We start from the raw sequence: 72089 nt of genomic DNA, 5'->3' as shown, positions 1-72089 counted from the left end.
GGTTGGACTCGTCTCGGAATGAGTGTTCAGATTTGGTAAGTTTTTTTGAAATTTCAGACGTGGGTCTCACTGCCAAATATTTTAATAAATTTCGGATTTTGATCCGTAAATTTTGTAAATTCATTGGAATTAATTCTTATGATTTGTATTGAGTATATCGAATTGTTTGTGAATAGATTTGAAGCTTTTGAAGACAAATTTAAAAGAAAAATTTGTGGTCGAGTAATTGATTGAAATTTGCAAAGTGAGGTAAGTGTCGTAGTTAATCTTGACTTGAGGGAATAAAATCCTTAAATTAATTGTTATGTGAATTGCATGTGAATGATATATAGGCGAGGTGACGAGTGTCTATACGTCGTCAAATTGATTGTTTGCCTGCTTACTTGAAAAATCATAAATTGTCTTAAATCATAAATTAATTATTATTATAATTATTTCTCTCCTATTCTTTGTCAAATATTAATTCTTGAATTTCTGCATTAACTGTTACATGCTATTTGAATTATGTGCCTTAATTGTTATTCGACATTTAGCATATTAAATATTAAACCGCATATTTTCTCTCTGATTTCCATAATAATTTGATATTTGCTTTTGTTTGTTTCATAATTAAATCATAATTATTGTATGCTTGTTGTCTTATAATTTTATATTAATTGTTGTATTTATTGGAGAAATTTCTTCTATAAGAATTGGTAAATGAATATGTTGGAGGAGCGGGTTGCACGCCGCAACAGAATTGATTATTATGAATATATTGGAGGATCGGGTTGCACGCCGCAACAGACTTATTAAAAGTCTATATTTGAGGATCGGGTTGCACGCTACAACAGACTTATTTAAAAGTCGACTTATCATTTTCATCAATTCTGTTGTAGCGTGCAACCCGCTCTCACAATATATTCACATTCAATTCTGTTGCAGCGTGCAACCCACTCTCATAATATCTTCACATTCAATTCTGTTACTGCGTGCAACCCGCTCTCACAATATATTCATATTCAATTGTGTTGCGGCATGCAACCCGCACCTCCAATATATTCATTTTAATCAAGTCTGTTGCAGCGTGCAACCCGATCCCCCAATATATATGTATGTCGACTTTTTAATAAGTCTGTTGTGTGTGCAACCCGATCCTCCAATATAGACTTTTAATAAGTCTGTTGCGGCGTGAAACGTGATCCTCCAATATATACTTTTAATAAGTTTGTTGCGGCGTGCAACCCGACCATCCAATATATTTATTATAATCAATCATGTTGCGGCGTGCAACCCGCTCCTCCAATATTTTCATTTACCAATTCTTATAGAAGAAATTTTCCCAATAAATGTAACAATTAATATAAAATTACGAGACAACAAGTATACAATAATTATGGTTTAATTATGAAGCAAACAATGACAAATAGCAAATTATTATGAAAATCATGGAGCAAATAGGCAGTTTAATATTTATTATGCTAAATGTCAAATAACAATTAAGGCACATAATTCAAATAGCATGTAACAATTAATGCAGGAATTCAAGAATTTATATTTGCAAAGAATAAGAGAGAAACAATTATTATAATAATTAATTTATAATTTTTCAAGTAAGAAGGAAAATAATTAATTTGACGATGTATAGACACTCGTCACCTCGCCTATACATCGTTTACATGCAATTCACATAACAAACAATTTAAGGGTTATATTCCTTCAAGTCATGGTTAATCTCAACACTTAACTCGCTTTGCAAATTCCAATCAATTATTCAACCACAACTTTTCCTTTTAAATTTGCCTCTGAAAGCTTCAAATCTATTCACAAACAATTCAATATATTCAATACTAATCATAGGAATTAATTCCATATGAATTTATAAATTTTTCGGATAAAAATCCAAAATTTATTAAAATATTCGGTAGTGAGACCCACGTCTCAAATCCTGAAAAAACTCATGAAATCCGAACACCCGTTCCGATACGAGTTCAACCATATAAAATTTGTCCAATTCCGATATCAAATGGACCATCAAATCTTAATTTTTTATTTTTGGAAAGTTTTACAAAAATTTCAATTTCTTCCATCTAAATCCGAGATAAATGATGAATATAGACATGAATTTGTGAAATATAATCACTTTTGGTTAAAGAACACTTACCCAATTCAAAGTCGTGAAAATCCCCCCTGAAATCGCCCAAATCCGAGACTTAAAACTCAAAAATGAGTAAAAATGGCGACTTCCGAATTTATGGGTTCTGCCCAGTCAATTTCACATGTGCGGACAAAAGTTCCGCATTTGCGAGACAAAGCTCGCATTTACGATGCCAGGCTGCCAGGTGAAGTTTCGAATCTGCGAACACCCCTGTCGCACTTGCGCATCCGCATCTGCGCAAAAAGGCCGCACCTGCGAAGACCGCATCTGCGATGGAAGTCTCGCTTCTGCGAGCTCGCACTTGCGGTCAAAATGCCGCATGTGCGATTACTCCAGAACCCAAAATTTCAGATTTTGCTTAAGTCGAATTCTTATTCTGATTTCGATTCGAATCACACTCATGGTACTCGGGACCCATTCCGAATATACCAACAAGTCCCGTAACATAATATGAACTGACGGGGTCTAAAATCACGTCAAACAATACTGAATTTACAATTCACACCCCGATTCGAACTTTGAGTTTTAAACTTTTCAATTTGCAAATCTCATGCCAAAACATATTAAATGAATCCGTAATGACTTCAAATTTGGCACACAAGTCATAAATAACATAACAGAGATGTTCAAATTTCCAGAATTAGATTTTGGCTCCGATTTCAAAATGTCAACCCCGTGGTCAAACTTGGAATCTTTAGCCTTTAAATTGCTAGTTTCGTTAAATGGTCATAACTTGAGCTAGGGACTTCCAAATTAAATTTTACGCATACGCCCAAGTCTCAAATCACGATACGGATCTACCGAAACTGTCAAAACACTGATCCGAGTCCATTTGCTAAAAATGTTGACCAAAGTCAAGTCAGTTAAGTTTTAAAGCTCTATTTCACATTCTTATTCATTTTTCACGTGAAAACTTTCAAAAAAATCATACGGACTGCGCACGCAAGTCGAGAAATAATAAATGATGCTTTTCGAGGTCTTAGAATACAAAATTACTTATTAAATTTAAATATGACACTTTGGATCATCACATTCATCCTCCCAGACCGTTTTATTCAGCACTTCATGTATCTCCCGGTGCTTCAGGGAGTAACAGTCATATTATGCCTTACTCTAGGCAGCCATCATTCAGTGCACATTCAGCTCCTATGAGTGCATCACCACTCTAGAGTTACTATAGCGGTTATCCGGCCCATTTGGATTAGCTTCAGCTTCAGCAGCCACGGCATCAGGATGGGTGTTATGAGTGTGGGAACATTGGTCTCATCAGAAGGTATTCCCCTAGATTGGTGAGTAACAGATCTCGGCAAGATTCTCGTGCCATCATACCGGCACCGGTTGCTTCACCGCCTACTCAGCCAGCTAGAGGTAGGGGTTAGAGAGCTAGAGGTGGAGGTTAGGCTATTAGAGGTGGAGTTCATGCCATTATAAATAGAGGTCAGACCGTTAGAGGGGGAGGCCAGCCAGTCAGAGGCCGTCCCAGGGACGCAGTTCAGAGTGGTGTGGCCCATCCCCGATTTTATACTTTTCCAGCTAGGCCTGAGACCGAGTCATCTGATGCTGTGATCATAGGTATTATTCTAGTTTTCCATAGAGATGCTTCAATTCTATTTGATCCAGGATCTACTTATTCCTATGTGTCCTCCTATTTTGCTTCATATTTGGTTGTGCCTTGTGATTCTCTGAGTGCTTCTGTGTGTGTATCTACACCTCTAGGAGACTCTGTTGTAGTAGATCATGTTTATCGTTCGTGTGTTGTCACTAATGGTAATCTTGAGACTAGTGTGGACCTTCTACTTCTTGATATGGTAGATTTTGATGTCATCTTGGGTATGGATTGGTTGTCCCCTTATCATGCTATATTGGATTGGCATGCAAGATAGTGACCCTAGCTATGGCGGGGTTACCTCGATTAGAGTGAAAAGGAACTCCTGGCCATTCTGCCAGCAGGGTTATTTCTTATATGAAAGCTCGTGATAGCATCCTAGGAAGCTCAAATCTATTCAAGGATAATAATGAAGCTTTGGAATCTCAAAGAGGGCCTTTAACAAGATGTCAAGCTAAAGAGTTGCAAAACAAGGTCATTAGACTTCAAGTGCAAATAAAGAAGTTGTTAATTGGGATGGAGAGCTCAAGGATAAAGAATATGAGTTGTCTAGGTATTATAATTATTTTATGGTCCAAATTCATGTCCAAGAAAAGGTGGATTAGATCCCAAGAGACATCCTCTGAAGAAGGTCCAAATCAGGCCACTATTGGACCTATTTGGCACCTAAATATGTGTCCAAACTTGCAGCCCAATAAGTCCTACATGAAGCCACGTTTTTATAACATAAAAAGGAATTACTTGCTGCCCAAGAAAGGTTCAATAGGCGTGATAGAAGTTGGGTACAAGTTGGTGCCAAGTTGTTTGCAAGTTGCCTTCAAGATTTCCAAGATCCTATCCATGATTGGTTTGCGACTTTCAAGATTCTATCCAAGATTGGTTTTAACTTATTTTCATATATTTTGGTACTAGATTTATTGCTTTCCTAGTTAGTTAAGGTTATGTTTTCCTTTTCCTAAGATTGTTGGAGTTACTTTCCAAGATTGACTTGGTTTTTGTTTCCTAGTATTTTTCTTTTTCCTAAGGTATTTGGACTTGTTGTCCAAAGTAGTTTAGAATTTTATTTCCTTGGTTTTATGTAGGAATTTCGTGACCCCCTATCTATATAAAGGGGTGTCTTCTTTGTTTTTAGATTTTAGATTATGATAGACTATTATCAATAAATATTGTGAGATTTTTCTTGCACTCTTGTGTGTGGCTACTCTTGGATTTATTCTTCAACCTTCAAGACTCAACTAAAGGTGGTAAGATTAAACTCTTTCGAAATCTTAGATCACTTCTAGGTATTCAAGAAAGGTGATAAGCTTGGTCTTATTGTTGTTCTTGTTATTCTAAAGGGTCGGGTTTCACAATCTATCTCTTGTTTTTAATTCTCTACCAAAGGCGATTAGTTCTTTGTTAGCTAATTGTTGTTGTTAGGATTCAACTTCAAGAATAGACTTCTTGACTTCAAGAAACTCTTTCTTGAATTCAATCTATCTTTAATTTTCCGTTGTTTTTTTGTTTCTTTATTTTCTTTTAGCTTCCGTATATTTCTTGATTTTCTTTAGTAATTCTTGGACCCCTATCGTGTTGTTATCAGCTCGGCGTATGGTAGAGAAAGGATGTCTAGCCTATTTGTCTTATATTCGCGATCCTAGTGCGGATGTCCCTTTTATGGACTCAGTACCAGTTGTTCGTGAATTTCTATAAGTATTTCCTGCAGATATGTCAGGGATACCACCCCACAGAGATATTGACTTTTTTATTGATTTGGCTCCGGGCACTCAGCCCATTTCTATTCCATGATACCGTATGGCCCCGCCGGAGTTAAAAGAATTGAAAGAGCAGTTACAAGACTTGCTTGATCAGGTAATCATTAGACCCGGTGTCTCGCCTTGGGTGCACCAGTATAATTTGTAAAGAAGAAATATGGCTCTATGCGGATGTGTATAGACTATCGGCAGTTGAATAAGGCCACTATCAAAAACAAATATCTGCTGCCAAGAATTGATGACTTATTTGATTAGCTTCAGGGTGCCAAGGTATTTTTGAATATCGATTTGAGGTCTGGTTACCATCAATTGAAGATTAGGGCATCTGATGTCCCTAAAACAACTTTTCGAACTCGGTATGGGCGTTACGAATTTCTAGTGATGTCATTTGGGTTGACAAATGCCCCGACAGCATTTATGGATTTGATGAATTGGGTGTTCAAGCCTTATTTGGATTCTTTTGTGGTTGTATTCATTGATGATATCTTGATTTACTCCAGCAGTCGAGAGGAATATGAGCAGCATCTTCGAAGTGTGCTTCATACCTAAAAGAATAATTAATTATATGCCAAGTTTTCAAAATGTGAGTTTTTGTTAGACTCAGTTGCCTTTTGGGGCATGTTGTATCGGTAGAAGGCATAAAGGTGGATCCTAAGAAGATTGGGGTTGTTCAGAATTGTCCTAGACCTACTTCATTTACAGAGATTCGGAGTTTCCTAGGTTTAGCAGGTTATTATCGTCGGTTCGTGGAAGTGTTTTCATCTATAGCAAGCCCATTGACCAGATTGACCCAGAAAGGTGTCCCATTCAGATGGCCAGACGAGTGTGAGATGATCTTTCAGAAGCTCAAGACCGCTTTGACTATGGCGCCAGTGTTGGTATTACCCACAAGTTCAGGATCGTATACGGTATATTATGACGCATCTCACATTGGGCTTGGTGCAGTATTAATACAAGATGGCAAGGTAATTGCATATGCGTCGCTGCAGTTGAAAGTTCACGAGAATAATTATCCTATTCATGACTTAGAATTGGCATCCATTGTTCATGCGCTAAAGATTTGGAGGCATTACCTCGACAGTGTCTCGTGAGAGGTATTTACTGATCATCGTAGCCTTCAGTATCTGATCAAACAAAAGGATCTTAATTTGAGGCAGAGAAGATTGTTGGAGTTGTTGAAAGACTATGATATCACCATTTTGTATCACCCCGGAAAGGCCAATGTGGTGGCCGATTCTTTAAGTAGAAAGGCTCTGAGTATGGGCAGTCTTGCATAGATTCCGGTTGGTGAGAGGCCATTAGCTGCAGATGTTCAGACTTTGGTTAATCAGTTCGTGAGGTTAGATGCTTCAGAACCCAATCGAGTTCTAGCTTGCACAGTCGCTCGGTCTTCTTTATATGAGCGCATCAGAGAGAGGCAGTATAATGATCCTCATTTACTTATCCTTAAGGACATGGTGTGGAACGGTGATGCCAAATGGTTTGTTGTGGGGGAATATGGAGTTCTACGAATGCATGGTCGTATTTGTGTGCCTAATGTGGATGGGCTTCGTGAATTAATTTTTGAAGAGGCACACAGTTCCAGGTATTCTATTCATCCAGGTGCCGCTAAAATGTATCAGGATTTACGACAACATTATTGGCGGAGGAGAATGAAGAAGGATATAGTTGCATATATAGCCCGGTGTCTGAATTGTCAGCAAGTTAAGTACGAGCATCAGAGACCTGGTGGTTTGCTTCATAAGTTAGTAATTCCTGAGTGGAAGTGGGAGAGTATCACTATGGAGTTTGTTCTTGGGCTCCCACAGACTCAGAGAAAATTTGACACAGTTTGGGTCATTGTGGATAGGTTGACCAAGTCAGCACATTTCATTCCAGTGGTAGCTACCTATTCTTCAGAGAAGTTAGCTGAAATTTACATTCGTGAGATTGTCCGCCTACACTGTGTGCCCGTGTCTATTATTTCAGATCGAGGTACGCAATTTACCTCACACTTCTGGAGGGTTGTACAGCGTGAGTTAGGCACGCGGATTGAGTTAAGTATAGCATTTCATCCACAGATAGACGGACAATCAGAGCGCACCATTTAGATATTGGAAGATATGCTTCGCGCTTATGTTATAGACATTGGAGGTTCTTGGGATCAGTTCTTGCCACTTGCGGAGTTTGCTTATACTAATAGCTACCAGTCGAGTATTCGAATGGCTCCATATGAGGCATTATACGGAAGGCGATGTCGTTCTCCAGTTGGCTGGTTTGAACCGGGAGAGGCTCGGTTGTTGGGTACCGATTTGATACACGATGCCTTAGATAAGGTCAAGATTATTTAGGATCGACTTCGCACAGCTCAGTCTAGGCAAAAGAGTTATGCTGACCGTAAAGTTCGTGATATTGCATTCATGGTTGGAGAAATAATATTGCTCCGGGTTTCACTTATGAAAGGTGTAATGAGGTTCAGAAAGAAGGGCAAGTTGAGCCTTAGGTATATCGCACCCTTTGAAATTCTTGAAAGGGTGGGTGAAGTAGCCTACAGGCTTGCATTACCGCCTAGTTTATCAGCGGTTCATCCGGTTTTCCATGTGTCTATGCTCCGAAAGTATCATCGTGATCTGTCCCATATGTTAGATTTCAGCTCAGTCCAATTGGACAAAGATTTGACTTACGAGGAGGAGTCGGTGGCTATTCTAGCCCGGCAGGTACGACAGTTGAGGTCTAAGAGTTATCCTTCAGTTCGAGTGCAATGGAGACATCAGCCGGTAGAGGCATATACCTGGGAGTCCGAGTCGGACATGCGGATTAAATATCTACACTTATTCACCAGCTCAGGTACTTTTTTTCTAACTCCGTTCGAGGACGAACATTTATTTTAGAGGTAGAGAATGTGATGACCCAAAATGTTATTTTTAAATTTTATAAGTAATTCTGTGTTCTAAGACCTCAAAAATTACCATTTATCATTCCTAGACTTGCGTGCGCAGTCTGTACAGTTTTTCAAAAAGTTTTTATGTGAAAAATGGATTAAAATGTGAATTAGAGCTTTAAGAACTCAACTGAGTTGACTTTAGTCAACATTTTGAGTAAACGGACCCGGATGAGTGTTTTGACAATTCTGGTAGGTCCGTATCGTGATTTGGGACTTGAGAGTATACCCGGAATCAAATTTCGAGGTCCCTAGCTCGAAATATGGAATTTTGATGAAAACTTAAAAAGCTTGAAAGCTTAATAATTTTTAAGAAACTACTGATATTGGATTTATTGACCTCGGGTATGTATTTTGATTCTGGAGCCCGGTATAGGTCCACTATAATATTTATGAATTATCTGCCGAATTTGATGAGAAACAGAGTTGATTTGACGTAATTCGGACGTCCAGTTGCAAAAATAAAGGTTTTAAAGTCTTCTTGAAATTTTTCTTTGATTTGGTGTCTGATTCGTAGTTCTAAGTGTTAGTTTGGCGATTTGATCGTGTGAACAAGTTCGTATGATGTTTTAGGACTTGTGTGCAAGTTTGGTTTGGAGCCCCGAGGGCTCGGGTGAGTTTCGGATGGGCTACGGGATGATATCGGACTTAGGAAATCTGGTTTTCTGTAGACTTCAGGCTTCTGGTGTGTTCTTCTTCGCGTTCGCGAAGGTACTCTCGCGAACGCGAAGAGCAAATTGGGGCGGTCACATTTTGTGCTTCGCGTTCGCGATAGAGTGACCGCGTTCGCGAAGACTTGAGCTTCAAAGCTTCGCATTCGCGATCGAAGCCTCACGTTCGCGAAGGGAAAGGGCTGGCCAGGGCAATTGCCTTCGCGTTCGCGAAGTAACCCTCGCGTTCGCGAATTGTAAAACTGAACAGCACAAATTTGTGCTTCCCGAATGCGAGGCACTGACCGCGTTCGCGAAGGGTAAAAATCCTAGAAACAGAACTTAAGTTCTAGAAAATGGGATTCGTCCCATTTTCAACCCTTTTCCCATTTTTGAGCTCGGGTAGGGGTGATTTTCGGGCGATTTTCACGGGAAAACATTGGGGTAAGTGTTCCTTATCCTATATTGATTATATTTCATGATTTCATACTCATTTATATCATGAATCCATGAATTTATGGAAGAAAAATCAGATTTTTATAAAATCTTCCAAAAACGAAAATTTAAGATTTGAAGGTCCATTTGACATCGGAATTGGATAATTTTTATATGGTCGGACTCGTCTCGGAATGGGTGTTCGAATTTCATAAGTTTTTTCGGGATTTGAGACGTGGGTTCCACTGCCGAACATTTTAATAAATTTCGGGTTTTTATCCGAAAACTTTGTAAATTCATATGGAATTAATTCCTATGATTTGTATTGAGTATATCGAATTGTTTGTGAATAGATTTGAAGCTTTTGGAGACAAATTTAAAAGAAAAAGTTGTGGTTGAGTAATTGATTGGAATTTGCAAAGCGAGGTAAGTGTCGTGGTTAACCTTGACTTCAGGGAATAGAATCCTTAAATTATTTGTTATGTGAATTGCATGTGAACGACGTATAGGCGAGGTGACGAGTGTCTATACGTCGTCAAATTGATTGTTTGCCTGCTTACTTGAAAAATTATAAATTGTTTTAAATCATGAATTAATTATTATAATAATTATTTCTCTCCTATTCTTTGTCAAATATTAATTCTTGAATTTCTGCATTAATTGTTATATGCTATTTGAATTATGTGCCTTAATTGTTATTCGACATTTAACATATTAAATATTAAACTGCATATTTTCTCTCTGATTTCCATAATAATTTGCTATTTGCCTTTGTTTGTTTCATAATTAAACCATAATTATTGTATGCTTGTTGTCTTATAATTTTATGTTAATTGTTGCATTTATTGGGGAAATTTCTTCTATAAGAATTGATAAATGCATATGTTGGAGGAGCGGGTTGCACGCCGCAACAGAATTGATTATAATGAATATATTGGAGGATCGAGTTGCACGCCGCAACAGACTTATTAAAAGTCCATATTGGAGGATCGGATTGCACGCCGCAACAGACTTGATTAAAATGAATATATTGGAGGAGCGGGTTACACGCCGCAACAGAATTGAATATGAATATATTGTGAGAGCGGGTTGCACGCTGAATGTGAAGATATTGTGAGAGCGGGTTGCACGCTGCAACAGAATTGAATGTGAATATATTGTGAGAGTGGGTTGCACGCTGCAACAGAATTGATGGAAATGATAATTGGTTTTAACTGTTGAGTTGGCTTCAATTATTATAAATGAATTACCTGATTTATTTCTATTATTGTTGTTGTTACTAATATTGCGTACAGGTAATGTAAGTGACCCGCCTTAGCCTCGTCACTATTTAGTCGAGGTTAGGCTCAACATTTACCAGTACATGGGGTCGGTTGTACGGATACTACACTTTGCACTTCTTGTGCAGATTTTGGAGTTGGTCCCAATGGCGTACCATAGACTTGTTCGGATTTCAGCTACCATAGGAGACTTGAGGTATAACTGCATGGCGTCCGCAGTTCTGAAGTCCCCGACTATTTTACTTTAGTTGTGTGTTTATTTCCAGACAGCTTTATTTTATTCAGACATTTATTTGTATTTATTCTAGAAGTTCGTGCACTTGTGACACCAATTCTGGGATAGTATTTAGACATCGTTATTTTTATGGATTATTCACTATATTTTAGACGTTACTTCCGCAATTGTTCTCTGTTATTAATAAATTTTAAAATTATTTTAAAAATGGATAATATTATTCTAACGTTGACTTGCCTAGCAAGTGAAATATTAGACGTCATTACGGTCTGAAGGTGGGAATTTCGGATAATGAAGTTGATAGAAATTTTCCATAAGAAAATTACTACTTCTATATAATGCAAGAGATAAGAAAAATAAGGAGAGAAGTGATTAATTAGTACTGCTTTTAAGAGGTTAATTATTAGATAGTACCAGGGGGAAAATTATTAGATATTACTAATATTTATCAAATATTTATATGCACCTGATATATTTTTACACTTGCATAGAATTTAAAAGTTTATTAACTTCATCCACTCTGCTTTTCATTCTGTGCATTTAGATATGTGTTACAAAGTGACGTATACAAGATAAACTCGATCTTATGATATGTTTTTTCAACTTTTTCTTCTTTCCTTTTAGTGCATTTGATAGCTGGCTACGCTGCAGCCTTCTCACTTTGCAACAGTGTCAATGGTGACACGTTAAATGCCACGTCCTATCTGGTTTCCCAGTTCTGAGTTCACAACTCAATGGACAAGTAGCTAATGCAAGAGACAAGAAAAATAAGGAGAAAAGTGAGGTTTAGATGGATAATGCAGGTCATTGATGCGCCATGCAGTCAAGCTGCAACAAATGTGTCATTAAAGTATAGTACAGTAAATAATTGTGTTATATATAAAATAGTCAATTATTTTTTTTATTTATTTTCGCCATTTGAGTCAAAAATGACCGCACTGTTCCCGCACCTAAACAAAGTTGTTCTCATGAATCATGACTATGACCAGTTAGTTTCACTCTATACGCCAAAAACTATAAAGTAGTGTACTCATAAAATAAAGATAATCAGGATAGTACAATTCCCTTCACATGAATACGCCGCTATGTAGAGTAAGTTATATTTCACTGATAAAGTAAAACGCTTAATTAATAGAGTTTGTTGTACGTTTTGATTAGAGGAGTACCCTTTGCATTTTGATATCTTCTTTTCGTGTAGATTGCAGATTGCATTTTTCCAAACGCAAAACCTTCATACGTGCACAATTTGGTTTACATCAATTTCAGAAATTCTAAACGGAAAAAAAAAATTAGTGACTTCTTTCTTCAGTTTCCTTTTGCAGATAAAGAAAATCTTATCCTTAAGCATCTTATATGTAGGAAAACTTTCATATTAACTGCAACAACTAATCTATAGCTTACAAGTTTATTGAGTTGACCTCAACTTGATCTCTTTCTCTTTTTACGTGTACATTTGTCTTGAAGGAAATTTATCCAGAGGGGTAGAAAATCACTTTACCCAATGGCTGCGTTATCGTTAAGGGGTCGTTTGGTTTGAATACGTCTTATGTCGAGATAAGTTATGATGAGATTAGTTATAATGTGATTAGTTATTTTTATATTATTTTTTATCTACTGTTTGGTATGTTGTATTAAAAATGACAATTGCATAATTTCTAAGAAGAAGGTATAAGTTATCCCGACACTAATTACCCCACCCTTTACAAGGTATAAGTTATCTCGGTATTAATTTTAAACTCAGGATAACTTATACCAGATTTGATAACCAAACAAAGTATTAAAGTGATATTAAATTTTTATACCAGCACTATACCTTCTTATACCTCACGCAAAATGAACCCTAAAGGTCCTTTAGATATAGAGGAGGACATTGATATTGAATTTACCATAATTAATTTTATTAACTAAACTCCCTACTGGAATGAATTCTTCTACAACTCGACCTTTAACCTTTTCTAGAAGCAAAATCTCTTGTAGACACAATGGTAAAAAGAACAAGAAAAAACTAACAGTATTTGTCAGCACGTATTTGAACATATTTATAAATAAATACAAGTAGGATTTATTGAAGTTGTAAATCATCTTTTGAATGTTAGAGAATACCAAAAGGAAAAAAAGGGGTAAAAGAAAACATGTGGCCAACCTTGGGAGCTGAAATGATGCATGCTGCTACATATTTGACATAGTAAAACAAAATTCATCAAGAAAGTTTATTGCATAGCGATTAAAAGACCAGACACAAATCACACAATTACAAAGGTTGAACGGTGGTGAATATAGTACTCTAGATTAATTATGACATTGTACTAAAAAAAATTATTCTAGTCATTATGAAAAAAGAGAGACAAGGTAGAATCTTTCAAATTAAATCTCATTGAGCACTCTTTTTATATGCTTTACAGTAATAATAATTTATAATTCCCGTGCACAGGAAATTATGAGTACGAATATGAAAAGGAAAGACCAGCCCTTGGTCGTGCAAAGGGCCAACTTTGAGAATTGTGAGTATGAATATGAAAAGGAAAAGATACTAGTCAACACCATGGTTGAGGTTTGCCAATAACTTTGAAACCACTCAATTGTCAAAATTAAGGCTTATATTTTACACGATGTCAGATTTAGGAACTAAAGCTGTAGCAATAGATTAAGTACTCCCTCATAATGACAGAAATAATATAATAAGTGGACGGATAACTTACGGAAACCAAATTGGAAAACTTCAACCATTTGATATGTTTAGTAGCTATTGATATCGTAATTGCGACAGTAGCACCCTACTCTTTGATTAATCTATTCGACTCCTAGATATTAGTAGTTTTAGCAACCAAAAAAAAAGAATTTTGTTTAAAATACTAGGTGTTTCTCTTAAAAAGTCAATTGTTGCCTTTTTAAAAAAAATTGGCCTTATCGTTTTTCTTTTATTTTGGAGAGTTAATCAAGTGAGATACTTAAGATCGATAAAGGATTACTATAGTTTATACTAATCTATCTATCTATATTTATTTCTATATCTATCTATCTATCTATATTATTATAAAAGAATGAATACAATATCGATTTACAAAAATAACCTTATAATATTAAGCATAATAACTCATTATAAAATGATATTACTGAAATTCTAGCTATTAGCCTTATAATCCTATTAGTTTTAGGAATACTACACGTTAGGATTCTTACACGATTACCTTTAGGAATCTTATTAGGATAATTACTTTTGTGTTATCTAATTCATATAAAATTGAACAAGTTAATATCTTTAGTCATGTAATTCTATTACTTTTAGAATATACTTCTTAAAAAATTCTATTACTAATTTAATTTGAAAACGTATTATAATATCCTATTACTAATTTAAATGTATTATATTGTCCAAATCCATTTAGAAAAAGGAGAGCCTATATTATTATAAAAATATAAATACAATATTAATTTATATTATATAAAAGCATGAATACAATACCGGTTTACAAAAAATAACCTTATAATAATAAGCATAATAACTCATAATAAAAGGATATAATCGGAATTCTAGATATTAGCCTTATAGTCCTATTAGTTTTAGGACATAATAGTACACGTTAGAAATCCTACATGATTACCTTTAGGAAGCCTATTGAAACGACCCGACCGGTCGTTTTGCTTTCTAGATCCTCGTTCTCCTAAATAAGACTCCTAGTATGTGCTTTTACTATTTTATGACTTGCGGAGATGGTTAGTTCGGGATTTTGAAGGGTTTCGGTTGAAATCGGAACACTTGGTTCCTTAGTTTGGCTTTAAAGGGTATAAGTTTGACTTTGGTCAATATTTTAAGTAAACGATCTCGGAACCAGGATTTGACAGTTCCAATAGGTTCGTATGTCAATTTTGAACTTGGGCGTATGTTCAGAGCGGGTTTTGGATGACCCGGAGCGTTTCGGCGCTTAATGTTGAATTGTGGCTTATTGAAGGTTTAAAAGTTCTTTGAATTTGGTTTGGAGTAGGTTTTGGTGTTATTGAGGTCCGTTTGTGATTCCGAGCATGGGAATAGTTTCACATGGTAATTTAAGATAGGCACGCAAAATTTGATGCCCTTCCGAGTAGTTTAAGTATGAATCGGCGCGTTCGGAGTAAGTTGGAAGAATTTAAAGTTTATAAGTTGATTCTATTGCTTTTGGGTTGTGATTCTTAGTTTTAGTGTTGTTTTATGCGTTTAGAGGGTGCGAGCAAGTCTTACAAACTTGTTGGTATGTTTGGACGAGGCCTCGGGGGGCCTCGGGTACAATCCGGACGATGCACGGATCGATTTGGAGCTCAAATGGGCTACTGGTGCACCAGTTCTAGTGTGCTCGCAACTGTGAGCCCGCAGATGCAAGCTCTTGGCCGCAGAAGCGGCTTTGGGCAATTGGCCAGTGGTCCGCAGAAGCGGAGAAGCACGCGCAGAAGCGGCCTCGGTTCTGCGATGAGTAGCCCGCAGGAGCGAGGGGGCCGCAGATGCGCTTCACCATCCGCAAAAGCGGGATCCAGTCCGCAGAAGCGAAGCCAGCCAGCCTAGGCATTTCCGGAGAAGGGGGCCTTTTTCCGTAGAAGCGGTTCCGCAGATGCAGCCTTGTTACCATAGATGCGGAAGTCCTAGAGGTAGAAAGCTTCATTTATTACGGGACTTAAGCCATTTCTAACCTATTTCTCTCACTTTTTGGGCGTTTTTTGAGCTTATTGGGAGGGGTTTTCACCTAGCAATTTGAAGGTAAGTAATTTCTATCCAATGTGAGTTAAATACATGGATTATGGGTAGATTTTAATATGTAAATTTGTGAAATTTATGAATTTAGATGAAAAACCTAGGTTTTGATAAAAATGGAATTTAACAACGAAAATGGTTATGGAATGGGATAAAAACTATATATTTGAGTTCGTAAGGTTATGGGTAACGATTTTCTTCAAACATTTATGGAATTCGAGCACGTGGGCTCGAGGGCAAATTTTAAGAATCTTTTAATTTGGGGTTGAGTAGTTACTCTAATAGCTAAATTATTAACTTTTGAGAATATATTGAATAATTTATACAATATTTGACTAGTTTCGGATTGTTCGGCACCGAGTTTAGGCTTTAGGATAAATTTGAGGTCGGAAAGCGAGTTTTGAGAAAAGGTAAGTCTCTTCTCTAACATTGTAAGAGGGAATTTGCCTCATAGGTGATTTAAATTGCTATTTCCTTCTAATTGTGGGGGTTACATACGTACGCGATGACGAGAAATCTGTGCGCAGCTACTAACTATGCTTATGCCCGGGTAGTTTAGGACCCGAATCATGAAATACTTGTAATATTGCGTCCTACTTGTTAATTAAAGTGCCTAATTTATAATGGAACTTGATATAGCAATTGTAAACGATCGAATTTTACTTACTTGAGTTTTTATGTTTCGCTGTACGTTAGCCTTGTATTAGCTCTTAAACCGGTTGTTTATAAAGTAACATATCTTCTTGTGGAGCGGGCCGCACGCCTCGGCAGTAGATAGATGCATCTATGGTTCATGCCGCTCGACCCTCGGCAGTGTACACATTATTCTGAATCGGGTCGTACGACCTCGACATAATCGTGCGTGATAACACTCGAAGTGTAATTATATATTTGATATATTTTTCCAGCTTGAGAGGCTAAAATTATATAAGACGGAAATTTATTTGGGACTTACCATGAGTGAAAGAATTATTTATTCACTGCTTGTTATTGAGTTATTATTATTATTATTTACATAACTCATGCTTATTTAGAATTCTGTATTTCTTTACTGTTAGCCCATAACAAGTGTCAATGTCGACTCTTCGTCACTACTTCTTCGAGGTTATACTTGATACTTACTGGGTACATGTTATTTATGTACTTGAGCTACACTTCTGCACTAACAATGCAGAATCTGAGGCAGATGCATCTGGTGGTCACACCGGCACGCATCCCCTAACCTTGAGGCCTAGTGGTGAACTGCTTCCTGAGCAGTTCTGCAACACCTAGAGTCATTCTTTTGTACTTATTTTATGTCTATGTTATTTCAGACAATAGTTAGAGTTTTGTATATTCTACTAGTGCTCATACACTTGTGACACTAGGTCTTGACACACATTCTAGTAGACTTCATGATTTTTTTGGAGTATTTATATATCTATGATTGCACTCAGTTGCTATCGTTTTGTTCATTAAACTTTCTACTTCTTGAATCTCTTAATAAATAAAATTTAATTACTTGAAAACCTATTTAAAAGAGTAATCACGTAGTTAGTTCATCGCTGGCTTGCCTAGCGACGTCGTTGGGCGCTATCACAGCCTATAGGAGAAATTGGGCCGTGACACATATTAGTATAATTACTTTGGGGATGTCTAATTTATATAAAATTGAACAAGTAAATATCTTAGTCATGTAATCCTATTGCTTCTTAAAAATTCCTATTACTAATTTAATTTGAAAACGTATTATAATATCCTATTACTAATTTAATTTTAAAATATATTATATTGTCCAAATCCATTTAGAAAAATGAGAGGCTATATTATTATAAAAGCATAAATATAATATTAATATATCAAAATAGCTCTAAAATATTAAACGGAAAAACTCATTGGGAAAGGGCATAACTATAATAACCTATTTTTTGGACTATAATTCCTTTCTATGCTAATTTTAAATATTTAAGATTTTAAAATTAATAAAATCTTGTCTATTAAATTATTATTAAAAATATTCAGGAAGGTTTAATAAAATCAATTTCATAAGAATCTTTTGTATTGGCATTACATTACCACTCCATAATGTCCAAGACGAATAAAAAAAAGTAATATTAAATGGACTGCATAAAGAGTTGAAATTGAGAAAAAAAAATACCCCCACGATAATATATTTTTATATTATATTTGAACTATTTATTTTTTCGTGTAATATTAAAAAATACCTAATTATTAAACAACAACTAAGAAAATATTTAAGAATATAAATGTGTGAGAAAGAAAAAAATATGGTTGGTAAGAGTCAATACCACTAATGATTCTACAAACATAAAGATCTACAAGTGAAATGCCATATCAATCTTTTACTCTTTGAAAATAAAATTTATGGTGGAAAAAATTATAATTAAGATTAAATATTTTAATTATTTATTTAGCAAGAGAATCCAATTCAATTATTTTTTAAATTCATCATATGAGTAAAATTCTTATTCAAGTTAAAAAAAATCTTAGGGTACATAAATTTATTCTATAAAAAGAGCGTTAGAACACAAAGTAAAAATGTTAGTATATTATTAAGAATCAAAATGCTATACAAGTGTGTGAGTAAGCACAATCAAAGCTAAATACTAAACAAGAACAAACTTTCAAGACTATTTTATAAAGAGTCGACTCTAGTATAATGGATTTATTTTCTTGTAGATTCCTCCGGCGGAATCGAAATAATATTTGTCTGTTATACATTACTTGCAAATATCATATCAAGAGGCATGACATTGTTAGCAATAATAGCAAGTGGTATACCAACAATAATTTTATTGTGAGGCCACCCACTTTAGATTTGATATACCTCTTCAAACAACTTAAATAACCATCACAAATATATCAAAGCAGAGCAATTGTGCTAAATTTATAAGGAAAGCAAAATTGATAATATGGGATGAAGCACTTATGGCTAAGTGTCAAACGATCGGAATAATTGCCCGAAGATCTAGAGATATATTGGATATTAATGAACTACTAAAACTTCAGGTTTTAGCGACGGACAAATTTTGTAGCTAAACAGAAAAATTCGTCGCTAATCTCATTTAGCGACGAATTATCAAGAAATTCTGCTAGCTACGAGCATTTTAGCGACAGATTAGCGACGACGTTCGTAGCTAATTCAAGTTTTTTTTGTAGTGGTACCGTTTGGTGAAAAATTAATGGTTTGGGAGGTGACTGTGAAGTACTACCAGTAATTCCAAAATCGACAAAAGTAGAGACTGTAAAAGCTAGCTTGCCAAAGTTATACTTCTGGCCTCAAACAAAAAAAGATCCAACTGACAAGAAATATAAAGTAAGAACAGATCCAGTATTCAGTGTCTTCTTCTTCGTGTGGGAAACGAAGAAGAGCATTAAATAAAAGATGATTTGGTTATTCCTAAACACTTAGTTATCAATTCTAATGGTAATAGTAGTCATTTAATAAGATAAATATTTCAATCATTAGATTAAAATGCAATTTATACAAATCGAATGATGGAATTAAAAAGATATCTTAGTTAGCATAAATGATTGTGTTGATCAACTAAATAAAATGTTGATTGCAAAATTTTATTGTAAAAATAAAATATTTTTCAGTTTTTGACTCAACGAAAAATAATACCAATAATTACTTCCAAGAAGAATACTTAAATACTTTAAGACCAAATGATCTTCTACCATACATGTTTGTTATCAAGTTTCTTATTTCTTACGCATGTTAGTGTCACCGTATATATAATAGACTACGTTAAAATTGATCTTCCATTATATATAGGTTACTTTTGAAGAAAAATATGTCTGGCATGCTACTGAAAAACTTAGATATATCGAATAGTTTATGTAATTGCACACATATGGTATATAGAAGTTTTGACAATAACGTCATGCACGCAAAAATTATCATACTAGTTAAAGTGCTTCTAAGTATATTCTTATCCCTGAATTCAACTTTCGTCTTACGAAACTAAGGAATATCCTTTTAAATTTGTGTGAAAATAATTTTTAGTATGGTTATGCTTTGCAAACATAATAAATAAAGCATAATGACAAACATCCTAAATATTGGACTATATTTACCGCAATATGTTTTCTTACAAGAACAACTGTATGTTGCACTTTCAAGAGGTATATCAAGATCGACAACAAGAGTTCTGGTTAAGGCAGAGTAACCAACACATTAGAAGGAAACATACACAAAAAATATATTGTCCATAAGGAAGTGTTCGTTAAGATACCATCACAGTAATTACTTTTAAACTATAATATATAATTATCTAATTAACACGACAAACTAATCATTTGTGTAAGATTTGATGATGCCCTTTTATGTTAAATTCATGTATTATGTTAATGTAATAATATTTTTCGGCATTTAGATGATTGTTGTATTATTATACATAAAATTTCTCTCATTAATTAAATTTTATTGTTCCTTCATATAAATAAATATTTAAATCATCACGTGTTATTATTAATGTGCAACGCACGTTCATAGATACTAGTATTCCTATAAAAGCTATAGAGAGTAGTATTTTTTAAAGTGTAAGAAAATTCTAAAAAATTAATAATATGAATTGGAGGAGTATACATATTGGTGGTACTTATGAAAACTGATGAACGACAATTGTCACATACTATTAAACATTTTAATTTGCATCATGATGACCATTGATTATTAGTGGAACTCATGAATGAGCACAAAAACAATCGAGTTGGTGGAGCTTCTCTTCTCTCAACTTCCCCATGCTATATATGTTTATTGACATTAGCTTTGGACCACTTCATAGGGAACGAGATCGAAAAGAAAGAAAAGCATATACCAATAATCATCAAACTTATTGCGTTGCAACTACGTTAGCTCAACAACTAAAACGGAGCTTATAACTTTGCAAACACAACCATGGAAAATCATCATGAGTGTAGTCAACATGCATCCCCTAACATGTGTTAGCATAGGAAAATAATCAAATATCTCGGTTTGAGGAGGAGTCGGCCTTGTTAAAGATTTTCCATGTGAATTTGGATTTAGTCGGATCCCAATACAAATTTCGACACTAAGTAAAAAATCAAAAATAATAATAGACTTAAAATGTGCATGATACACTACAATGTAGGGGCGTCTATACCTTGTCTTATATGGTGCCACGGGATACCACTTCGTTAATTTTTTTGATATATATAAAAAAGAAAAATATTGGAGATAATATAGATAATAATATTGCTTTCACTATAGTAATTTATTTAAATTGTGACATCACTTATGTAAAATTCTGCATGTTACTCTACAATGTCCACCAATTGAGCTGTTAGCTTCATGAAATTTTGTCGCCAAATAGCCTCCCAAAGAGTTTAAAGAGGAGTACCATTTTTTATCCTTTCTAACACCGTTACGAGGTAAAGTAAAATCTAACTCCATTTAAAATTAAGAGATTACGTGAGGAACTTTTCCTGTTTTTCTTTCAGTCCCAACGGATTAGTTTAACCATTTATGACACTTCTTTACCAACCACCCATGTTTGGAAATTATGAAGAAACAAAAACTAGGGAAATGAATGAAAGAAAACAGAAAAGTACAAATTTGAAAAGATAGAAGTAAAATAGAAGAGCACATACATAATAATGGGATTAAAAAAGTAAACTGGTACGATGTATTTATTTCCACGTCACTTTGTTGGTTTTTCTGTGATTGAGAAGACAAAGAAATGTCTTTGGAAGGTAAAATAATTCTTAAAAGATGCAAATTCTAGAAAAGCCTTGCTAGATATAAGTGAGATGATTGGAAAAAACATGGATTATATCTTATGCCAGGTTGAACCAAGATTTGAAGGTTGCGGGTGTACTTTTACATTCACCAAAATATACTTTATTTATAAGATATCCATTATTAATATATCATCATTTTTTAAAAACATATACATATACACGTAAAATTGTTGCCCCACTTTATGGGCACCAGTAATCTCTATCTTTATAACATAAGTCCGCTTTTGCTTATATATATTGATACTGTAAAAAGTTTGCTTACTACTACCCGTGGAATTAATATATCGTAACAGATAATATATCTCATCTTTCGGTTACTTACTCTGCTTGTTATGTACAATTACTTATACTTTCTCCGTTCACTTTTATTTGTCAATTATGAATTTTGCACACCTCTTAAGAAATAATAAATGAAATGCATAATTTACTATGATACTTATATTAATTGATATATATTTTTAATGAATTTGAAAAAATAATTTGAGATGTAATTAATACTATGAGTATAATAGGGAAAAAAATTGTCTTATCTTAATATGTTAAAAGTGACAAGTAAAAGTGAAAATCTATTTTTAGAATAGTGGATAAGTAAAAGTGAACGATGAGAGTAATTATTACAATTTAAATAATATAAGAATTATATACATATATATAAAAATTAAATTAAAAACACATATATTGCCAAATACGTGGGGTAAAGTTGAAACAAGACAAAAGTCAAGTCAGAGGGTGGAATCAACCTAACCTGAGCATGCGAGAAATTTGGTGTTTTTATTACGGTCTATTATAGTCTCTATGAATTGGACATGGACAATGACAAAAAAGGAGAAACAAAACCTAAAACATAAATAAACTAAATAGTAAAGTACTTACCATACATATTAGATTACGGCATTCCCTTAAAAAGTACGATGACAAGTAATATACCCAAACACAACAATTAGTGGGACTGCACCGAAGAAGCACCCCACCACTATTCTCTCTTTTTCTCCCCTTTGGAAATCAGAATTGAAAAAGACCAGCAAAACAAGCAAGTAAACCAGCAAAAATAGACAAGTCTGGTTCTTGAAGCTAGAGCTTTGGACTGTTGACCCCTTTAATGTCCTTTGTTCTGCACGAGCAACTTTGCTCAAACTTTCTGCTTTTCTATTACATACTGAGCGGCTGATAACACCAGGCATTTTGAAGTGGTCTTTAGCCTGCTGAGTAGACTGTGAATGAAGAATACTAGTTCAAGATTTTGAGGCTTCTGTACAAAGACCCTTTTGATTTTTGTTAGCTTCTTTGCAAATAGGAACTAATAATGGCTGAGGAAATTTGTTTCTTTACAAAGGTTTGTCTTTTTAGCTTTCCCTGCTTGTTCTTTCCTTCTAATTCATGTGCCTATGTTCAGCAGAGATCCAGCTAAATATTTGTTCTTTGGTTGCATTTACATTCTTGTTTAAGCTGGAACCCTTCCCCCCCCCCCCCCTCTTTTAAGTTTTGTTGGGTTCAAACTTCAAAGATTTCTTGGGGTATATTCCTCTACCCAAAAATTTCACTATTATTTGTACAGTTGAATTTTTTTTGCATTTCTTCTATTTGTTCTTCCAATTTCTAATAAAAAGTTGTCAACTTTAGCAGATATTTGGAGCTTGCAAACTGCAATGTAAATAAAAATTTTACCTTTTCATTACTTTCAGAGGATGAGTCTATTTTTGGCCTGTTTCCACGGAATGTAAATTGTAGAGTAATGTGTATTCGGTTGACATGTGTTTGATCTATCTTATCTGTACTCTTAATTTGTGCCGGTGCTAGTTGCTTTATGTCGAATTACCTGCTGCTTTTCCGATAACTGTTACGGATAGTTTTATCTTTTCTTTTCTTTTCTTTTTATTTAAAACAAAATCACATTTCTTTGCAATTTGGTTCTGTTTCCCTTTTGTTCCTTATGTAGCATGTACTTAAGCTTATTTTAATTAAACCTAAAAGAAACTAGTATCCTTCTTAGTCAAAATGATTAGTAACTTGGCATTTTTCTGACCACGGATCATTTGCATTGACTACTGGCTTGTGTTTGAATGGCAGGATAGTATTATCATAAAACCTCCCAAGAAATCTCCAGCATTGTTAAGGATGGTTGTTGTAGTGTTCACACTGATATTTGGTATTTATATCTGTTCAGTTTGTCTTAAACAAACTAGCACCGAGAAAACAAGTAAATACTTGAACATTGAAGTCATACAAAGGCCTTGTCATAACTATGACATTGATCGATCCCAAATGCCGTACGTGCATTATCCCAAGCCGAAGACCTTTAGCCGGTATGTGCTTGAGAAATTTCGGATTGGTTCTTAAGCTTCCGTCTTACATGAAATTGCCTATAGTCATTTCATCTCTGTTCTCAGGGCTGAATGTGCCTGTAATCCTGTACGGCTCTTTGCCATTCTCTCAATGCAGAGGTCTGGGAGTGGATGGTTCGAGACACTATTGAATAGTCATATGAATGTAAGCTCCAATGGTGAAATATTCTCCGTCAAAGATAGGAGAGAAAATGTTTCTTCAATCCTGAGGACATTGGAGACAGTTTACAATTTGGACTTCTTCACGAGTGCTTCCAAAAACCACTGCTCAGCTGCAGTTGGCTTCAAGTGGATGCTTAATCAGGTAATAACTCTTTCTTACCTTAAAAGGTTCTCGTTGCATGCTTCAAATAAGTTTGGATAAGTTCTAGGCAGGGATCAATATGTTGTGCCAAGGGTAGGCATGTATTGAACTTCTTAAGATTCACAGTGTTTGAACTTAGTTAACTGCAGTACAACTTCCGATCGCCAAAATAAATCTTTTACTGTTTGGCGCCTGATGGTCAGTTTGGAGAGGGAAAAGTTCTCTTGTACTTGATGCAAGGTTATGTACTTATCAGGAATTACTAGCGTTTGCGCCTATTTTGTTGGTGTATACCTTACATTTCTCTTATTTCAAGCTGTTTTAAGCATTGGACAAAAGTACCTTTATCTATTACAGCTTCTAGAATTAAGCTTGACAATTTCAGAATATTTCAAATACAAACATCAGGAGAGTATGCCTTCCCTCATGAAACTGGGAAAGCTTCACCAAACTGTTAAGACTAGCAGGTGATACATAGCGTGTACCTTTTTGTTAATTATTGATCTGAGATATGAAAAGGGCTATAAGCACATCTATCACTTCAAGTTGCAAGTTAGAGATGATTTTTTCACGTAGAACTGTTCTTATGTTCTCTTTATCAGAAATAAAAATAAAAACAAATATATAGAACTGTTCTTATCAATCACAGAGGTATTGGTGTTTTTTTAATTTAAATTATTATTTTCCTCATAAACAAGAAGCATTATATGTTTGCATAAAGCACAAGAATTCTGCAAGAAGGCTTTATTTCATGTAATGGTTATAAAGAATTTGATCTAAATGTATCTCTCTCTCTCTCTCTCTCTCTTGATGATTTGAAGAATCGATGTGACCTCTTGAGATCTGTATCTTCGTATTGTTCATTGTTTAAATGGATTCTTATCTCCATGATTCTTGAAAAAAGGGTGCCATAGGATTCTGTCAGTTCTAATTGTATCAAAAGGTTTTTCCATCGTCCAATCACAATTTGTATTGTTCGAAATAAGATATTCGACGAATATCATAGAAATATAATTTATGGTGGAGATCCATTTAGGATTAGGTTCTTCTCTGAGGAACTTGTAATCAGTGCCCTCTTTGTTCAACTTGATCGTGCATCAAAGTCAGGTTTAAACAGTGCGTTTCAGATTGAACAAACCATGTTCAATTCTTCGGGGTTTAGTAGTTCAGCTGGTGAGAATGTGAGTACTCAACTCTGTGTGACACAAAAAGAAAGAGTATGCATGGCTGAAATGGTCTTTGCTTTTCTCCTTGAGCAATTCCTTTACATTTCGAAAAGAAGTACATTTGGATGTTCCTGCACCCAAGGCTGTAGCCTAGTGGTCAATGAAGTGGGTGGAAAACCATGAGGTCTCAGGTTCAAACCCTAGCGAAGACAAAAACATTAGGTTACTTCTTCCCCTCTGTCCAAGCCATGGTGGACAAAGTTACATGGTACCTGGTACCTGTTGCTGGTGAGAGTTGGCAGGTATCTCGTGGAATTAGTCGAGGTGCGCGCAAGCTGGCCCTTACACCATGGTTATCAAAAAAAAAGTACATCTGGATGTTCCTTCAGGTTGTCATATTTTTCTATGAAAGAATATAACAATATGAGACAAGTTGTGGGAGTTCTCAAATTTGTTGAAGATGTCATCTTGTTCTTCCAATGATATTAATATCTGTTGAAGCTTTATACAATTTGAAACTGAAGTTTGTGGTACATTCACAAGGTAGGTTATAGGAATCCAAATCTTCATTAAAAAGTTAGGAAATTAGGCTTTTGGCAGCTAATAGCTAACAAGAGATCTTTGTTAAAGAGCAGAATGTCTTTCCTGCAGGATCAATTTTTGTGATTTTTATTTTTTATTTTTGTTGTTATTCCTTGTACTGTTTCTTACTTCATGTAAAGATACACTTAGTTAACTGTGTATGGATAAGGATATTATTTGTGATAAATAAGCAAATGGTTTTTATGTCACATCTTCAGCACATAAAAAGCAAGTTGTGTGAATAATGCTTCAGTGGGCTGCTAGAATTTTCTGATTCTTATGTATGACCATTGCAGGGGCTGATACAACACCATAAGGAAATTGTTGAATATTTCAATGAAAAAGGTGTTTCTGCTATATTTCTCTTTAGAAGGAATCTACTGCGGCGTATGGTTTCAGTGCTTTCGAACTCCTATGATCGATATGCCAAACTCTTGAATGGAACACACAAGTCTCATGTGCACTCACCTGACGAGGTATCTTCTCGAACCCATCCCTCTTTATCACTGCAGGCACATGGACATATAATGATACAATCTAATCCCTTTGCTGCTATACCTAGGCTGGTACTCTTGCAAAGTACAAACCAGAAATCAACACAACATTGTTGATCACGGATTTGAAGAAAATGGAGGTAGCAGCCGGTGAGGCACTGGAATACTTCAACAGCACTCGGCATATGATTCTGTATTACGAAGATATTGTCAGAAATCGAGCTGTAAGTATCTTCTTTAAAAATTCTTGAACTTGTAATTACTTTTGTCCTGCAATACTTCCTGGGAGTTTCACTAAATACATACTCAAATTGCTAATTTAGTCGAGCTTCTTTAACTTTCCCTCTTCGGAAAAAAAAAAGGCTTTTTCATTAGATTTTTGTATGACCAACTTCCAAAGCTTTCTATACTGGAGAAACCAAGACCAATTTTCCATCGTCTAACACAGTAATATCTTGCAATCTTGTTTCATCTACGTTGCTCATACTTCCTGCTTTTATTACAGAAATTGGTAGACGTTCTCAAGTTTCTAAGATTGCCTGAGATGGATTTAAGTAGCCGTCAAGTTAAGATACATAACGGGCCATTGAGGGAACATATCAAGAATTGGGATGATGTGAACAAGACCTTGAATGGAACAGCCTACGAGAGATTCCTCCAAGCTGACTATTAATTTCTCACTTTCAGTCCCTAGGGCTTTGGTTCAGTGGTAAGAGCGTAGCACCTGATGTGTGGATTAGGCACACGTCACGAGTTGGATTGTGCTGCGAACTATTAAGCTTGGTATTTACATGGAGAAGAGTAGAGTGGCAAGCTCATCATAACTAACTGTCCATCTTGCTAGTCCGGGGGGATTTCTCCATCATCTAATAGAAAAGAAAAAAATTCTCACTATCATTGATCGATGAAGGAGGTGCAGATGTCAACTGTTTTTCTTGCAAAAGCTGACTGGTATACTCTCAACTTGGAAAAGCTTCCTGTTGCATTCGACTCTGTAAATCAGTCGAAACTCAGCATAATACCAAGTTTTACTCTCTCATGTATCTGTAGGTTTTATTCAACACTGAAGTGTATAGTGAAGTAAGTAGAGTTGGGCAGTGCCAAAGGCAAGTAGTTGAAGATCTGCAGGAAATATTTTTCTCCCCTTGTTTTCCTTATTTTGTACTCCTTATCAAAATATATTTTTCTCCCCTTGTTTTCCTTTCCTGTTGCCTTTATTTAACAAAGAAACGACTTGAAATGTGAAAATAGATGCATTGTAGGGAGGTTAAATTCTACCTGTTAAACTTGTAGTAATGATTCTGGTTGGTCCTACTTCAACGGTACAGCAATTTTTGGAACACTTGTGTTTGACAAATCTTCATTTCTTTCATGTGTCTCCTGGTTACTGCATAGCTGAACGGAACTACACAATATTTTAAACTTATTTATCTTTGTAGTAGTTTCTAAAAAGATGTCATTTTCCTTAAAATTCATTTAAAACTTTTGGAAGACTTGATTAATCTGAAAGACAGTTTTCAAAATTTTCTCTTATTGTGAAACTTCTAGATTTTGCTGTTAACCATTTTAACAAACGCCGGATTGTGAAACTCCTGGTCCTGGATGTTGCTAGTAACGATTTTAACAGATGGAAGCAAAGAGGGCTAGTTTTTACAGCTAGTCAGAATAATATATACTAGTATCATTTACGTGCAATCATGGAACTGAGGATTTGCAAATCAAATATATACTATCTTTTTACAAAAAGAAAGCAAAAGAAGCATACGCACTAAACTATTTTTATACTTTGTAAAATAAAAAATATATACTACTATCATTTTATAAAACACATAATCAATGATGTGGCTAAGGAGGGATACAAAACAGTACAAATTTTTTTGATTCTAATTCTAAAAAACTGGTCGTTTTCCTACCTCACAAAGGTTGGGCAATGTTCAAAAATAGGAAGAGATTCAATTCGAGTCAACTACCATTTTCATCGAGGTAATCTTACATAAATGTCCCAAATAAGTTCCAACTTACCAACATTTAGCCATTAATCATAAATTTATCGAACTTAGCCAAGCATATATAAAAATTGAAAACCCAAATAACTAAGGTTCTTTCTCTCCAAGAATCACATGTAAAGATCTCATTCCATATTTTTAAGCGTGATCAGCAACATTAGATGCAAGACGGAAAGATAATTTCATGGATAAGGTCAGTGGCGGAGCCAGAATTTTGGTTAAGGAGTGTCAAAATATATAAAAGTAAACATGCCAGGAAATTAAGGAGAGTCAATACATAGTAATTTTTTTTTTTGGTAATTAACTTTCATTTGTATTAATCACCAAAGATGATACTTTACAATTCCATAGTCAAGCAAACTCAGCTGACTAGCTCAAAAGAAGTAAACACTACCACACACCTAATTACATATTACTACTGATCTACTCCTCTATAAGAAATTGTTGTATATGATTCTTAGCTCGAGCCGCTACTCTAATATTGCCAATATATGCTATTTCTCTTGCCAAAGCAGCACTGTCACGATATCTTTGCTCAAATGTACGTGTGTTCCTTTCAATCCATAGTGCATATGAGGTTTCAGCATAGATCATTCTGAATATTCTAGCCTTGTTGGATCTCCCTTTACCTTGCTTGATGATCCACTAAAGGTGTTGATCCCAACAGGATGTTATCATTTGGTCTCCTTGAATCCATTTCATAATTTTCTTCCATAGCTCTATTGCATATGAGTATTGCACAAAAAGATGCTCCTTTGTTTCAACCTGATCTTGGCACATAACACAGTGAGGGGTGACATTTAATCCCCAGTTAGCTAGTCTGTCTTTAGTAGGCAACCTTCCATGCAATAGCAGCCACATAGTGAACACTGCCTTTGGTCGAGCAGAATTCTGAAAGACTAGACATTTCCAGCTCACTCTTGGTAATTCTCCTAGCAACTGTAAGTATATTTGCCTGATACTACTAGTATTATGATCACTGGAGTTCTGAGCCTGCAACATGGTACCTCTTGATCCAATTATTCTTCTCACCATCCAACTAGCTTGTTGTGGGATTGGCCATATGCTGGAGTTGCTGCTGTTTGATGTAATAGGCATTAATCCACCTTATCCATAACTTATCCTGTTTGTGAGCTAAATCCCAACAGGTTTTAGCAATTGCAGCTTTGTTCCACAAAAGGAGATTTATAAGGTTTAGCCCACCAGCTGACTTAGGAGTACATATCTTCTCCCATGCCACTAATGCCTTCTTAGTTATTGTGTTAGTTCCTGACCAAATATAACTTCTGCAGAGTGCCTCAATCACTTTCAAAACCTTAGCAGGTAAGATGAATAGTTGATCCCAGTAGGCTTAGATACCAAATATAACAGATTGCACCAACTGCACACGACCAGCATAGGATAACTTTTTAGCAGTCCATGAGGATATCTTGGCTGTGATCTTTTCAATCAGAGGTTGCCATTGAATGAGAGCTATTTTCTTAGTAGAAAGGGGGATGCCTAGGTACTTGAAAGGCAAAGAACCTTGTTCAAGTCCCAGGTGATCCAAAATCTGTTTCTTCACATCTTGTTTCACTCCACCAAAATATACTATACTTTTACCTAAATTAGCCTGTAAACCTAATGCTTCAGAGAACTGAGAGAAGTATTTGTATAATGTAGTCACAGAAGATAGGTTACCCTTGGCAAACAACAATAGATCATCAGCAAAACTCATATGAGTTATGTCTAATTTCCTGCACCTGGGGTGGTACTGAAATGTAGGATCCTTCTTAAGTTCATTGAGGGATCTACTCAAGTATTCCATCACAATTGCAAATAGAAAAGGAGATATAGGATCTTCTTGTCGAAGACCCTTATCAGCATTAAAAGGCTCAGTAGTTTCTCCATTTACAAGGACAGTGTAGTTTACTGTCTTGATGCATTCCATTATCTATTTGGTAAATCTGTCAGGAAAACCTATCTCCTCCATCACTTGTTGTAAAAAGATCTACTCTACTGAATCATATGCTTTTGAAGGTCAATTTTTATCATACACCTAGGGGATATCTGAGCTCTAGTATAGGATTTAACTAATTCATAAGCTAGAATTACATTGTCTGCAATCTTTCTGCCAGGGATGAAACCAGCTTGAGCTTCACAAATTATGGTTGGCATGACTTTCTGCAATCTAGAAGCCAAGATCTTAGAGATCATCTTGTATAGAACTGAACAACAGGCTATTGGTCTATATTCTTTGACTGTGGCAGGTTTGGTCACTTTAGGAACTAATGTGATAGTGGAACAATTGATTGCTTTATAGATCTTTCTAGTTGAGAAGAACTCCTTTATAGTCACTGTAATCTGAATGTTGATAATGCCCCAAGCTTTTTTGAAGAAAACTGTATTAAATCCATCAATACCTGGTGCTTTATCATCACCAATGGCTTTAAGACTTTCAACAATCTCTTGGTCAGTTACCTCTGCACACAAATCCATCATTTGTTGATGAGACAATGTAGGACCATTCTTCATGTATGATCTGTTTATGGAAAGTAAGGAATTGGCAATTGATCCCATTAAACTCTTGTAGAAATCCATGATCTCTTTTTTGATAGCTGCAGGGTCAATCAACTTGTCTCCTAGTAAAGTTGTGATTTTTGTAATCTACTTCCTTTGAATTCTATCCTTCATTACTGCTATGAAGTATTTTGAGTTGGAATCTCCAAGCTGTATCCATCTTGCTCTAGCCTTCTGTTGTAGAACACTCTCCTCAATTAAGAACCACTTCTCAAGATTGAGTAGTGTTTCCTTCTCCCTATCTAACAAAGCATCAATACAAGTTATTGATATCTGCTCTTGTATGGTCCTCAGCTCTAGTCTAGCCTTTTCAATTCTTTGAGTGATGCCTTTGAATTCCCTAGAATTCAAAGCTTTCAGAGCAGGTTTCAAGTCTTTCAACTTTATCCATACTGATTTCAAAGTTCCATGAGTATTGTGAGAGTTCCATATGTTTGCCACTATTTGAGAAAAGTCTTCATGTGCTGCCCATATGTTGAAAAATCTGAAGGGTACTCTACCAGTCATGTTGAAGATGACAGTGTTAACAGCATATGAGCATGATCTGATATTTGAGGCAAACCATAGTTAGTTTCCACATGGCCCCAGGACATCATCCATTCATAGTTACCAAAAACTCTATCCAGTCTACTGCTGACCCTATCTACACCAGGTTGTTTATTTGTCCATGTATAATAGTCACCCTTCCAATGTAGATTTGTCAATGTTCTTTGTTGAAAGCAAGTAGCAAATTCTTGAGTCTCTGAATAGCTTACTCGGTTACATGATAGTCTATCATTTGGATATAGTACTGCATTGAAATCTCCTGATATTAGCCATGGAACTGTTATACTTACTGATAGTAGTTGTAGGTTATCCCATAGAGCTCTTCTTTGTTCTATCCCATTATAACCATAAACTACAGTGAGTAAGCAATCTATATCTCCCCTTCTACTTTTCACCTGACAATGTATCATTTGAGCATCATCTATAAGATACATAGTATATATACATATAATTTATTTTTTTACCTACCTACACAATGTATTTTTTCCGCGAAGGGGTGTCATTTGACACCCTTCTTATAAGGTGGCTCCGCCACTGGATAAGGTAGCAAATAAGGTGATGAAATACAAAAAAAAAAATTGTATATATATACAAGATTCCAAAAATCTAAGCAAAAAATGACTTTTTCAATGAGTATGGTTAAAGTTCATTGAAAACATATAGATGAGTCAATATACAAATTTTTAGGAAGATCGGAGGTGATTTGGACTAATTTGGTATCAAAATTCGTGGTTAAAATCGAGTCAATTTTTTTTTCTGCGACACATGTATCATGCATGCATCACATACACACACACACACACACACACACACACACACATATATATGTGTGATGCATGCGTGATACAATATGATACATATGTGATACACAAATAATACACAGTGTGATACACATATCATTTTTTTTCATGTTTCATCTTCTACTTCGAAATTTTAATTCAAATCACTCAAAACTCCGCCAAATCATCCCAAAACTAAGATTCAAACTCTTTAAGATACCCAATCTATTCTAATAACACCTACTCAAAAGAATGCAAAAAATTAATTTTTTTTTGTAATAAATTACTTATAAATGGACATAGCAATTTAGGACCAACAACTACGTGAACGGAAAAGAACGAACGACGAGAAAATCAGCGCGATTGGCGGGGGAGGAGGTTGGCGTACAGTTTTTCAGTTTGATTCTGGGCCAAGGTTGTACGTAGCCCAACCAGTTTATCTTTCTTGGCCCAATAAAGATTTCTAGTTAGAGTAAAGGGAATTGATCCCCTAATATATGCAAGTGCAACTATATTCATCTTGACTGATTGAACTTTGCACAATTTACTACCACCAAAATCTTCAAGCTCAAATGAACTCTTTCACATTAATCGATTTTGGCAACTAGCAACTAGAGCTAAATTGTAATATACAGTAGGTAGGCCGCAAAGTAAAGAGAATATTATCAGATTCTCCAGTTGGAAAGTGAGCATGCTTGACTGAAAATATAAAGTACTAACAAAAGAGGGAAACCAGTGGAGCATGTATGAATAATATAATAATCTATATTATATTAGGACAACATTTTGATATACCGTACGTGACGGGTGGGCTCTCAGAAGTCTAATTAGCTCACTAACGTATGCCCTTTAATATATAACATGAAGTTTTTCAACTTTCTCCAAATGTTGTGAAATTGAATCTTCTCCAAAAAAGTTTGTTTACCCGAAAAATGGATAGAGTTGAATTTATACGTAGTTCCGAGAATATGTGGCGTAACTTAACACAAAATGTAAGGATAAATAGAAATGTAAATATAGATTGCAGAGAATGCGAAATAGATAAGGTTGTCAGGAACAATGAATCTTAGGATTCAACAAATAGAATCAATCTAAGAAATCTCAAAGAACGATTCTTTACTGTAGAAGAATATAGCGCTTTTATTACAATGTAAGCCTGAGAAAAATTTGTTCTATAGAAATGGTAACCAAGCCCTTTTATAGTGGAGGGATTTAGCTCTAAGCATAATAAAATAAACATTCAGTGGGAGACTCATGATAAGTCAGCTTTTTCACAATTTCTGCCAAGATTCTCTCTAGTGGGATTGCAACGGCTTTTGTCTGCAAGCTCGATCTTGCTTAGAACCCTAGATTTTGGTTTGAGCTTGATTTCGACTCGAGCTCTTGATCTTGGTTCGAGCCCGATCATGGCTCGAGCCCTCGAATTGATTCGAGGTCAATGTTGGTTTGTCTCTAAATTATCAGCATGATAGATCTACTCTGCCTCATGGTTCAATTTCGATTCGAGCTTGATAATGATATCGAACTCGACACGGATCGGCCTCCCCGGGTTCGAGGTTAGTTTGTTCCACCTTCGGGATCTTACTTCGATAGATCATCGTTCGAACTCGATCGGACGTGCTAAGGCCGAAATCTATTTTGACCGTATACAAAGTTATCTTAGCAAAGAGGGCAGCAAAGAAGGGATATAAAATCAATAGCCCTCATGTTGCTTGCTTTCCATCTATAAATAGCTACAGAGAATGAGTTTAAGCATACAAATAGCATCAATTGCATTCTGATCTATTATCACTCTCTTCATGGCTCAAATCAAACTGATCATTGCTAACCTTTTCCTCTCCATGATCTTATTCTCTCGCATTATTCGATCTATTGAGGGAAGATACTTGAAGTTCGAGAATGCAAATGATCCCTCTACACCCTATGTTCACACAGTAGCATTAACCAAAAGAGAAACTGAAAAGATGAAACAGTACAATGGAAACATGCAAGTTTATGCAACAGAGAAGGCACTAATTGACAATGTGGCCACACTTGCAACCCCCCTAGCACCAACACCACCAAGTCCGGTTCAGATAGTGTCTCAGCCCCCTCCCCCTGGTCATGCCGACGGCTTCACTCCTTCGGGACCTGGTCATAGCCCTGGGATTGGTCATTCTCTTAAAGGGAACTAAGAGCTGTAGCTACATGCATCAATTATTATGCTAGACATAGGTTTTCATGTCTATTTATAAAAATGTAATTCATATTATATCATGACATTAAATCTTGGCTTTCGAATTATATCAGCAGTTTACCTATTTATGTCTCATAACAGAAAAATGTTCAGAGGACTATATTTAACACACATTTAACTTTCTCAACTGTGCTCATATCACAGTTCCAAACTTGCATTAATAAACAGTCACTTGACGTTAAAATTGACCAAGATCCTGGCAAATTCTTGAAGGAAAAACAGGCTTTCTGTTTTGCGAATTAAGACTTTATTTACATTAACAGCATTTTAATACGGTTGCATGAAAGTATGATTAGTTACATCACATTATATCAACTTCTAATGAAATTCTTTACCTCGTAAAGTTAAGTTGTCCACCATTCTTCTTAATTAAGTTGGTCCAAATCAACTTATACACTAACAATATTCAAAATGAAAATATTGGTCTTAGTTCATAATCTTCAAAAATCCATGTTAATAACATAAGTTAATAACATGCGGTCTTACTTATTGCAGTGACAAATTCTGTAACCTACTATGAGCAAAGAGAACAGTGAAATTGCATGAAGTGCATAGAACTATATTTAATTGGTGATCGAAAATGTCTAATACTTATACAGAGATGAAGAAGTCTACCAAAATATTACTAACATTATGCGAACGTATTGTCTTTAGACTATAAAATCTCATTTCATTGCAAGAAATTAGTTCCTCTCCTCAACTTAATTCTATGACAAAATGCGAAATTAGGAAAAGAACCAACTGCAGGCTTAGGTTAATGCAGACATCTTTTAGTATTTCTTCACATAATGTTAGCACATTAACAGTATATTATGAACTGCTGATAGTCGAGAATATTTTTTTTTAGCCAGCACCCTCACAGTTACACTCTTACACTGATTCATGACACTGCCTCCATGTCATTCTTTTTCTTCCTTGACTTCTAATTGGACAGAGTCTGAATTCCCTTCCAAAATTTTCCTTCTGTTCCTTTTTTTCCCCTTCTTCTAACTGTATTTTTATCCCTTAATTAAGCCGTGGTCGCATAGCGATCAATCTGTTTCATTGATGATCTTTGTCAGTGTAAATACCATGATCAACATGTATCATTCTACATTAAGATGTATAACCTTGTCAGTGCAAATACCATGTCTCTAAGGTTAGAAGACTAAAGCAATTACCCGAAGATGTGGGAAAAGAATCTCTTGGTAATTCCAGCGGAGGCACAAAACACTAGGTGATTTCTTCCCATCCATCCAAGCCTTGGTGGATAGAGTTACCTGGTACCTGTTGCTGGTGGAAAGTGGCAGGTATCCCGTGGAATTAGTCGAGGTGCGCGCAAGCTGGCCCGGACACCACGGTTATCAGCAAAAAAAAAAAAAAAAAAAAAAAATCTCTTGGTAAATGTCTGCGTAGTTGTCAAAATCTGCACACTCTCCAAAATTCTAACATGTGCCTTGGTAGTTGGCGCATCTCTGAATATTCAACAAAAAAACTGCAAGGGTAACTAACCATCTAACTTGAGAATATGCAAAAGGAGGAAAAATGAATTATAATGGTAAAAGCAACTACTACATTAAAAAATATATAAACCTTTTTTGTTCAAAAGACATGCAAAAGATCCTTTATACCGTCTTTTTTAGGTGATTTATACTATAATAACCATTTGAGCTACCAACAGCACTCATGAATCACAGCCTAGCAAAAGCTGAAACAAAATGCTCTTTGTTTTCTAGTAGTAATATATATAGTCTATCATTTATGTCTTCTGCAATTTGGTGGGCCAGCACTAAAGAGAGGCTTCCAGGACTCGAGGAGCCAACTTAAGATGTCCTTACTGAAAGAATCTCCTTTTCCAATTTCAGTTTATAGAGAGAATGAGGAAATGGACAGTCAATGAATTGCACATCCCACTTCTAAGGTATCATTTGGTTTATTTTGACTTACTTAATAACCTATTTGAGACAAAGAAGAGTGCTAGGGCCCTCACAAGTTGGTGGCTTCTGTAGTTACCAAATTAATTTAGTATTCACTAGACAAAAGATCTTCACCCCACCCCCTAGAAAAACAAGGGAAAAAAATATGAGATGATAAGCCAAAACGAGAAAGAACAAAACAATATCAGAGACAAAAAGAAAGAAGTGGTACATAGTGAAAAGAGAAATATGGGGTAAAGAAAAAGAGGAGCTTGGCACCAAATTGAGCATGCAAAACCCAACATTGAAGTTCAGGAAGAACCAGGCAAATTTGCTGCAAAATTGAACTATCTAGTAGAAGCAAGAGTAATAACTTTATTTTTATTTTATTTCATATAATATTGGACTAAGATGAGCTAAATAGAGCTAAGGATATCAAGGAAGAGCATAATCACAGCTATATCTATTATCCCTTAGACCACGAATCCACGATATACCTCATTAGGGAAAGCAAATTAACCAGCGACAACAACAGAAAGCTAAAACAATTCTATTAAAACAAATAAAACTAATACTATAGTACTAGTAAGTAAAAGTATTAGAGGTGTCACATCAATTTGAAAATTCCTAAAAAAGATAAGTGGTCATGACAGTTGAATATATTACTACTCTGGACAAGAAAAAGGAAGAGTCAAAGCGTAGAAGATATAAATGAAAAGGACCACAACAAATCAAAATCCAGACTAATGATCACTTAGTTTCAGTCAACTATCCGTAGCTTATTTAAGCCATCCATTAGCAATCAACTTTTTTGGTTAGTGGTTGGTGCTCTTTTAAGCAGAAATCATATTCCAAGGCACCCGTGCGTGCGGCGCATCTTGGTGCTTTTACTTTTCAACAGAATATTATTTGATCCCACGAAAACATAGAGCTCCAATTTCATACTAATGCAAAGAGAAAATGAATAGGAGTAGCCAACAAATGAGAAGCAACTAGCAATTAATGAACATTATAAGGGAATTCCCAAGATCCAAAAGGAAAATATAATTGGATTTAACAGCAGTATGAAGAATATCCTTTTCAAATGCATATATAGTTATGATTGAGCATAAATAAGTATGCAGCAAGCTATAGAAGAAATACTTATTTCATAAGTTCTCTTCTCCAGCCGAATTTGATACAAAAGGACTAAAATAAGAATGAGCTCAAAATATAGAGAGAAAAGGAGCAGAAAAGGCTTTTTAATTTTCTGGAAAGCAACTTTTAGCAGATTATAAGAAAACGACCTTAGCCGCCCTTCATAGGTTTTTGATACAGCTGAAATAGGAATGATCATGATTATCATAGATTTGGAATCTTAACAGCTAACTAATCATGAAGTACTCTCTCAAAAGCATAAGTGTACCATAAACAAATTAAAATGAACTAGAATAAGATGGGTTTCACTTAAATTTGTGTATTGAAAAGAGTCAAAACCTACATATAAACCACCCATATAAAAAACATTAAGCACAGACAAGTGGGAAGTACTAAAGAATCCAATCTTTCAAGTTAAAATTTCGGTGGTGGGACGGCTGGCTGAACATATTTTGTTATTATAAGCCTAAAATCTGAAGATCTTTAGCTATCTTTGCTATTTAGAAACAATAAAGCTGCATCAATAAAAAGAAAGGTTACTGTACACCCAACTATCAGCCTTACTGCAAGTCTAAACACTATACAATGCAATAACTACTTGCCAGCCAAACGACCACATGACTCAAGCAGGTCAAAGCATTATATTTTTAGTGTAAATTGGGTGCACTAACATTATATAGATTCTTTACACCATAATTTAATGTTGACTTATGAGTTATGACCAGAGATGGATACTGAATATAAACTTAATGAATTCATTTTATAAGTTCTTACCATTGAAATTACTGCACTTTTGAAATATAATTATAGGTTCACAACTTAATATTTGTTAAAACTTTAGTAATAACTTTTCACATATATTTAAGCCCCATGTTAAGAATATTGGGTTAATTTAGATCCAGTAAACTAAGCTCCTTATCCTTCTTCCTACAACAAATAACTCTTCATAGCAACTATAATAACCTGAAAAATAGAGTAAATCTACTACCGCCTGATAGTATAATTATATTTTACTATGTTGTAAAAAAATTTTGCTATCATATAACTTAAATCCTATTTTTGAAAAATATATGTATAGCAGCAACTCAAGTTGTAAAGAGGACAAAGAAATGAAAGAAGCACTGATGGACCACAAAAGAACTAGGAAAGAAGTAACAACGAAATACAGTGCTAAAGATCAGTGACGAGCCATTTACAAAACAAGTTAAAAGCATTCCAAACTTATTGAAGGACCATGAACCATCCAAATTGTTCCTATAAGAGGACAATTTTAAATTTTAGAAAAAGTACAGAGTAATAAAATATTGATGACCTTACATGGGTAGGAAGTTCTCGTTCCTATATATACACAGGTACCACAATAACGGAAAACATTCTTCACCCAAAGACCAAGCTAGATATCATCTCAATAGAACACTTGAAACCACATTACTTTTCTCTCCTGTGGTGTCTAGTTCTCTTTGCTTCTTTCACAAGCAAAAAAATTAAGCATTCAAAGAGCCATTTCACCTTTAAGTACCTCTACAGAAATTGCCTCTCTAGTTATGGCATGTATCAAACATATCTGTGTATTTAGTTTCCTTCTTGCAGTAATTGCTTTCCACCTAGTTCTAATGACTGAGGGAAGACAACTGAAAGCATTGAAGAAACACGAGTTTCACTCTGCTGATAACACGATGGAAAAAGAAACTCTTGGGAGGCAAAGTTTTACTGGTGATACTTCACCAGTTACGGGAAAAATCAACTACACACCAACAGGAACAGGAAATAGTCCAGGTATTGGACATTCTTCTTCAGGACCAAAAGTAAATTATCAACCAAAGCACACTGTTGAAGGAAGCGTAAACGATCTCAAAGCCGGACACAGTCCGGGTATTGGTCATGCTTCTCAGAATAAAAATATTGGCCCAAATGTCTAGACATGTTGATATGTACATAAGATTTGCACTCTTATGTGTAATTAGTAGTAGTAGTAGTAGTAGTATAAATTCAACTGTTCGCCACAGGTTGAAATATAAGCCTGGAAGTTGTATTTTCAATAGTATCGTACATGTATATCCGAACGTCTAGATTTCATTTTAGAGATGCTAAATAAATTGAAGTTATTGTACCTTAAGCAATTATTCGTGCTCTTGATCCCTCCTCCTTCTTTCCCATATAACATTACTTGAAATTAAAAGATATGAAGGGCTAAACACCTCTCTGCATGTTAAAGCCCATTGTGCATGCAGATGAACAGTGGGAAGAGATGGAAGCTATATATGAAGTTCAGCTATCCAGGTCTACACCAGAAGGTGCTTGCTAATATATTACTACAAAGAAAGGACCATAATGTGCACCTACTTTATTGTGACATTTATTTTTAAGAAAATCTCATCTTTGTACAATAATCAAGGGGTGCTCTTGTATCTAATGAAATCTCCAATTTTTACATATAAAAGAGTATGATCTTAGAAAGCATCACAGAATACAGTATAAGTTAACGAAGATGTTCAATTACACACAAGACAGGGCATTTGGAATTGGAGCATGGACAACGTAACAATGAGATCCCAATCATTGGGTAAACAAAGAATAGGAACGGGTCTAGATCTGATACCATATAAAGAAAATGAAGTTTGCGCCTAACTTTACTGCAAAAGCTAACTCATGAAGTGAAAATTACCCAAAACCATATAAGGAGACAACAGATCATTCACTCAACCATGTGAAATATTCTACACCTTTTACAACTTGGAAAACTTAATACACATCCGAATACTTAGCTCTGTTATTCGGCTATCGTTCTGGAAGAATTTAGATCACTTAAAACCCAGCTATAGTTCAAGTTCTAAAGTACAAAGAGATGGATATCTCAAATATCCTCCATAAATTTACTCCACCCTGTATCATTCCACGTACTAGTGGTAAATTGTTGATGATTCTCATATGAACCCACTAAAATATGACTAAATATTTAATTAGTACTATACATAGACAATAGAAACGAACAAGTGGAGTTGACAGTGACAGCTGAGCAACGAGGTTTCCGAATGGGGCAACGCACAACCTTAACCTTTGGTTTAAAAATGTTATTATATCAGTCAGGCCAACTAAAAGAGGAAGGAGAAAAAAGAAGAAAGGCAAACTCCGTGTGTAGGGATTAGGGAAGAGCCAATTAAGCACTTTTCAATTGCAAATTGCAGAGAAGAAATATGATTAAATTAATGTAAAGGCACATGCGACCCACCGTGAATCCCTACTTTTTGTTCAATAAATTAAGTACTAAACAACAAATGCTGCACCGTGATTAAAATAAAAACTGACCTTTGATGCGCAAAACGAAAAGAAATTCGACCTTACTATGACCATAATCGGCATAACCCTGTAAATCATGAAAGGTGTGATGAATTAGTGACAACCGAAATAAAAATTTATAAGCCTCGAAAGAGATGGCGAGAGATAAACTATGAGAGCGTAGATACGCGACTTACCAGCTAGTTCTTTTCCCCTTTCGAATTTGTCAGTTATATGAAAGGAATTCGCCATCGGGCATCCTTTTTCTGTCAAATAATGAGAAAAGGGATTACATTTCGTTATATCTAATTCCATGCTAATTACTTGCCAATCAAACAATTCAAAATTGTATAATTACATCCAATTATATCCAGATCAAATATTATTTCCCAATAGAAGTGTCATTTTTTTCTTTTCAATAATCAATTTAGCTAATCTTCAAAGCTAAATTGAATAGAGCAACTCAATACTTTAAAATTAACCAGTAGAGGAAGAACCTAACACTAAACCATCATTATTTGACAAAGTTGTGGCAACATATTTGATTAATGGCATTACAGAAGAGAGATCAAAACGTTCATATTAACCACCAGTTACTGTTATGATTACAACGTCTGAGAAAGATATCTGAGAGAGACTGAGAGGAACAAAGCAATGGATTAACAGGACATTCAACTCATAGAATTCACCATTTGCAGATCATCCAAAAGTACGCTTACAATCTTCGTGTAGAGCTCTTTATCAACTTTATAAAGGTCACAAAAAATGGTAGAACCCAATTATCAAGTGTGAGCTCACATCTTTATGATAAACAAGAGAAATTTAATGATCAAAAAGCCCTCATAAATTATGGAAATGTATGAAACACTTCCAGCAAACAAAATCATCCATCACCATTCAACTACTGAGCCTAACAAGTATGATTGACCTTCTTATCACCGGCTTCTAGTTTAGCCAGACCAAGCTCCTCCTCTAGCTTGGTCCAAGCTTTTACCAAGTTAGGAGGGAACTTCTTCTTCACTGTCCTGCTCATCCCTTTTGCATCTTTCAACTTTGATCTCTGCACCAACCCTTCCACCAAATACTTTAGTGTACTGAAATCCGGAATCTTGTGAACTCTCACACTCTCCTTGAAAACTGTATACCCTGTCTCAAACCGTCCCTTCTTACACAAGTAAAAGATCAAAGTCCTAAACGTTGCAGCGTTTGGATTGCACCCCTTTGACTCCAAATCCTCGTAAACCTTCTGCGCCTCATCCATCAAGCCATTCTTACAATAACAAGTCATCAAGTAATTGTAGCTGATCGTATCGGGTTTTAACCCTGCATCACTCATTTCCTCAATTAACGCTTTCACGCCCTCCGGATTACCACCCTGAATGTTCATAATCTTTACATTGTATGCACCAACATCCGGTCCACGCCCTCTGATCACCATCTCATTCCAAACTCTTTTGGCCTCATCGCTCTTCCCCTTCTTATAAAACGAGTGCAATATAGTAGTGAAAGTAACAGTAGTAATCTCCACGTCTTTCTCTTCCATCTCCTTAAGCCTTTCCATTGCCATTTCTGGCGATCCATTTTCACAATATGACCTAATTAATATACCATATGAGACTTTATCAGGTAAAAATCCATACTTCACCGGAATTTCATCAAACAGCTGGGGGACACGATCATATTGTTTCGAGTGCACGCAAGCTGTTAAAAGCACATTGAAAGAAATTGCTGATCTGGGGGTGCCTAAATCATCCATCTCATGATAAATATTAAACGCGTGATCAAACATTCCGGCGACTCCATATGAACGAATTATGGATGAAAGAAAAGGCTCTTGAGTAATTTGTGAGCTATTCTTGTGAGAGTCGAGGAAACTTTCAATGTCGGAAAAACGATGGGATTTAGCGAGGCGCTTGACTGTGTATTCCTGAGCATAACGGGAGGACAAAGGGGAAATGTAACGGTCGGAAACGGAGGAGTAAATCTCTAGGGCTTTGTCTGGGTCGTGCTCGGCTTTAAGCTTTGATTTTGCTTTGGATATAGAGATGGTGGCGCTGAAAGCTGACAAAGGAGCGGCGGTTGAGAGGTGGCGCGCGTGGCGCAAGGCGACGGAAGAAGACATTTGTTCTGGGGTTTAGGGGATGAGCTTTGATGTGCTGCTCAAGGGTGAAAATGAGTAGGGTTTAAGGAGGCGTTCAAAGATTTGACTCCAGCTTCACGCTGTCACTTAGAAATTGTAATAGAAAAGTATTTGAGAATTCATTTTCCAAAAGTTTAATTTCCTACTTACTATTTTATTTTATTTTATTATTTTTGCTCTTCTTCACACTTTAAGCAAATGCACAGGGTTTTTTTTTTTTTTTTGTATACAATTTTAGTGTAGAAATTAGTTGTGCCCATGATCATTTAGGCTCTTTTTTAAATATTTTTTTATGTAAATGAAATGAAGCTATCCTGCTCCTTGAACTCTATTCATAGAGTTTTTCTGGCTTCTCTCTTTCAAGAAGTTAGAATTGTGAATTGTTCTCCGTCAGGTAATACAAAAATTGAGTATTAAGGGTCGTTTGATTGGAAATAAGTTATCATATTTTTAATTATTTTGAGATTAGTTATCTTGGAATTAGTTATCCATCCTCCCATAGATATAAAAAAGTACTATAATCTCGGGATAATTAATCTCGAGATTAGTTATACCAGATTTTATCTCAACCAAACATGAGATAAACTCATCTTAAATTTAATCTCGGTATTAATTATTCGTTATCTCTCATACCAAACGAGCCCTAAGTTTCATTCAATAGGCAAAACTATTTGTGATGCTATTTGTTAGCTAATTTGCACAATGACATTTAATTAGCAGTTTTGACGCTCATGTTAGTATACACGAGTAGAGGATGTGTTTGTTGCACCATCACTTGTACCATAGCAAATAATGTGTAGGTTAAATTGAATGATTGAAGACTTGGATAATGTTGTGCCAGTGGTACAGTAGAATAACAATATATAAAGATGTAACGCGATTTGTATATACTCGCGAAGACAATTATTATATTATTTTTGGAATATCAAAGTCTAATCCTTCAAAATATAAGGCAATAACTATATATAATAAACTAGCTTTAGGGTAATTGGTAAAGTTGATGCCATGCGACCAGGAGGTCATGGGTTCGAGCCGTGGAAACATCCTCCGTACGATAGACCTTTGTGGTCCGGTCCTTCCTCGGACACCGCGCAGAGCGGGAGCTTAGTGCACCGGACTGTCCCTTTTTTTTAAGTGTACGTGCGTTGCACGTGTTTATAACATCAATAATACAAATTTATGAATAAATTATATTTTTTATCATATAAATAAATTCCTGAAATCCTATGCTATGACATTATTACATAATAAAAATATGGTTAGTAGATAACTATTATCTGTTAATATTGTGTTTAAATGAAATTAAAATAGTATTTGACGTAAAAACATAGATCAAGTGAAAATTATAAGCTAAATATTAAATGTTGTGTCATCATAAGTTGCTCCTTAATTAAAATAAAATTGCACTTGGACAGGAATAATTAAAGCTTATACTAATTAGAGAATGTTATTCCATTAGTTCGTTTCTATTTTAATACTTTTTTTAATATAATTTATTAGTCTTCATTGTTAAGATTGTTCGCTTATATAACTTCATGTTTAATTTTTATTTCATTAACTATTACAACTTCGTATAACTCCTCTGCAATTAAACGTTTTCCAATCTAGTGGTCTCCATTTATATATTAAGTGAAAAAATAAACGGGAGTTCTTTATTCACACTAAATACCAATTAATGATAAATAGAATATTCTTCTTTCTAAATTGATGATAATGATAAATAATGATAAGTAAATAAATAAATAAAAATTGGATTGGGTCAGGAAAATAATTTATTAGCTAAAAGTAAGAACTATATATTTACTGTGTTGTAAAAATTTAATAAAAAGATGACATAACCATTGAGATTAATTTTTATGTATGTTGTATTGTCACAACCAAGCATCGTATAGCTTTGAAAATACTATTTCTATGTTCTTAATCTTTGACATCAGTCAATTTTATTTTAATTTTATATATATTTATGTATCCTATCATAATGATAAAACTAATGAATAATATATATTTTTAAAATTTTTAACTTTGTTTTGTGGGTGATTTAGGTGGTTAGAAACTGATCGTAATAGTAGTAATACTCCATACATTATATGCCAAAACAATAAAATTCGTTTAAGCTTATATATATACTAGTCTTTACGTTTGTGCGATGCACGAATATCATTTGTCAAATATTATAACGTATACCATAAATAAAAAACTTTTAATTGCATATATACTATAAAATTAATCATGGATATGAACGAATTTTAATAACCAGTTCCTTAAAACAAAAAAATAACAGAATGGTCTAATAAACTCATTAACCTTAAAAAAAAAAATAGTCTATTAAACCCATCAATAAGGTTTTGACGCAATCACAGGACAAAACGAAACTATTTGGAATCACATAGTTAGAGTTTAAAGTTGTAAAATCACGTTAAGAATACAACAATACCTTTTTTTTTGTGATGTAAAAATTTACTTTGGTTCAGCCTTAATGATCCATGTTGTTATTCTTCTTATTTTAAGATTCATTAATGACAGTGTCTAGATTGATTAATTGTAATAGGTCTCTAATATAAAATTTGATTTACTATTTAGAAATAAATTTCACTAACAACTACCTAAAAAGAAGCAGTTTAGTGCAATCTTAACTTATTTATTGTACCACATCAGTTTCTAAAAGCAGTTCTTATTTGGACTTTTTTTCTTCGCTTGTTTGATAAAAATTTTAACTGCTTAATCTATTAACAATGTAGTTAACGTAAAAATTTGTCTCTGGGATAGAAGTCTTACATTTGGAATAGGATATGACTATGTTAGATTTAGTCCATTGTTGATTCACCAAAATTATGCACAATTCTAGATGAATTAAAAATTAGTTAAGTTTAAATACTATAATTTTATCTGACATTGAATAATAGTTGATCAATAGTTTGATGATATATTTGTATATAACAAAAAAAAAAAAATCTAAGTCTATGTAAATTCAACAATAGATGAAATCGCATATTCTATTAGACAATGAAATTTATGTTTGTCCTGCAATTTCTTCATATTTCTTTTCCAAATCAAGTGAGTGTCAAGTTCTTTACGTTTCACGATCAGCGGCGGATTCAAGATTTCAAAGTCGTGGGTGCTCGGGGATAAAAATTCAAAAAAGAGAGGGAAAACAAGTTTAATTGTGTGTCACGACCCGAAATTTCTCATCGGCGGGATCGTGATGGCACCTAACATTTCACTTGCTAGGCAAGCCAACGTTAGAGAGTCATTAAACCAATTCCTTATTTCCATTCATTAATTAATAATAATTAATTAAAATAAAATATAATAAGTGCGGAATATCATAAAACTGAATTAATTACTACCACCCGAATCTGGAGTCACAATTCACGAGTATTCTAGAATTTACTACAAGTAATAGTGTGAAAGAATATAACTGTCTGAACGAAAGAAACAGTAGAACAGAAAAGATAGACGGGGACTTCAAGGTCTGTGAACGCCGACAGATCTACCTTGAGTCTTCGGACAGCGGACCAATAGCAAAATCTCGATCAACCCGAGCCGGTATCAAAGTCTGCACATAAAGTGCAGAGTGAAATATCAGTACAACCGACCCCATGTACTGGTAAGTGTCGAGCCTAACCTCGACGAAGTAGTGACGAGGCTAAGGCAAGGCACCTACAAATCAACCTGTACAATTTAACAGTGTATATACAAATAACAGAAATGAAGAACTAAACAGAAAATGTCGGGAGGGGAACATGCTGAGGGAAATACGAGATAAAAAAATACAACAGAATGATATCCGGGGCAGTCAACATACCATGAACCAACAAGAATAGTGAATACAGTAAAGGAAAAAATGCACGGCATCACCCTTCGTGCTTTTACTCTCAATCTCACCATAAAATCAATAAAAACGGCACGACATCACCCTTCGTGCATTAACTCTCATATCAGGGCACAGCATCACCCTTCGTGCATTAACACTCATAATATGGTACGACATCACCCTTCGTGCATTAACACTCACAATTTGGAACGACATCACCCTTCGTGCATTAACACTCACAATATGGCACAACATCACCCTTTGTGCACTGTCACTCACAATATGGCATGTCATTACCCTTCATGCATTAACACTCTCCCTTACCATAATGAAATGCATAAATAACAACATGGAGATAGAATAACAAGTACAAACCTTACTTCAACATTTGGTTTCACAATATAAATCTCAACTTTTAAATAAACACTCGATTACCAACAGAAAATCCGTAAACATGATAATGATGATCAATTTAACAACACTGGTATAAACATGTAGCAATTAGGCATAGGAAAGAGACAATATAAGAAAAATAGAGAAACATGGAAAACATGTAACTTGGCGGCGCATAAGTACTCGTCACCTCGCATATACGTCGCTCACATGAATTTCACTTAGCAAGTAATCTAAGGTTCCTAATTCCCTCAAGTTAGGGTTAGACACAACACTTACCTCGCTCCGAAGGCCACTTAATTCTCAATCACAGCTTTTTCTTTGGAATTCACCTCCAAATCACTCGTATCTATTCAAAAATGACTCAAAAATATCAAATATTGATAAAGGAATCAATTATATTGCATAAATTAAATTTCTCAAATTTTCCTCCATAGTCGAAAAATCGACCCCAGACATGCTTGGTCAAAACCCGAGGTTCTTACCAAAATCCATTTACCCATTCACCCCCGAGCCCCAATATGTAATTAATTTTGGAATCCGACCTCAAATTGAGGTCTAAATCTCCAAATTTCCGAAATTCCTAGTTTCTACCCTAACCCCTAATTCTACCATGAAAACTCTAGATTTTAGGTTGATAATTCAAGAAATGTAATGGGTAATTGAAAGAGAATGGTTTAGAATCACTTACCAATATTTTGGGGAAGAAAATGACTCTTGAAAATCGCCTCTACCTGTTTGGTTCTTGAAACATATTGAAGAAATGGCTTAAACCCGTGTTTGATTCTGATTTATGCACTGGGCGACAGTGTGCATCGCATTCACAAGGCCACTGTCGCGTTCGCGAAGGATACTGGCTGCCAAGACTTTGTGTTCGTGAGACCCTGCTCGCGTTCGCGATGGTTTCTCCACCCTGGCCTTCACGTTTGCGAGGCATTGCTCTCGTTCGCGATGAAGGAACGACCAACCCTCCCCCAGGTCCCAAAGTGCTTCGCGTTCGCGATGAGCCGGTCGCGTTCGCGAAGGGTAAATCCCCCATTACTTTGCGTTCACGACCAGGCCTTAGCGTTCAAGAAGAAGAAGTCTCAGCCTCATCAGTTTACTCTTTGCGTTCGCGAGAGAACCTTCGCGAACGCGAAGAAGGATATGCAAAAAATCAGATTTTTCCCAAGTTCAAAACATCCCGTGGCCTATCCGAAACTCACCCGAGCCCTCGGAGCTCCAAACCAAACATGCACACAAGTCTAAAAATATCATACGGACCTGCTTGCGCGATCAAATTACCAAAATAACACCTAGAACTCCGAATTTAGTACCAAATCAAATGAAATTCTCAAGAACACTTTAAATTTTCTATTTTCTCAACTGGACGTCCGAATCACGTCAAATCAACTCCGTTTCTCACCTAATTTCACAGACAAGTCTTAAATATCATAATGAACCTATACCGGGCTCCGAAACCAAAATACGGGCCCGATACTAACAATGCCAAACATCAATCAATTCTAAAAAAAAAAAATTCACTTTTAATTTTTTTTTTTTCCGAAAATTCATAACTCAAGTTAGGGACCTCCGAATTCGATTCCGGACATACACCAAGGTCCCATAATTCGATACAGACCCACCGGGACCATCAAAACACCGATCTGGTCCCGTTTACTAAAAATATTGACCGAAGTCAACTAAAATTAACTTTTAAGGCATAAATTCTTATTTTCATCAATTTTCAACATAAAAGCTTTTCGAAAATATGCCCGGACTGCGCACGCAAATCGAGGAGGGTAAAAATGTGATTTGTAAGGCTATAAGAGCGCAGATTCGAGTTCTAAAATATAAGATGACCTTTTGGGTCATCACATTCTCCACCTCTAAAATAACCGTTCGTTCTCGAACGGACATAGAAAAGTACCTGGGCTGGTGAAAAGGTGGGGATATCTACTCCGCATATCGGACTCAGACTCCCAAGTAGTTGCCTCAATAGGCTGACCTCTCCACTGCACTCGAACTGAAGGGTAATTCTTTGATCTCAACTGGCGAACTTGCCGGGCTAAAATAGCCACCGACTCCTCCTCGTAAGTCAAATTCTTGTCCAACTGGACAGAGCTGAAATCTAACACATGTGACAGATCGCCGTGATACTTTTGAAGTATGGACACGTGAAATACCGGATGAACAACTGCTAAATTAGGTGACAACGCAAGCCTGTAAGCCATCTCTCCCACTTTCTCAAGAATCTCAAAAGGTCCGATATACCTAGGGCTCAACTTGTCCTTCTTTCCGAACCTCATTGCACCCTTCATGGGTGATACCCGAAGTAACACTCTCTCTCCAACTATGAATGTAACATCACGAACTCTACAGTCGGCATAACTCTTCTGCCTGGACTGATCTGTGCGAAGTCAATACTGAATAATCTTGACCTTATCCAAGGCATCATGTACTAAGTCTGTGCCCAACAACCAAGCCTCTCCCCGCTAGAACCACCCAACTGGCGACCGACACCGTCTACCATATAATGTCTCATAGGGAGCCATCTGAATGCTTGATTGGTAACTATTGTAGGCGAACTCTGCAAGAGGCAAGAACTGATCCCAAGAACCTCCAAAGTCTATAACACAAGCACAGAGCATATCCTCCAAGATCTGAATAGTGCGCTCAGACTGCCCGTCCGTCTGAGGATGGAATGATGTGCTCAACTCGACCCGCGTACCCAGCTTACGTTGTACTGCCCTCCAGAAGTGCGAGGTGAACTACGTACCTCAGTCAGATATAATAGACACGGGCACACCGTGAAGACGAACGATCTCCCGGATGTAAATCTCTGCCAAGCGCTACGAGGAATAGGTAACTGCCACAGGAATGAAATGCGCTGACTTGGTCAACCTGTCCACAATGACCCAAACTGCATCGAACTTCCTCTGAGTCTGTGGGAGTCCAACAACAAAATCCATAGTGATACGCTCCCACTTCCACTCAGGAATCTCTAACCTCTAAAGTAAACCACTAGGTCTGTGTTGCTCACACTTTACCTGCTGGCAATTTAGGCACCGAGCTACATATATAACTATGTCTTTCTTCATTCGCCTCCACCAATAATGCTGCCTCAAGTCCTGATACATCTTGGCGGCGCCCAGATGAATAGAATATCGGGAATTGTGGGACTCCTCAAGGATCAACTCATGAAGTCCATCCACATTAGGCACACAAATACGACCCTGCATCCTCAAAACTCCGTCATCTCCAATAGTAACCTGCTTGGCACCACCATGCCACACTGTGTCTCTAAGGACAAGTAAATGAGGATCGACATCCTGCCAATCTCTGATGCGCTCAAACAAAGAAGACCGAGCAACTGTACAAGCTAGAACAAGTCTGGGCTCAGAAACATCCAATCTCACGAACTGGTTGGCAAAGGCCTGAACATCCAAAGCAAGTGGTCTCTCACCAACTGGAATATATGCAAGGCTACCCATACTGACTGACTTTCTACTCAAAGCATCGGCCACCACATTGGCCTTCCCGGGATGATATAATATGGTGATATCATAGTCTTTCAATAGCTCCAACCACCTTCTCTACCTCAAATTAAGTTCCTTCTGCTTGAACAAATACTGCAAGCTCCGATGATCGGTGAATACCTCACATGGCACACCGTAAAGATAGTGCCTCCAAATCTTCAGCACGTGAACAATGGTTGTCAGCTCTAAATCATGAACAAGGCAATTCTTCAGGTGAACCTTCAGATGCCGCGAAGCATATGCAATAACCTTGCCACCCTGCATCAATACCGCACCCAGACCAATACGAGATGCGTCACCAATATACAGTATAAGATCCTGAACTTGTGGGTAACACCAATATCGGTGTCGTAGTCAAAGTTGTCTTGAGCCTCTGAAAGCTCGCTTCACACTCGTCTGACTACCTAAACGGGGCACCCTTCTGGGTCAATCTGGTCAACGGGGCTGCTATGGATGAAAACCCCTCCACAAATCGATGGTAATAGCCCGCCAAACCCAAGAAACTACGGATCTCTGTAGCTGATGTGGGTCTAGGCCAGTTCTGAATTGTCTTAATTTTCTTAGGATCCACCTGAATAACCTCTGCTGATACAACATGATCCAAGAAAGCAACTGAACTCAACCAAAACTCGCATTTCGAGAACTTAACATATAACTGGTTGTCTCTCAGGGTCTGAAGAACGATCTGAATGTGCTGCTCATGCTCCTCTCGACTGTGGGAGTAGATCAATATATTATCAATAAAAACAACCACAAAGGAATCCAAGTAGGGTTTGAACACCCAGTTCATCAAATCCATGAATGCTGCTAGGGCATTTGTCAGGCCAAATGACATCACTAGAAACTCATAATGCCCATACCGAGTCCGAAAAGCTGTCTTAGGAACATCGAATGCTCTAATCCTCAACTAATGGTAGCCAGATCTCAAATTAATCTTTGAAAATACCTTAGCACCCTGAAGCTGATCAAATAATTCATCAATCCTCGGCAATGGATACTTGTTTTTGAAAGTGACTTTGTTCAACTGCCGATAATCTATACACATCCTCATCGATCCATCTTTCTTCTTCACAAACAACACAGGTGCACCCTAGGGCGAGACACTAGGTCTGATGAAGCCCTTATTAAGCAAATCTTGCAACTGCTCCTTCAATTCTTTCAACTCTGGCGGGGCCATGCAGTATGGCGGAATGGAAATAGGCTGAGTGCCCGGAGCTAAATCAATGCAGAAATCAATATCCCTGTCGGGTGGTATCCCCGACAGGTCTGCAGGAAACATCTCTGGAAACTCACGAACAACCGGCACTAAATCCATGGAAGGAACCTCCACACTAGAATCGCGGGCATAAGCCAAATAAGCTAGACACCTCTTCTCGACCATATCCCGAGCCTTCACATAATAGACAACCCTGCTGGCAGAATGGCCAAGATTGCTTCTCCACTCTAATCGAGGAAACCCCTACAAGGCTAAGGTCACTATCTTGGCGTGACAATATAATATAGCATGATAAGGTGACAGTCAATCCATACCCAGTATGACATCAAAATCAACCATTTCGAGAAGTAGAAGATCTACACGAGTCTCAAGACTCCCAATGGTGACTACACATGAACGATAAACACGATATACAACAATAGCATCTTCCACTGGTGTGGACACATACATAGGAGCACTCAAAGAATCACGGGGTATAACCAAATAGGAAGCAAAATATGATGACACGTAGGAGTAAGTAGATCCCGGATCAAATAGAACTGAAGCATCTCTACTGCAAACTGAAACAGTACCTGTGATAACAGTGTCAGATGACTTAGCCTCAGTCTTGGCTGGGAAAGCATAACACCGGGGTTAGGCCCCACCACCCTGAACTACGTCTCTGGGACGGCCTCTAACTAGCTGGTCTCCATCTCTAACGGCCTGACCTCCACCTCTAACAGTGTGGCCTCTACCTCTGGCTGCCTGACCCCTGCCTCTGGCTGGTTGAGCAGGTGGTGCAGCAACTGTTGCCGGAACCATGGCACGAGAACTCTGATGCTGTGAGTTGCCCGTTGCTCGAGGGAAAAATCTAACAATGTGCCTCGGATCACCACAAGTATAACATAACCTCGGCTGGTGTGACTGATGACCCTGTCGACTTGAATAACTACCCTGCTAACTCTGGAGTGGAGGTGCACTAATAGGAGCTGGTGGTGCATTGTAGGCTAGCTGGTCGGAATAATGCATCTGAGGGCCACGACCACCTGAGGCACCGTGGGATGCCTGGAGCGCTGAATGAAACGGCATGGGAGGATGGCCTCTACCAAAAGTACTCATGCCTCTAGATGAGGCCACTGAACTCACAGGAATGACGAGGTCTCTTGTCAGACCCCTGACATTAGTAGCCGCCTGAAAAGAAATCTCACTCCCAGTCTCCTTAGCCATCTACAATATGATAGGCTAAGAAAGTCCATCAATAAACCTCATCACCCTCTCTCTCGGTGGGAAGCAGAAGAATAGCATGGTGGGCCAAATCCACAAAACGGGTCTCATACTGAGTAACAGTCATACTGCCCTGCTAGAGACGCTCAAACTGACGGCGACGCTCCTCTTTCAATGTGATAGGTTGAAACTTCTCTATGAAGAACTGAGAGAACTGGTCCCAAGTAAGAGCAGGCGACCCAGCTGGTCTGGTCAACAAGTAATCTCTCTACCATTTCTTGGCAGAACCAGTTATCTGAAATGCAGCAAAATCGACCCCATTGATCTCCAATATACCCATGTTTCGTAGGACCTTGTGACAGTTGTTAAGATACTCCTGGGGATCCTCTGAAGGAGCACTACTGAAGTGAACAAGAAAGATCTTGATAAACCTGTCCAATCTCCATAAAGTCTCAAAAGACATAGCTGGCCCATCTCCGACCTGTGCCGCAATAACCGACTGAACTAATCCGACTGGCTGAGCTACTGGAGCCTGATACTGGGGAGCTATCTGCTCCGGAGCGAGAGTGGTGGGAGTCTGGGCTCCTCCTCCAGCCTGAGAGACTGCTGGTGCCATGGAAAATGCGCCAGTCTGGGCCACACTCTCTATAAGTCCCACCAAACGGACCAAATCGTCTTAAAGTACTGGGGTAGCAATGAACCCCTCCGGAACCTAAGCTAGTCCGGCAGGAACAGTCTGGGTTGGAACCTCCTCGCCAAGCTCTATCTGAGGCTCCAATGCTAGGGCTGCTGCTCGGGCTCTAGGTTGAGCCCTGCCACTGCCTCGGCCTCGACCTCTGCCCCGTGTAGGAGCTACCACTGGAGGCTCTGTCTGCTCCTCAGCTGAGGAAACGGTGCGTGTTCTCGCCATCTGCGAGAGAATAAGAGTAGAAGAGTTCAATCAGTATTGAGAAAGTAAAATCGCACGACAGAGAAGAATAGAAGTGAAACTTGTTCCTAAACTTCATAGTCTCTAGAAGATAAGCATAGACGTCTTCGTACCGATCCTCCAGACTCTACTAAGCTTGCTCGTGAATCGTGAGACCTAGGCAACCTAGTTTTGTGATACCAACTTGTCACGACCCGAAATTTTCCACCGACGGGACCGTGATAGCACCTAATATTTTACTTGCTAGGCAAGCCAATGTTAGAGAGTCATTAAACTAATTCCTTATTCCCATTCAGTAATTAATAATAACCAACTAAGATGAAATATAATAAGTGCGGAATATCATAAAACTGAATTAATTACTACCACCCGGATCTGGAGTCACAATTTACGAGCATTCTAGAATTTACTACAAGTAATAGTCTGAAAGAATTATAACTGTATGAATGAAAGAAACAGTAGAACAGAAAAAAAACGGGGACTTAAAGGTCTGTGAATGCCGACATATCTACCTTGAGTCTCCGGACAACGGACCAATAGCAAAATCTCGATCAACCTGAGCCGGTATCAAAATCTACATAAAAAATGCAGAGTGAAGTATCAGTACAACCGACTCCATGTACTGGTAAGTGTCGAGCCTAACCTCGACGAAGTAGTGACGAGGCTAAGGCAAGGCACCTACAAATCAAACTGTACAATTTAACAGTGTACATACAAATAACAGAAATAAAGAACTAAACAGGAAATGTCTGGAGGGGAACATGCTAAGGGGAATACGATATAAAGAAATACAACAAAATGATAACCGGGGCAGTCAACATACCATGAACCAACAGGAATAGTGAATACAGTAAAGGAAAAAATGCACGACATCACCCTTCATGCTTTTACTCTCAATCTCACCATAAAATCAATAAAAATGGCACGGCATCACCCTTCGTGCATTAACTCTCATATCAGGGCACGACATCACCCTTCGTGTATTAACACTCACAATATGGCATGGCATCACCCTTCGTGCATTAACACTCACAATATGGCACGGCATCACCCTTTGTGCATTAACACTCATAATATGGCACGGCATCACCCTTCGTGCATTAACATTCTCCCTTACCATAATGAAATGCATAAATAATAATAGGGAGATAGAATAATAAGTACAAACCTTACTTCAATATTTGGTTCCACAATATAAATCTCAACTTTTAAATAAACACTCGATTACCAATAGAAAATCCGTAAACATAATAATGACGATCACTTTAACGACACTAGTATAAACATGTAGCAATTAGGCATATGAAAGAGACAATATAAGAAAAATAAAGAAACATGGAAAACAGGTAAATTGGCGGCGCATAAGTACTCGTCACCTCATATATACGCCGCTTACATGAATTTCACTTAGCAAGTAATCTAAGGTTCTTAATTCCCCCAAGTTAGAGTTAGACACAATACTTACCTCGCTCCGAAGGCCACTTAATTCTCAATCACAGCTTTTTCTTTAGAATTCACCTCCAAACCACTCGTATCTATTCAAAAATGACTCGATAATATCAAATATTGCTAAAGGAATCAATTATATTGCATAAATTAAATTTCTCAAATTTTCCTTCAAAAAGTCAAAAAAATTGACCCCGGGCCCGCTTGGTCAAAACCCGAGGTTCTTACCAAAATCTATTTACCCATTCACCCCCGAGCCCGAATATATAATGGGTTTTGGAATCCGACCTCAAATTGAGGTCTAAATCCCCAAATTTCCGAAATTCCTAGTTTCTACCCTAACCCCTAATTCTACCATGAAAACTCTAGATTTTAGGTTGATAATTCAAGAAATGTAATGGGTAATTGTAAGAAAATGGTTTAAAATCACTTACCAACACTTTGGGGAAGAAAATGACTCTTGAAAATCGCCTCTACCCGTTTGGTTCTTGAAAAATGTTGAAGAAATGGCTTAAACCCGTGTTTGATTCTGCTTTATGCACTGGGCGACAGTGTGCATCGCGTTCGTGAGGCCACTGTCGCGTTCGCGAAGGGTACTGGCTGCCAAGACTTCGCGTTCACGAGACCCTGCTCGCGTTCGCGATGGTTTCTCCCCCCTGACCTTCGCGTTCGCGAGGCATTACTCGCGTTCGCGATGAAGGAACGACCAACCCTCCCCCAGGTCCCCAAGTGCTTTGCGTTCGCGATGAGCCGGTCGCGTTCGCGAAGGGTAAATCCCCCATTACTTCGCGTTCGCGACTAGGCCTTCCGTCACTGTTCACGATTGTTGTCTGCGGTATAATTGGTATTATTTTGTATATTACACTATTTGAATTCATTATGCCATTGAAGTGTTATAGCCTTGTGGTTTGAAAATAATTAAAAATAAAGAAAATCATTGACAATGATCAATAGCTTAAAATTAGTCAATTTTTCATTAACGACATTTGAAAATCTATCGAGTTCCTTTTGATAGATGATAATCCTAATTCCTTTGAAAGTACATGCTTTATTAGGCGTTATTTTCAGTGGAAAAAAAAGTAATTGATTAAGGTGCTTCGTAATAGTAATAAAATTAAACAAATTAGTAGCTCCTGAATTTCTAGCCTAATGTTTTATGGGAACAATAACGTGCACTTTGACAAGGACTCCTTAAAATCTTTTGTTTTACTCGGATAACTCATATTTTAATAGAACTTTTTATTCTAATGACAATTTTGGCCTTTACCAGTAGAAATAGGCATTAATGAGTCAAGGATATTTTCGTATATTAACATTATTATTTGTACTTTTATAATATATATAACAGTTAATGTTGTCTTGCACTTCAACAAGAAGGAATATATATATATATATATAACAGTTAATGTAGTCTTGCACTTCAGCAAGAAGAATGATAAGTATAACAGTTAATGTTGTCTTGCACTTCATACACTACTAGAAATTCGGTCAAAATCGACCGCGATCGACCGATCGACTTCGGTCAGTTAAAAATCGGCCGACCTTGGTCGGTTTTTTAAAATATTTTTATTTTTATTTTTTTTTAACGAAATCGATCAACTTTTGTCAGTTTTTTCTGGCGCAAAAATGTGGGAAACTATTTTTGCTTCCCGTGAAATTTTTTTAAAAAGAGAAACCCGGTGCACTAAACTCCCTCTATGCGTCTCGCGAAATTTATTTATTTAAAATAAATTAAAATTAATATTCAAAAAACCGGCCGAAATCGGTCAGTTATTTCGGCTGGTCATTTTAAAAAACCGACCGATTTCGGTCGGTAATTTTATTTTTTAATAAAACCGACTAACATCAGTTGGTTATTTTCGAGTGAAAATACAATTAAAGAGTATAAATTAAATAAAAGATAACCTTAAAACAAAAAGCACTAATGTTCTAGTGGTCGAATAGTATCTTGTCACAGTATAAATCCTGGTTCGATTCTCAGATGGTGTATTTTTTAATTACATGAATAAAAATACCGACCAACTTCGGTCGGAAAATACCAACCGACTTCGGTCGTTTTTTTCGATGATTTTTTATTTTTTGGAATTTAATTGACCGACCGAAATCGGTCGAAAAATACCAACCGAAGTCGGTTAGTTGGCTCTACCGACCATACAGTTACCGACTGCCACGAATCGGTCGGTTTCCAGTCGATTTTTGTCAATTACCGACCAACATCGGTCGGTTTTGATCGTCGGTTTTTCCCTTTTTTAATAGTGAAAAAGAATGACATAAGATCCATGATAGTAACGTGTTACCCTATAAATTAAATTACAACTTACTTCTACTAAATTATAAGAAACATTAAATGTTATCGAAAAGAGTTATTTAGAGAGACAAAAGCAACGAGCATGAGAGAAATTTGAAACTTTTTACTTTTTAGATTTCACTTCTTGAACATACTGAATTGAGATGAACTTCACCTAATGCAAAGATTCACGGGTTAAAAGTTCAAGCATTAAGGTTTTGAATTAATATCCTCCATGCCCTTTGTGCTTTTTGCTACCTATAAGGGAAAAAAAAAAGGGGAGACAAAAGATTAGAGAATTCTTGAATTGCATATACGATATGTTAATACCTTTATACCGATAAAGTGTCGCTTATATAGAATTAAAAGTAGTGCAAAAGTACTACACAAAGAGAATATATATATATATAAAAGGTGATGTGGCACCTCTCTATAACTACCTTTGGTATTTATCTTTTTTGTCAATTTTTTGACATTTTCCTCTTATTTTCCCCTTAAAATATTTGTTTAAATACAAACGACACTCTTTTAGTTTCTATCTTTAATTTTTTTTCATTAAGTTCTTTGTTATTACAAGACTTTAAATGCATATACGTTACAGTATAACCGAAGAGGCAAAAGCGTGTATCAGTTACATTTGGAGCATTTGATATTGTCTTCAACTTTCTTTATATATTCATATATTTTGCAAGTTTTCAGTTAAATTTGTTGGCAAATTTCATGACTTATGTGAGCATCCATGGGAAAGAAATTGTGATAATTTTACTACGTATCTTTTGGATTCTCAGTTCTCATATGCACCAATGAAATACAAGATAAAGATCTCTACTTCTTGACAATTTTATGTGATTTTCGACAAAAATAAGTGTTGTTATTTTGGCTTAGTACTTATTTTTATTTTGTCCCTCCTCTTATATAATTGTCTGTGTCTTCTTGGTAAATCATGATCGGGATAGCGAACCAAAAGCTATGGAACATGGGTGTAGGTCTTTTGTCGAAATGGAATGGCTTTTCTTCTTCTCTTTTTATTTATTATTTATCGTGAATGGGGGAATCATTACACATAATATTCCCGATCAGCGTATTTTTTTATTTTACACCCAGTAACTCTTCCTCAGCCAGCCAGGCTTGGACAGAATATCAGAGCAAGTATTAGTAGCATAACAAAAAAAGCAACCTATTTTGCATCGCTCAAAATTGACTGGTTGAATATTTTCATCAAATTACGGTCTATATCTAGGCCACTAGCTTTATTTCCTTTTATAATTTATACAACTATGCCACTTAGGAGTTAAGGTCTAACGGCGCTAGACAATGAGATTATATTGCACTCAGCTATGTCTCTGCTACATCGTCCATCCTTTTACATATATTTTATAAAATTCAATCATTCAATTTTCATATTTTGTGTCATTTCTGTTATTGCAAAATTTATCATAGTAGTATTGCAGTGATACAATATTCAAGAGAATAAAAGAAATTTTCAATATTCATAAGAGTTACCAAGAAATATACTTATGTGTTAAGGAAAAGAGATCTAGAACATAATTGTATTATTGTACCTTTGTTTGGCTATTCGTACATTGCAACAAATGATTCGTATTGATTTTATGATCTTGGTATTCATGTCTAATGTTGATTAGGTATTAATGTCTACACATTTATGTTACTTATCAACAATAAAAAGTTTTTTCTGTATTTGTTTTCTCTTTAAAGTAAATTTACAATTTATAATTTGTTAATTTATTATTTTACACTCAGCGCGAAGCGTTCACTAGTCTCTATACATATATAAAGCAGGGGAATACAAATCTGACGTGACATCTATCAAATGTCAGGCTTTGTATTTATCTCTTTTCTTAGAGCTTTCCCTTTTTAAACGAAGAAAAAATAGTTTCCTGATGAAAATTAAAGTCCCGTCTTTTTTCTAAATTCCATCGATTACACTCATATGTCAAAAAACAAAAAACCCAACCGTCGCTTCTGCTTAAATTCCTTCCATAACATCGCTCACTCTCCTCTCTTAATTGCCATACGTGTTTTTCTCTTCAATCCTCTGTGTTTTAGTACTCTTCTTTTTTCCCAATCGCCACAGAAGAGTTGTTTCTCTCAATTCTCAAGGTAAATCTCTTCTTTATGATTTTGGAACATATTTATTCTCTTTCATATTTGGCTTGTTTTCTCTACGTTATACCTGCAACATGAATGTATCTCTATTTATCTATTTTCAATTTTAATATTTAGATTTTATCTATTTGTTATTCAACTTCTGGAATATTTCGCTAAATTTTTAACCGTTGCTTATCGCAAGTGCTTACCAGGTTTATTCTGTGAAAAAATAAAATTAACAGAGCATGTTTATGTTGATGCCCATGAAGTGCTCGACAAAAAAGCCCTATAGAGGTACAATTCAAACGGCTGCAGGACAAACCACTCAACAAATGCAGGTCGGTTATTCTTTTACACCTTGTATAGTTAATAGTTGGGACAAAAAAGGAACAAACGACCTTGAATAATTGTGATCATTCAATTATACAGTGTCTTTAAATGTTCATTACAGTTTAGTCATATGGAGTTTCGACTATTAGATTTTCAACTTCCTGTTAGTTCATATATTCCTTTTGATTATAAAAATATCTTGTATATTTCTATTTCTATATTTGCCCTTCTCTCATATTATTTTTCGCTCCACTCTTTCATGCTTTGATTTACGAGCGACTTATGCATTTAACATACAAGCAACATTTTAATAATCAGAATACGACTTATTTGCAGTAGCATTGCATTGCTTAGGAAATCTGTTTTTTAATTTTCTCATATTCTTGCCTTTTTATCTAAGTATTCTTTCTCTTAATTATCATGTTGTTTCTGCCTTTTTGGGGTGTTTGACATTTAAATGAAGCATAAAGTTAGCTTATACTCTGATCAGTTCTTATACGGTTGAGGGGAATAACGGAAATACCTATCTATCAGCTATTGGAATGGTTAAAACTATTAAAATAAAGGTGACAATTAAAGTTGCAAAACCAATAGTTTCTCTTCACACCCCACTTTAACCTTAGATTTCAATCAACCCACCATAATTGCCCACCACAATGCGGCAATATTAATCTAACGGGGACAACCGTTGATTTCTGATGCTGTTAAAATTGACAGAATGAAGCTTGTGAAGAGAACACTCAATGGCACGATGATATAAATTACATGCACTTACACTTGCAAAAGATGCAGTATCAATATTTGGCAAATTTGAAGCAACAACTTGCTTTTCTTACTTTCAGTATCAATATTTGGCAAATTTGGAGATTCCTTCTAATCTTTTATCATACAGGATTTGACCATACTTGTCTTTCTCTTTATCCTCTGTTTTTTAGTACTCTTCTTTTTTCCAATTGCCACAGAGGAGTTGTTTCTATCAATTCTCAAGGTAAGTCTTTTTTTTGTCATTCTCAATGTAAATCTTTTTTGTGTGATTTTGGAACATAGTTATTCTCTTTCATGTTTAGTTTGTTTTCTCAGCTTTCTGCCTGCAAGACTGAAGGTATCTCTATTGTTGTCTATTCCCAATTTTAATATTTAAGATTTTGTCTTTTTGTTATTCAACTTCTGAAATATTTCACAAAATTTTTATCTGTTGCTTTTCATTGTTTTTGGGTATTGGACTTTTTAGTTTCCATTGTCTCCAACATTCTTTTTCAACATATACTTGGTGGTGGTTGATAAGTTTATCATTTGATTATTGGTAATTGGTGTTTGGATCTTTTAAATTAGCCGTCATGCTTCCTACTATTTTTTAATATTCTATTTCGCGAAGATTTGATTTTTTGGTTTCTTTTTCACTTTGTTCTGTTGGAAATTTAAATTTACTGTGAACTTGGAGTTCTAAGATGTCAGACACAAGCGTAAGGCCTTAAAGCCAGTCTCTGCGATTCCGGGTACTGAAATAGTATAAATTTTCTTAGTTTGTCACCAATCAAGATTTAATTCTTAATTGGTACAAAACATTAATGCTTCAGCTCCAATTTTCATGCTTTTCTTTTTCCATACAAGTTTGTGAATAATTTAGTTGTTGCGTAATCATTATCACTAATAATTTATTATTCAAATTCTCCAGCTGTCCCCCTTTAGCTATCCTTGGAGCATTTTCTGTTAGGTATGCATCTAACCTATCGTATATAGTCTATATTTTGTTAACCTGCAGTAGAGTCAATCTGAAGCATTGATTGAGTCCATGGTATATTTTACTCCCTATATAGTTTGTTAATCAGTCATTTATAGAATATTATGTGAAATTGAAGTCACTATTTGTTAGTATTATGTGAAACTGAAGTCACAGTTAGTTTTCTACCTCGGGGCAACAGAGTTTTGTAGAATTGAGTCGCCCGAAGAGAAGTAGAGAATCAAAAGTATATACTTTTTCTCTGAGTTTGTTTTTATTTTTAAGTTTATTTTTCCCGTGGTCTATAACCGCTCCATCAGTCCATCTAGAGTATTTTTCATTCTTCTCAACTTGACATTTTAGCTTTCATCACTTTCAGTGACCATATTTACTAATAATTTGTTATTCAAATTCTCCAGCTGTCCCCATTTAGCTATCCTTGGAGCATTTTTTGTCAGGTAAGCATCTAACCTATTGTATATCGTCTATATTTTGTTAACCTGCGGTAGAGTCAATCTGGAGCATTGATTGAGTCCATGGTATTATAGTTTGTTAATCAGTCATTTATAGAATATTCTGTGAAATTGAAGTCACTATTGGTTAGTATTATGTGAAACTGAAGTCACAGTTAGTTTTCTAACTCGGGGCAACAGAATTTTGTAGAATTGAGTCGCCCGTAGAGAAGTAGAGAATCAAAAATATACTTTTTCTCTGAGTTTGTTTTTATTCTTAAGTTTATTTTGTTTTCATTCTTAAGTTTATTTTTCATGTGGTCTATAACCGCTCCATCTAGATTATTTGTCATTCTTCTCAACTTGACATTTTAGCTTTCATCACTTTTAGTGACCACATTTAGAGGTTAATACTAGAACAAATGAAGTTGGAAGCAATTGTGTGGGAACCCCTTTGCTAAAGAGGTTGAGTTTGAGAATAGGAATAGATTTCTGAGGATCAACTATCGATAGTTGACGTGTGATTAGTTTTCTACATGTTACATTTATTCATTGAGGTATATCATAATCTAACAACTTTGTGTTTGTATTTACCAAAATCTTTCAGCAATGACATCTTTGGTAGAATTCAGTTTGCTAATTATTGAAAGAAGCCAACATTTGTATTCCTTATGGAAAGAAGATAGAAGCTCATATCTTTTATACATATAAGAACTAGGTAAGCTTGGCAATGAGGGAGCAAGAATCGTGTTTACCCTTTGAGGCGGAAACAGAGATAGAGGTTCAACGTAGTTGGAGCTTCCAAGGTCATAAATGTCTTCTACATAGTCGAGTGTATCTTAGTAGTAGGATTTACAAGTTTGATTCCTTCTCTTCTTTAAAGTCTATTTGTAACCTGATAGGACTATCTTTTAAAAATTGATTAAGTTCTAGATTATCTGTCAGCCATTATCATTTTTCTTTTAGTTTTGTGATTTTCACAGTTTTCATTCCTTAATTTAACTTTTGTGTGATTATCTTTAATGCTGAAGTTACTCAATTGAATGTGTGGATCATCAAAAAAATATTTTAAATAGTAGTGTAATACATGAAATAACATTCCAACTGCAAAGGGTGTTATAAACAAAGGGTAAATGGTAGTAACTTGAGTTCTTAATCAAACCAATAAGTGCAAAACCATGTGTTGGGTAAATTCTTAACAGGGGGGTAATTATACTGTTGATTCTTAGGAATTAGGTAATATAATAAAAGCTACACCTTCATATCCTTGGTTTTGTTTCACTAAAAAATAAGTATTAATCAACAATATTATATATATATATATATATATATATATATATATATATATATATATATGAATTTATTTTGTTTTATTATAGTATTTTGCTTTTGTTTATCTCAAATACTAAGTATCTACCTTTTCAATACCAAATTTTCATTTTTGTTGACGTTGATCTTTATGAACGATTCTTTGTTGCTAATAGGAAAGTTTGTATATCATTTATATAAATCTGATCTTCTAATAATACTTTATTTATTTGTTTCATCAGTAGTCTTAAGATGAATTTTCTATAACTTTAAGGAGTATTAGATTAATTTTTATTTTATTTTAATACTCCTTTGAATTTTTCATACATAGATAAATCTTAAAATGCTTCAGAGTTATAACTTATATGGAAGTATATGTTTTAACTTCTAACTAAACTAAAGTTATGAACTACGTAAGAATTAAGCCAAATATGTGTTGTTTCACTAATGCAAATTCATTAGTTTGATATAAAAAGGGGAGAAAGCACCCAGTAAATAAAAAAGTTGATGTGTGCTTTGGTAAATGAAGGGTAGTTGTGGCTTTAAAGAAGTGAGTGGTCGGGAATTCGAACACACTCGTGACATCATCTTATACTTTCTTCCTTTTACCCTAATTAGGTCCTTTTTTATTTTATCACGTAGCTACTTTTTAATACAAAATACTACTACTTTATTTATTTTTCTAACTACTTATTCCTTGAATTTTGCTTTATCTTTCCTTTTTTTTTTAATTTTCTTTTTCTATTTTACCTAATAATTCTCTATAGCATAGCAAAAAAGAGGAAACTCCAAAGTTCGACCCCATTTAAAAACTAGCAGTTTTTCTAGAGTGGCAAAATTCATCAAAAAAAAATTTCTGGTTACACCCATCCATAATATCAATATGAGTCTTTCTATTAACTTTTTTTTTTTTGTCGTCATGTTCAAATAGTTGTGCACTTATACTATGTGATTGGTGGTAACTATACGTGAAAAAGTTAAGTATCCATAAACTTAAAATCCTAGATCCGCCACTGGGCTTAGAAGATTTATCGTGGAATTCCCTAATCTTTTTTTCAGTATTTTTTCTCTTTAATTTCTCTATCCCTCGTTAATGATCAACTATTTACATACAGAAATAAAAAATTTATAAGCTACCTCAGATTATCCTTTGTGCACATGTATAAATAGCACTATAAAATTTTAGTTGATGCTAGTCTTAATAGTTAATGCTGATGTTGCACGTAGTCCATACACAAAAGGAGTTCAAATATAATTAAGAAAAATAATTCTAATTCAAATAAGGAAAAATTTAATAAGAGAATTCGAGTTGATTTAAAGTCCTAAATTTTAGGGGGAAAAAATAAATAACTATTCCTAAATATTAGAAAACTAAATAAATGATTATTCCTAAATATTAAGAGAATAATTAAATGACTATTTTGTCCAATATGAACTCTATTTTAAAAAGATAAAAAAAGAGAACGACATTTCATTAAGGATTTTCGTGCTTTTAATATATATATATATATATACATCCAAAAAATTATATGAAAAGTGTGATTTTAATATATATTTTCATTTCAATTTATATGATACACTTTGACTCGCCATAAAATTTATAAAGAAAAAAAATTTAAAACTTATGATTTTTAAAGCATAAAGGGTAAAGGTTTGTGAGACCATAAAATTTGTGTGGCTATAAACTTTTCATTAAAGATAAATATAATAAAAATTTTAAAACTAAATTATTTTTAAATATAGAAATATATTATTTTTTTTGTAATGGACTAATAACGAAAGTATGTCACGTATAAATTGCGCTTCTCATATTAAAAAATATATTTTAATATCTCGAAAAGCGAAAAAGGATATATAATTGGGAAAAGAGGGAGTACAAGGTTTCCTTCGAAAGAGGCTCTGACTTTAGTCAAAATTAAAGTCTTGGTTTCAATGTGAGCTCAATAGCTCATTCCATCAGCTTCTCGACTTTCACTTGGCAGATGAAAAATCAGCCGCAATAAAGGGAATACTGAAGAATCTCGCTGGTAGCTGAGCTGTATATAATCGTTATATTCTTCAAATAATATATTGTGCTCAGACAGAGTCCGGAACCTAAATGTAATCTTTTTAGACTTAAATGACCGAAATGAGTTAAAAAAAAATATTGTGACCAAACTATATTCGCTATACCTTAACGTCCGCCCTTTAAAAAGGCGCTATATATGAAGTTGATTAGACGTCCAAGTATAGTGCAGTTTATTAATGCGTTATATGTATAGCGCCTTAATAAACGGCACTATACCCCTTCAAATATCCGTCCCTTCCCTTTCCCCTGTTACAGAAGCAAAACAACCCCCCCCCCCACCACCCCCATTTTTAAATCAAACCAGCGGTCCCCCCATTAACGACCCAAAAAAACTAGAGTGGACCCCACCTGTCCCACAAAAAATAAAGATTATTGGTCCCACATCCTAGCTAAGCCTTCTCTCATTGTGGGTTGCTCGTTTCGGATTCAAATCCTCAACATTACAAAAAATATAAATCGAGGTATTCCGATTTAGTTTTTGTCGAAACTCGTATAAAAAAATGCATATTAGTTGTTTTAAATGTGTTCTATATTATTTTGTATTTTTTTTGTGATTAAACTGGTATGTTATTTTTATCCGGACTAAGATATTAGTGTGCTAAAATAATATGTAAAAAATGAGAAATTATTATTATTTGTTAAAAAAAAGTTAATAAGTTACTTTTTACTGTTGTATATGTATTTTCGTGAATGTTTTGTGATTAAATGTATTTGTTATTTTTATCTGATTTAGATTATTTATTTGCTTAAAGATTAGTAACATAGTTCCCTTTTAGAGTAGTAAAATGTAGTGCCTTTTAGCGTAGTATCCCTGTAGTTATTGAAATTAATCATTTAAGTTCTCTTATACCCAAAAATACGTCAAAATAGCTGATAGAACAAACACAAACTCTGTCCAATTCTAGTCAACGATCGTAAAAAAATAACATGAGAAAACAACAATATTTTTCAGATATCTTGGTGCTACTGGGCCTCAAATATCGAGCTCGGAACCCATTTGTGAATATTTAATAATTAAATCTTGTATAATTATAAAAATTAATTATTTAATTTTATTAGATTCAAAAATAAGTGAGTAACAAACAAACGTATAAAATAAAATATGTAAAATAATAAAATAATATATAAATTAATAAGACTAACACATACAAGAATTCATGATATCTTGGTGCTACTAGGCCTCAAATATCGAGCTTGGAACCCATATGTGAATACTTAATAATTAAATATTATATAATTATAAAAATTAAGTATTTTATAAGAATAACATGTAAAATAATAAAATTAACACATACAAGAATTCAGGATATCTTGGTGCTACTGGACCTCAAATATCGAGCCTGGAACCCATATGTGAATACTTAATAATTAAATCTTGTATAATTATAAAAATTAATTATTTAATTTACAAACAAACATATAAAATTATAAAACTAACATGTAATTAATGTTGTTTAATTTACAGTAGACGACATGGAGGTTCCGCCTATGCATCCCAGACCTTCCAACGATGAGCTACTATCTTTACAGGGCGATCATAGGTCCTCCCACATATGGGAGGGAGAGTTACTAGCCCAGACTCTCTTCGTCAGGAGAGTGGACGACATGTGGGATTTTCTGAAGGGTAAAGTTCTCCATCCCCGTATAGTCAAACGCCTGGAGGATACAAGCTTCTGTAGGATTTTGGAGATCGGGCGGCTGCAGCTCGATTGGTTTTTGATCACGACCCTGATAGAGCAGTGTCAACCGGAGACGCACACATTCCACTTGCCCCATTGGCGAGGCCACCATCACACTGCGGGACGTGGAGGTTATATATGGGCTGCCTGTTGATGGACACCCCGTTGCTCTGCCGCAGGCCATGAGAGAGCTGACAGGTGGGTAGTATCTAGACATGCTGCAGCAGCTCACTGGTTTTCGGCCATAAGAGAAAACTGCACTGGCTGGGGCCAGTCGTCTGCAGCTAACGACTATGCGAGACCATTTGAAGATATTGCACCCTGACATCATAGGCGGTACACCGGAGCTGCATATTCACCGGTACACGAGGTTGCTGCTGCTCCTTATGTTTGGAGGGGTCTTGTTCCCGAACACTTAAGGGAACCTAGTCAGCTTGAGATTTCTTCATCATCTTGAGCGGCTAAATGATTTACCCAGTACAACTGGGGTGTTGCTGTTCTTGCCTACTTGTACAGGCATATGTGCCGGGCTACCATAGGCACCCAGCGTGACGTTGCTGGATTTTTGCCGCTGCTACAAGTGAAATCATATTCTAATACTCTATTCATTATATCATACCCAGTAAAAATATATCTTAAATTTTACGTCCACTTTGTATGTTAGGTTTGGGCCTTGGAACGGTTCATACAGTTGCAGCCACCACTACCACCATTAGCTTCGGGTGTACCACCTCTCTTTATCCCTCTAGCTAGGAGGTGGGTTCTCCAGCGGGGATATGGACGAGAGTACGTGACTCGACATAATCTCCCATTGTGTAGGAATTTGTTGGATTTGCTGGAGGGCGCATGGGTAAATGTATACCTAAGTTTACTTGGCCTGGCTTCACATGTGTTGCGTATACTCATATTTTCTGTTGTTACTTAATAGTTCATCTGGACGCCATACAACGACGAGCTGATAGCTGGCTTGCCCTATTATTGCTCGGCCGACCGACTTATTTGGAGCTTTTCCGTCCCATTGATGTGCCTTGATATTGTGGAGCATCATGCCACAGAGCGGGTACTTCGCCAGTTTGGCCGTCCGCAGCTTGTACTGCCACCACCCACCTGGCAGACTACACATTTCCAGCAGGATGATCGTTCCAGGGTGGACCGGGCATATGTGGCATGGCTAGAGGCGCAGATCAATACTTGGGACCGACGACTTGACCTGATTCCGCCCCACTTTCACTTCGCCAGACGGATACTAAGCATGATTATATGGGCTGGTACCGCGGCGTTACCCGACTTTTCGTCGAGAATCCCATTCATCGCGCTGGTGGTCGGTATGTTCTATACATCGGGAGGCACGAGGCACTGGTATATTATTTGGTATTATTACTTATAACTGTAACCTAACGTTCCGTAATTTATATTTTACAACCCTTTGCAGAGTGACAGAATACAGATATCTTTCGGTTACTTTAAGGTTCACCGAACGTTTGCTCACACTTATTTTGTTACACAACAACGATACCAGTCTATCGTACTCCATTATAAGTGGCAACTTAACATGATACTGTGGAGATAAACTATAGCTCACTGAGTTATTCGCCACCACAACCTTACTCCCCAATATAATGAAACCCTTACTTTTTGCTCTTCAGACATTATGACAAAATGCTTGAGAATTTAACAAGAAGAAAAATTTACAGGAGTTTGAGAATATTTCTGAATGGATTTTTGCAAAATCCTTTAACGCCTTTAAATAAGGCAATGCCCAATCCGGGGGGTCGAATTTGTTGAGGTATAGCTCCCTTTTAAAGGGCGCTATACCCATTTGGATTATTGTTATGTCAGTTAAGCGCAAAAGAGTTATTGGTGGGCCCATAAAATATGTATAGCGCCGTTTATAAAGGCGTTGTACCTCGCAGTCTTATTAAAGTCAGACCATAGCACCTTTATAAAAGACGTTATACATATAACGTCCTTTAAAAGAGCGCTATATATAATTTGGTCACAATATTTTTTCACTCATTTAAGTTATTTGAGTCCAAAAAGACCACATTTAGGTTCCGGACTCGCTTAGACACGGTAGGAGTTGTCTAAGTTGTAATTACACAAACAAACCAAAAGCAAAAAAACAATTGTTATAAAGAGACACGGTAATAGTAATATAAAGATAGTTGGTTAACCCCATGTTACTATCTCTAAATGTGGGCAAAATGGCAGCTATTTAACAGTTGGAACCTTTCCATGTGAAGAAAAACAGAGTTTTCAAAAAAAAAAAAAAAAAAAGAGTTGAAACCGATCAACACCGTTGAGTTAGAGTAAAATATTCAATCTAATGGGACAAATACGACAGGCAAACAATAGAGAGGTGTGTACTTCATTCTTACAAAAGGAATTTGACAATATAACGCGCACCTCCTCCTCATTGTACCTTTCCTAAGTTGTTTTTGTCGGGAATAAATCCCCAACAGAAATAATATTCACGATAATAAAAACGGAATAATAATGTAATACCGAGATACGATAATTAACAAGAATAAAAAAGTGACAACGATACCAAGAATTTTAAGTGAAAAACCTTTTTGAATAAGGGAAAAAATCACAGTCCTTAGACGAGCAACTCATATCATTATAGCAAAGAATTTTATACTTTGTAGGTCCGAGTAAGATACTCCAAAGACCATTACAATACTCAAAAGAAATAACCCCCTTTTGATATTCCACCTCACTACAATATCGCTCACTCTCTATTTTTCTCACAAACTATTTTCTTACACCCTGTGTCTCTAAAACCTCACTCTTTCTTTTTCTTTTGTTGGTGTGTAAAAATGAGAGCCGAAGCTCTCCTTTTATAGGCGGAGTCTCACTCTCTCACGCCTACTATATTTGACATTTTTCTTATGCAGATTTGCAAATCCCATAGCTTACCATATTTGACATTATTTCTTCTCTTTCATTTATGGTCTGCAGATTTGTAAATCCCATAGCCTACTATATTTAACATTTTTTCTTCCCTTTCATTTATGGGGATGGAACTCACAAATCTCCCCCTCCAGACCCATTCAACTGAAGGAGATAACACCGGACTTCTAGTTTGAGCACATGCCGACAAGTTCTTTGCACAATTCAAACTTGTCTCTTGGTGCCACCTTGGTCAGCATATCTGCGAGATTCTCACTTGTAGAAATCTTCAAGATTTTTAGAGATTCATTCTCTACCATTTCTCGAATCCAGTGATATCTCACGTCGATGTGTTTGGTCCTTGTACGGTACATGGAGTTCTTGCTAAGATCTATTGCACTTTGGCTGTCACAATAGACGACATACTCCTTCTAATACAATCCAAGCTCTTGAAGGAACCGTTTCAACCATATCATCTCCTCGCCAGCTTCAGTAACGGTAATATACTCCGCTTCAGTTGTAGAGAGTGCGACACACTTCTGCAACCTTGACTGCCATGATATAGCTCCCCCTGAAAATGTAAATAAATATCCAGTAGTGGATTTTCTGTTATCAATGTCACCTGCCATATCAGCATCTGCATAGCCCTTCAAGATTGGATTAGATCCTCCAAAGCATAAACAATCTCTCGCGGTACTTCTCAGGTAACTGAGTATCCACTTGACTACTTCCCAATGTTCCTTTCCAGTATTTTCAAGAAACCTTCTGATAACACCAACCGCGTGAGCAATATTAGGTCTAGTGCATACCATTGCATACATCAAGCTTCCGACTGCTGAAGAATAAGGAACTTTAGCCATGTTCCCTTTCTCCTTCACTGTTGTAGGACACATCTTCTTGCTTAACTTTAGATGACTAGCAAGAGGTGTGGTTGCTAACTTAGCATTCTTCATGTTGAAGCGTTCCGGTACATGTTCAATGTACTTCTCCCGAGACAACCACAACTTTCTGCTTGTTCGCTCTTGAACTATCTTCATACCGAGAATTTATTGTACTGGGCCCAAGTCCTTCATATCAAATGACTTGGACAAATATCCCTTCAACTTTGCGATCATCCCTTTGTCTTTTCTTACAATCAACATGTCATCCATATACAACAACAATATAATAAAATTATTATCAGAAAAACTTTTAAAGTATACACATGGATCAGAATATGTCTTTGTGTAAGTTTGACTTTTCATGAATGAGTCAAACTTCTTGTACCACTGCCTTGGTACCTGCTTCAACCCATAAAGACTCTTATTCAGTTTGCACATCATGTGTTTCCTTTCAGCTACTTCAAATCCTTCTGGCTGCTCCATATAGATCTCCTCTTCCAAATCTTCGTAAAGAAATATAGTTTTTACGTCAAATTGCTCTACTTCAAGATCTAGGCTAGTTGCTAAGCTCAAGATTGTTCGAATAGAACTCATTTTGACAACAAATAAGAAAATTTCGTCAAAATCAATACCTTTCTCCTGCTCGAAGCCTTTTACCACCAATCGAGCTTTGTATCTGACAAGCTTGCCATTTCCATCTTTCTTGAGTTTAAAGACTCATTTGCATTTGAGTGGTCTTTTTCCTTTTGGAAGTTCAACCAGCTTGTATGTACCATTTTTCTGTAGAGATTCCATATCCTCTTGCATGAATTTCATCCACTAGTTCTTTTTCGGATGAGACAACACCTCCTTAAGACTTTCTGGCTCCCCTTCATCACTA

At 35.9% G+C, this 72089-nt stretch overlaps 3 protein-coding genes across 9 annotated transcripts; 1 reads left to right on the top strand and 2 right to left on the bottom strand.

Annotated features, from left to right (window-relative positions):
* Positions 1 to 22432: 22432 nt before the first annotated feature.
* Positions 22433 to 27591, top strand: LOC107768087 (uncharacterized). The gene is made up of 6 exons (XM_016587195.2): positions 22433 to 22836; positions 23571 to 23806; positions 23891 to 24149; positions 26194 to 26373; positions 26460 to 26615; positions 26897 to 27591. The coding sequence occupies exons 1-6, from the start codon at positions 22807 to 22809 to the stop codon at positions 27062 to 27064; spliced, it is 1029 nt and encodes a 342-aa protein (XP_016442681.2). The 5' UTR covers positions 22433 to 22806; the 3' UTR covers positions 27065 to 27591.
* A 3868-nt stretch (positions 27592 to 31459) lies between these two features.
* LOC142171931 (uncharacterized) lies at positions 31460 to 31936 on the bottom strand. Its single transcript, XM_075235655.1, has one exon. It carries the CDS (start codon positions 31934 to 31936, stop codon positions 31460 to 31462), a length of 477 nt encoding a protein of 158 aa, XP_075091756.1.
* A 2356-nt stretch (positions 31937 to 34292) lies between these two features.
* Positions 34293 to 43051, bottom strand: LOC107768085 (small ribosomal subunit protein mL103 (rPPR7)). 7 transcript variants are annotated; one of them, XR_012701280.1, is made up of 5 exons: positions 41754 to 43051; positions 41023 to 41091; positions 40856 to 40913; positions 35678 to 35839; positions 35167 to 35553 (listed from the first exon to the last, which is right to left on the bottom strand). XR_012701280.1 is itself a non-coding variant. In XM_016587194.2 (3 exons), the coding sequence occupies exons 1-2, from the start codon at positions 42945 to 42947 to the stop codon at positions 41056 to 41058; spliced, it is 1230 nt and encodes a 409-aa protein (XP_016442680.1). In that variant the 5' UTR covers positions 42948 to 43051; the 3' UTR covers positions 40729 to 40913; positions 41023 to 41055. The 7 variants fall into 7 exon arrangements, 1 of the variants encoding a protein (XP_016442680.1); XR_001644076.2 differs by lacking the exons at positions 35167 to 35553; positions 35678 to 35839 and adding an exon at positions 34293 to 34411; XR_001644073.2 differs by lacking the exon at positions 35678 to 35839.
* Between the last annotated feature and the right edge of the window lie 29038 nt (positions 43052 to 72089).

Source organism: Nicotiana tabacum, chromosome 17 (genome assembly GCF_000715075.1).
Source record: "Nicotiana tabacum cultivar K326 chromosome 17, ASM71507v2, whole genome shotgun sequence".
Taxonomy (NCBI): Eukaryota; Viridiplantae; Streptophyta; class Magnoliopsida; order Solanales; family Solanaceae; genus Nicotiana; species Nicotiana tabacum.
The sequence above is the reverse complement of the archived record's forward strand: the minus strand, read 5'-3'. Positions and strand labels throughout refer to the sequence as shown.

Excerpts from the sequence above, each read along its gene's own strand:
- LOC142171931 (XM_075235655.1), bottom strand. The coding sequence starts at position 31,936 with ATGTATCTTATAGATGATGCTCAAATGATACATTGTCAGGTGAAAAGT.
- LOC107768085 (XM_016587194.2), bottom strand. The coding sequence starts at position 42,947 with ATGTCTTCTTCCGTCGCCTTGCGCCACGCGCGCCACCTCTCAACCGCC. Across the intron at positions 41,092-41,753 it reads TAGAAGCCGGTGATAAGAAG|AAAAAGGATGCCCGATGGCG; the intron begins GTCAATCATACT and ends ATTATTTGACAG.
- LOC107768087 (XM_016587195.2), top strand. The coding sequence starts at position 22,807 with ATGGCTGAGGAAATTTGTTTCTTTACAAAG. Across the intron at positions 24,150-26,193 it reads TCAAGTGGATGCTTAATCAG|GGGCTGATACAACACCATAA; the intron begins GTAATAACTCTT and ends TGACCATTGCAG. Across the intron at positions 26,616-26,896 it reads ATATTGTCAGAAATCGAGCT|AAATTGGTAGACGTTCTCAA; the intron begins GTAAGTATCTTC and ends CTTTTATTACAG.